Source organism: Solanum pennellii, chromosome 7, assembly GCF_001406875.1.
Source record: "Solanum pennellii chromosome 7, SPENNV200".
NCBI lineage: Eukaryota > Viridiplantae > Streptophyta > Magnoliopsida > Solanales > Solanaceae > Solanum > Solanum pennellii.
Window position 1 is genome coordinate 66,582,338 of NC_028643.1, and position 51,830 is coordinate 66,634,167.

The 51,830-nt window shown below is 34.2% G+C and overlaps 4 protein-coding genes, 1 long non-coding RNA gene and 1 pseudogene across 7 annotated transcripts; 2 read left to right on the forward strand and 4 right to left on the reverse strand.

The window, feature by feature from the left end:
- The first annotated feature begins 10,458 nt into the window (after positions 1 to 10,458).
- On the forward strand, positions 10,459 to 15,568 carry LOC107026535 (eukaryotic translation initiation factor 3 subunit K). Its single transcript, XM_015227535.1, has 8 exons — positions 10,459 to 10,765; positions 10,875 to 10,931; positions 11,020 to 11,070; positions 11,160 to 11,222; positions 12,482 to 12,532; positions 12,609 to 12,675; positions 14,219 to 14,301; positions 15,126 to 15,568. Exons 1-8 carry the CDS (start codon positions 10,637 to 10,639, stop codon positions 15,327 to 15,329), a joined length of 705 nt encoding a protein of 234 aa, XP_015083021.1. The 5' UTR covers positions 10,459 to 10,636; the 3' UTR covers positions 15,330 to 15,568.
- A 2,015-nt stretch (positions 15,569 to 17,583) lies between these two features.
- On the forward strand, positions 17,584 to 24,345 carry LOC107024000 (TORTIFOLIA1-like protein 2). Of its 3 annotated transcripts, none has more exons than XM_015224869.2 (9): positions 17,585 to 17,731; positions 18,147 to 18,214; positions 18,833 to 19,565; positions 19,876 to 20,070; positions 20,176 to 20,278; positions 20,647 to 21,305; positions 21,646 to 22,347; positions 23,126 to 23,291; positions 24,073 to 24,345. In XM_015224869.2, exons 3-9 carry the CDS (start codon positions 18,906 to 18,908, stop codon positions 24,087 to 24,089), a joined length of 2,502 nt encoding a protein of 833 aa, XP_015080355.1. In that variant the 5' UTR covers positions 17,585 to 17,731; positions 18,147 to 18,214; positions 18,833 to 18,905; the 3' UTR covers positions 24,090 to 24,345. The 3 variants fall into 3 exon arrangements, with proteins under 3 accessions (XP_015080357.1, XP_015080355.1, XP_015080356.1); XM_015224870.2 differs by lacking the exon at positions 17,585 to 17,731 and adding an exon at positions 17,805 to 17,929; XM_015224871.2 differs by lacking the exon at positions 18,147 to 18,214 and having other exon boundaries at positions 17,584 to 17,731.
- A 5,523-nt stretch (positions 24,346 to 29,868) lies between these two features.
- Positions 29,869 to 30,874, reverse strand: LOC114078086. Its single transcript, XR_003579629.1, has 3 exons — positions 30,755 to 30,874; positions 30,161 to 30,656; positions 29,869 to 30,085 (listed from the first exon to the last, which is right to left on the reverse strand). It is a non-coding gene; the product is annotated as an uncharacterized LOC114078086 (long non-coding RNA).
- A 624-nt stretch (positions 30,875 to 31,498) lies between these two features.
- On the reverse strand, positions 31,499 to 32,489 carry LOC114078027. The gene is made up of 3 exons (XM_027918527.1): positions 32,381 to 32,489; positions 32,174 to 32,287; positions 31,499 to 32,077 (listed from the first exon to the last, which is right to left on the reverse strand). Exons 2-3 carry the CDS (start codon positions 32,231 to 32,233, stop codon positions 31,499 to 31,501), a joined length of 639 nt encoding a protein of 212 aa, XP_027774328.1. The 5' UTR covers positions 32,234 to 32,287; positions 32,381 to 32,489.
- Positions 32,249 to 34,476, reverse strand: LOC114078028 (annotated as a pseudogene).
- Positions 34,477 to 37,078: 2,602 nt separating this feature from the next.
- LOC107026511 (probable serine/threonine-protein kinase PBL17) lies at positions 37,079 to 42,509 on the reverse strand. The gene is made up of 6 exons (XM_015227503.1): positions 42,057 to 42,509; positions 40,895 to 41,238; positions 39,121 to 39,256; positions 38,652 to 38,788; positions 38,360 to 38,483; positions 37,079 to 37,971 (listed from the first exon to the last, which is right to left on the reverse strand). Exons 1-6 carry the CDS (start codon positions 42,115 to 42,117, stop codon positions 37,445 to 37,447), a joined length of 1,329 nt encoding a protein of 442 aa, XP_015082989.1. The 5' UTR covers positions 42,118 to 42,509; the 3' UTR covers positions 37,079 to 37,444.
- Between the last annotated feature and the right edge of the window lie 9,321 nt (positions 42,510 to 51,830).

The window sequence follows — 51,830 nt, forward strand, 5'->3', positions numbered from 1 at the left end:
TAAAAACCTAATTAAACAAGGACTCTGTTTGCTGGAAATCTGCCAAAACACGGCTGGGTCGACGGACCGTCATGGTCACGACGGACCGTCGTGGACTCCGTCGTCCCATACTTGTGCAATTTCTTCTGCTGCTCTCTTCATTACCCTCGACAGCAAGTATGACGGACCGTCATAGGCACAACGGTCCGTCGAGGGCCTTCGTTTCAAAACACTTCAACTCTTGGAATCTGGGTACTGGGATTACTTCTCTGAACTCCATGACGAACTGCAGGACGGACCGTCATAGCAACGACGGACCGTCACAAGCTTCGTAATCCCACACTTGGTCAGACTTCCCCATCTTCCTTCAGCAGCTGCACTACGCTGCCACCTACGGACCGTCACAAGCACGACGGAAGTCATAAGCTCCGTAGGTGGTCTCTTCTGCATTTCTTTGCTCAAAATCTCCGCATTCAGCTTTGGACAGATTTCCTGCAAAACAAAGAGAAACTTATATAAAAATTAGCACAAAAAGGCTTTTCGGACACACTAAACTTAAGGAAAAAGTAGTAATTATACCGTGAAACCACGGTACATCACCTACCAAAGCTGTTTCACCTACTTCAAACCAACTAACAGGAGATCTATATCTACACCCATACAGTGCCTCATAAGGGGTCATCTGAATGCTGGAATGGTAGCTATTATTGTAGGAGAACTCAATAAGAGGAAGGTAATCATATTAACTACCCTTGAAATCGATCAAGCAAGCTATCAAAATATCCTTTAGGGTCTGAATGGTACGCTCGACCTGTCTATACGTCTGTGGATGAAATGTTGTGCTAATGTTAATCTGAATACCTAGACCCTTCTGAAATGACTTCCAGAAAAGAGAGGTAAATTGAGGACCTCTATATGAGATGATAGACAAAGAAACCCCATGCAACCTCATAATTTCATTAATGTAAAGCTTGGCATAGTCCTTCACCGAATGTGTAGTCTTAACCGCCAAAAAGCGAGAAGACTTAGTCATCATGTCAACTATCACCCAAATGGAGTCATGCTGTCTGCAAGTATGAGGTAACCCTATGATGAAATCCATATTTATCACATCCTACATCCAAGTAGGAATGTCGATCTCTTGGGTCATACTCCCTGTTTTCTGCGTTCTACCTTGACTTGATGGTAGTTGGGGCATTTACTCACAAAATTTGATATATCCCTCTTTATGTCATTCCACCAATAGACTACCCGCAGATTGTGGTACATCTTAGTGGCACCTGGATGTATAGAATATATGAAATTATGGACTTCTGCAGGAATATGTTGTCTCAACTCATCCACATCATGACACACAATTACCTTGGTAGCGAAGTACACTATCTGTCTTTTGAGAGAAACCTCCACTCTCTGATTGTGGACTGCACCCTTAAGTTCAAACAAGATTGGATCACTGTCTTGCTTTTTCTTAACCTCCACTACCAAAGAAGATTCTGCCTATTCGGAACTGTTATACCATTGCATGTGAACATCCTTCACTAGTTCCTTGCTTACTTCCTCAACATGGGCTACACTACCCATATATAATATGCTAAGAGCATCTGCCACTCCATTTGCCTTACCAGGATGGTAATGCGCACTCATATCATAATCCTTAAGGAACTCAAGTTATCTCCTCTGGCGAAGATTCAACTCTTTCTGGGTGAACACATATTGAAAGATCTTATAGTCATTGAACACATCTACATGAACACCATATAAGTAGTGTCTCAATATCTTGAGTGCAAACACCACTGCTGCAAGCTCGAGGTCATGAGTTGGATAGTTCTTCTCATGAACCTTAAGCTGCCTAGAAGCATAAGTTATAACCTTATCTTGTTGCATCAACACATAATCTAGGCCAACTCTAGATGCATCGCAATAGATCACATAACCATCTGAACCCTCTGGTAGAGTCAACACAAGAGCTGTAGTCAATCTAGTTTTCAATTCTATAAAGCTTTTCTCACAATCATCTGACCATTGAAACTTGATCATCTTTTGAGTCAACCTAGTCAATGGTGAGGCTACGGATGAAAATTCTTCCACAAACCTTCTGTAATAACCTGCTAGACCTAAGAAACTTTTGATATTTGTAGCAGAGGTAGGTCTGCGCCATTGTTTCATTGCTTCTATCTTCTGTGAATCCACTCGGATACCCTCGCTAGATATAATGTGACGAAGGAAAGTAACAGATTGCAACCAGAACTCACATTTGCTAAACTTAGTGAATAATTGGCGATCTTTGAGAGTGTGCAGAACAACTCTCAAATGACTCTCATGTTCTTCCTCATTCCTAGAGTAAATGAGGATATCATCAATAAAACCAATAACGAACAAGTCCAAGTACTATTTGAACACTCTGTGCATCAAATCCATGAAAGTTGCAGGAGCATTAGTTAGTCCAAACGACATAACTACAAATTAATAATGATCATATAGAGTTTTGAAGGCTGTTTTCAGAATGTCACTATCTTAGACTCTAAGCTAATGATAACCCAATCTGAGGTCTATCTTTGAGAAATGACTAGCACTCTGAAGTTGGTCAAACAAGTCATCAATCCTGGGGATGGGATACTTATTCTTGATTGTGACCTTGTTCAACTGTCTATAGTCAATGCTTATTCCGAGAGAACCATCTTTTTTCTTTATGAACAACACTGGTGCACCCTATGGCAAAATACTAGTTCTGATGAAGATCTAATCTATAAGGTCTTTCAACTGCTCTTTCAATTCCTTAAGCTCAACTGGAGCCATTCTGTAAGGAGGAATAGAAATAGGCTGGGTATCAGGAAGGAGATCAATTCCAAAGTCGATTTCCCTTTCGGGAAGGACTGTAGGAAACACTTTTGGAAACTTACAAACTACTGGAACTGACTCAAGAATTGGGGTTTCAGAGTTAGAATCCTTGACCCCAACTAGATTATAGAGATAAGCGTTAGAGATCATCTTTCTAGCCTTAAGGTAAGAAATGAATCGACCCATAGGCACTAAGCTACTACCTTCCACTCTAAGATTGGTTCATTTTGAAACTGAAAATGAACAATCCTAGTTCTACAATCGACTGAGGCATAATAGGAATGTAATCAATCCATGCCTAGAATGATATTGAATTCTACCATTTCTAACTCTACAAGATCTGCTGAGGTGACTTTCTGAGAGACAGTGACAGGGCAATTTATGTATAACCGTCTAGCTATTATTGGGTCACCAACTAGAGTAGAGACTGAGAAAGGTTCTGAAAGAGTTTCTAGATTAACACTGAATTGGACTGCTATGTAAGGAGTTATAAATGAGAGAGTAGCCTCTGGATCTAATAATGCATAAACATCAAGGTCAAAGACTTGTAACATACAAGTGACTACATCAGGAAAACCTTCCTGATCCTGGCGAGCCTGAAGAGCATACAACATATTTTGGTGCTGATAGCCACCTGTACCAAATGAGTTACCCTACTGAGTCAGGCGACTTGTTGTTGGTGCTAAAGTTGTAGACTAAGCTCTATCAATACTACCTCTTTTACCCTATCTAGAAGGACAATCCCTCAACCTGTGACCAGACTGACCGCATCCAAAGCATCTTTCTTTTCCTGCGAGACACTCGTCCGGATGGTTCTTACCATACTTAGGGAAGTGGGATAAGTCTTGGTGCCTAAAACACTTCCCTGAGACTTAGAGCATGTTGTCTTAACCTTCTGATCATACTTGTTTTTGGAGGATGGAACACTAGTTGACGAAGGGGCTAGGGTTGAAGACTTCTGCTGAAATTGCGAGCGATTTCTACCACTCGACTTCTACTGAGAGTAGTCATAGTTCCTAGTCCTAGCCTTATTATTCTCCTTGGACTGTTCCCTAAGCTTATCACCCTCAACTTGCTGAGCATGAGTCATAAGCCTAGAGATGTTCATGTCTCCCAGTAACATAACATTTCTGCACTCTGTTTTCACCAAATCTGACATTCATTTCAAGAACTTATTCATCTGAGCCCTAGAGTTAGCAACCATGTGAGGAGCATACCTGGAGAGTTGGTTAAACTTGAGCCCATACTCTTGGACTATCATGTTACCCTTCCTTAAGCTCATGAATTCCTGGGTCTTTGCTTCTCTCAACTATACTGGGAAAAACCTATCAAAAAGGTCTCACTAAAGCAATCTCAAGTAATAGAAGCTGCATCTGTACCCCTATTTTCCTTCCACTGAGTGTACTAGATATGAGCAACATCTTTCAGCTGGCATGACTCCAACTCAACCCGATTATTCCCAGTGACCTGCATCACCTCAAAGACTTCTTGATCTCATCTAAGAAATTCTGGGGATCCTCATTAGTTTGCGATCCTAAAAGCTCAGGTGGATTCATCTTAATAAAGTCACGGACCCTTGCTGCTGCTGATCCACCATTAGCATTCACAAGAGCTTGAACCCGATTGTTCTGGTTGGCCACACTATGAGCCAACATCTGAATGGCGTTACTGAACTCAACATAAGAGACTTCCTGATCTAGGACTGGAGGTGCTGCGTTGGCAATCCCAACATTAACTCTACGATGAGGCATGATCTGCAACGTAGAACGTCGAGTTAGAATGGAATTAGATCATACCTTACGCACGATAAGAGTAATAAGAAAGTGAAGTTTTTCCTAAAATACTTCATAGCCTTTGTCTCATTAGAAGTGGTGCACTTCACACCAATGAAAAGGACTCTACTTGCGACTTTTCTGACATCCTAGGAAACTTAAACCTAGTGCTCTGATACCAAGTTTGTCACGCCCAGAGCTACCCTCGAGACGCAGACGCGGACAAAGGACCTAGGACCACAAGTGATCCCAAGCTAACCCTGCTGACATGATCATGAGCATACTAAAGATAATAAACTGGTGCGGAACCTGAATAATAAATCAATGAAAAGATGGGGAATACCCATATACTATAAATGAGATAAATGAAATACTGATGAGTTCAATACAGAGAAGTTATTAACTCAACAGTAAGATGAATCTAACTATGTCTGAAAATAACCTCTAATTGACTAGAAATTTCTCAGACAAACCCCAACTAAGTCTAGAAAAAACTGAAATTAAAGGACTAAAAATACTGAAATGAAACTCATGATTGTTGTCCTTGGAGAATGAGGAATCACCACTGATTTAGCTGAATTAGAGATCGAAAACCGATCTAAGCGTGATTTGGATGCTGAGAACCTGAACCTACATCACGAGAAGATGTAGCACATGTATGCATCAATACTTGAAAGGTACTGAGCATGCAGGATAGAGTAAAGTTGAAATAATACATAACTGAACAAGGAATGAAGCAATGATATAATCTGAACATGATATACTAAATGCTGAGATAATTGAATGTAGTGACCAATTTATAGCATGCTGGAACTGAATACTAGATATACTGATAAATGGTCAATGCAATAGAATTTGTCTAAACGGTGGAAGCTACTAATAACCGATAATAAAACCACATGAGCTAAATGTGGAGTCCGATGTATGCGCCCAATCAAGAGGACCCAATATACCCTACCAGAAGTATAAAGGCATGCTGGCATGATCACTAAACTGATGCCTACAGATGGGACTTACAACCTACTTGTCTAGTAATTCTGGGATTATTTGGGCACGCTAAACCATAGTCCAAGTCGGTATTATGCTAATCCCAATGAATTTAGTGGTTAACTGATTATGACTAAGTTTTTGTAAATACTAGATGGCTCAAACTGAATATTTAGACTGAGAATGCAACAATTAATCTGATAATGATGCATTAATAACTGAGGCTAATATATCTGAAGTAACTAAAATATCTGACCTAGCATGTGTAATTTAAGAACTAAAGAAATACATAGCTAGGGTTCTGAAATTCACGCAATAATTGAGTAATAGCATGGCAATCTGATTTGGAACATATAACTAAATAATTCATGATAATCTAATGAAGTTCTAGAAATCGTAGGTCTAATCACGATAAGGGAATCAAGAATCTGACTGATATCTAGGGATCTAATTGGTGAAAGAAACCCACTAGTGAGATTTCAAAAACCTGGTGATGAATTCCAGGGAGAAATCTTTAGATTTCGGGGTTGGAACTGATGGAAGCTTGTTGCGTTCTTGAACCAGGGTTCTTGACCTTTTTATCCTCTCTTGCTTCTAATTTTCTAAGTTTTTTGATTAATGATTTGACTTAGGTAGGTTTTAGTTATGTTTTTAGGTTTCAAACTGACTAAAATCTCATGATTTTTGGTTTAAACGACGTATCTTAGGGGTCCAACGAAGTAGGAAAATACCAAAATACCCTTGAATTAATGGGCATAACTTTTTACTTGGAGGTTGAATTTTAGCAAACTCGGTTGTGTTGAAAAAAGGATTCAATTATCTATCATATCATAGATCATAGGACACCTAATTAATTTTATGCTAAGATTTATGACCATATGAAGTTGATCAAATCAGAAATTTCCCCCTAACTAACTGCTAACCTTCACTTATGATCAGACGTACGAACCGTAGATCGAATGATGGTCCATGTTGTTCGTCCGTAGTTCATGTCAGAGGCTGGTTAACAGGAGTCTCAATTCATGGACACAGAACACGGACCATGGTCTAACTTACCGATCGTAGGTCTGTCCGTGGGGCGAGACTTAGTCGATTTTCTAAGTTGAGTTTTTTTTTAGGGGGGGGGGTCTATAGTGGTCAACCACGGACCCATAGTACGGGCCATATATCAGACTACGGTCTGTAGATGGTGACCGTAGATTGCACCTGCGATTTCTGAAAAGTTGATTTTTGGTCTATTTTGAATACGGGTGTTGCACTTACTGTGAATCCTGTTCAGCAACGAGTCATTTCTATTGTAGGAATTGCAAGATCAGTTTCAGTAGGTTTCAGAAATATCTAGACTAGCTCAAATTATTGATGGAATTGAATTGGATATACAATTTTTATTAGCCATTATAGGTTGGAGTTTTCCACATTGAGGTCGATGTGTCAACATCAGATGATTTTCAAAAATTTTGCGTCCTAGAATATTCAGGCTGCAAAGAGAAAAAAAACTCACAAAAGAGAAGAAACAGTTTGATTGCACAAAATGTCAAAGACAAATAACATTGGTGCATCGGTATTATAAATACATAAATTTATTGTGGTAATATATCACATATATACAAATAAAATTGCAAGTATTGAATCATTATGTTTGTATGTGTACCTTTCAAATTGATCTGATTGATGACATTGGTACAATAAATGCCTTCAATTCTGGTGATTTATCTGAAAAACTTATCTCCATGAAGGCAAAAGACATATTTGACACAACCTGCATCAAGGTTACCTCTTACTTATATTTCTTAGTGTATGTGATTATATATACTTAATATACTTTTGCAAACGATTTCTTTTGTTTCCAGAACCCATTTCTCCATTTTGATCATACCAACAAATATTGTCGAAAAGACTATTTCACATTCAACTTAGAAAGTCATCCTGGACAAACTTTAATATTACTCAGTCACATCTAACAATTTTGTCCTACACAAAAAAAACATATATCTCTACCAGACACTATCGAAAGAAACATTAAAAGGGCCAAATCGTTTGATGCTAGCGAGGTAGAGATGAAATCGATATTTGTTAAATCTGAAATCGAGAAACAATATAACTTAAAAGGCTTGCTAACATAAGTAATTTTAAGAATATATTGTCTTCTGAGACCTACAAATTCATTACATCACATGATATTTTTTCTAACGATCAGTAACTAATAGTTAAGTGAAATCAAAAGAATCAGAGGAAGGATTCATACCTGACAGAACAAAGGACAAGTTCTGGAACATTAACTGAATTGAGTTTGTCTCAACAGGTCCTCCTAAGCTATTCCAGTCATTATTTTATATTGACCTTACATTAACAGGATTCATATTAGTCGTCCGACCTCTATTTCGAAGGCTTATTAGCTTATTATTGTGCTTTTTAAAATTCAACCAGGCTACGTAATGTTAAGTGTAATATATGTTTTAGAGCTTCAACTATATTTTTTCTTCTATTTGAACTCCTCATTTACCTTCTTCAAATAAATATGCAGTCAGGAAAATAATAAAGTTCATACACTTATATGAGGATTTTATGCTAACTATTTGTAGCATGTGGATTTTTAATAATTGATAGTAATAGGAAAAAACAATGTCTTTACTGGTACATTGAATAGTGAAGAAGTTGGGTTATGCTCAGAATATCTACAACTGCCAAATAGTATTTTTAAGTTTTTGGCTTCTACATCAAAGTATACTTCGTGCTGTCTATATTTGAGTTCTTATGGAAAAGTGTACAAATCAGTTAGTACGTTTCATTTGATGGTCACTTTGTCGGATCGAAATATCAACTGCATTCACTTGTGTACTCTTTGTAGTAAGAAATTATGCATGTCTTGCTCTGATTGTCCATTTTTCATTTCTTTTCCTGAGTACATAGCTTTAACTCTATTCAATTGTATGTTTGCAACTATGATTACTTTAATGATTGAATTTGATATAGTTACATTTAATTACAGAAAGTATGTTCCTCATTTTGGTATATTTGGTTACTATAAAATCATAACTTTTGAGATTCTCAATCTGCACAACCTCAGTTGGTATAAAGATCTTGTTATAAGAAGTTGGGGATACAAAAGTAATGAAGAGGGTACTCAATCTTTTAATTTTTTGGGATGCCTCAGGGATTTAGATTTTGCGTCAAGTTGATATGTCACACTCAATTAGATATGTTGTGTTACACCTAAGTCTAAGTAAATATTTATTATTAACATAACTTCACTATAAAACTATCGCTTTTGGCTGTAAATTTGTGAAATTAATGTAGTATATTATGTCTTAGTTGTTTGTTCTAGCATCTCTCTTACTTCCTTGCCAATATCTCTATCATTCAACTTTTAGGTACTTTGACATTTTGCGATTCCATAAATGTTGTGACTGGATAAGCTTGCGCGGATTCCAATTGTACCATGTTGTTCTAGACTAAGATGTCATCATCTTGTAACTAAAAACTCCCAACACTCTTTAACTTTTTGGGTTCTATTATCACTGCTACTGCAACAACTTTTGAATCAGTGCATCTGCGCGACACGTTTGTGTCTATTGTAAATATTGTAAACCCTATATATAGTAGTGTGATATCAAGCTTGTATTCAAGTAGTCTTGTGCTCAATAATTTGTTCAAGGTTCATGGTAAACTCCGATTTTAGTGGCTTTCGTCATTTCTTTCCTCTGGCCTTTTTCTAAAGGAATTAGATTATCAATTTCCTTAAGTTATACTGTTTGTCAGCAAGCAATGTTAACGTGGTACAATATTAGATATTTATTACTTTTATCTCTTATAGGCACCAATCATTTTTTTTGTTCGTTCTTATCTTTCCGCCTCCCTTATTTTTCATCTTTATTAATTTATTATTACAAATAAAATCAATGCATAATTAATAATATATTACTTATTTAAATTATTTATAACTCATATTTTTTCATCTTGCTTGTAATTTCCACTCTTCAATTTTTTTATAACTTCTTATGTTTTATTTCACAATATTTAATTAATTTTTTAAAAATTATTATAAATAATTTTAATAATAAAGATACAATGAAGAAATTCACTTTTTCTTTTTACGAAGTTAGAATTTGTGTATAGAATCAGGTAATCTCGTCCCTTCGAGGACATCCGATAAAAAAATCAAGTGATCCCATAAAAAATATAAACAATATTTAAATATAAAAAATATTTTGACGTAGCATAAAATATTATTTTAAGATATGACCTCTTATTCATTTGCTTTATCACAATAAACATTTTATTTTACTATGTATGAATATTTGTACTTAAAAAGATGCAAAAAATAATAATAATAATAATAATAATAATAATAATAATGTATTTTGTATATTGAAAAAAAATGAAAAACTTATCATGTCACAAAAGAAAAGATACATCAATATTATTTTTAGAATTAATCACAGAAATACACACATTTTATTTTACTTATTTCCATTATTTCCTATTATTTTTAAAAATATTCAAAATCTCTTATTTCTTTAATGTATTCGAGTCAGTATTTAATATATCTCGAGCCAATATTTAATGTATCTGAAGTATTATGTATTTAAGTTTGTTTTTAATGTATCCCACATCATATTAATGTATTCGAGACAATATCTAATGTATCAGATCTTTAATTATCGTGTTTTTTTAATTCTTAAGGAATTAATGCAATTTAAAATTTATTGAAAATAAATTGTAATTTCATATTAAAACTATAAAATCTATGTAATTTATATTTTTTTATATATCCCGCACCAATATAAAAATATAAATATTTTACATTACTTAATTAAAACAAAAGATTGTTCATTAAATTATCAATTTAAATCAATCTAATTTCAAATCATGTTCAAAAAGATTGAGAGAAATTTGAAGGGTATATCCGTCACAAACAAATAATCCCTCCCGTATCTCTTACTCTCGCCCTCTTAACCCTAAAACCTCCGTTCAGCTGTACTGCAAGTGCAACCCCTTTTGGCTCTCTTACTCTCTTCTCCTTCCAATTTGTTCGAAAGCAGTCAGATACAGTTTACAAAATGGTTCAAGAGGCGACTAATGGTGGTTCCGAGAAGTCACAGTTGGCTATCACTGTAGAACAGCTCATTGCCGTTAACCCTTACAATCCAGATATCCTCCCTGATCTTGAAAACTATGTTAACGAACAGGTACACCAATTCACCATCGTTCATCACTCCAAAAATTGATCTTTTTGTAATGGGTTGCCAACCCCTTTTTCCGTTGTTTTTTATTGAGTAATTCCAATGTTTAATTTAGGTTTTGTCTCAAACATACAATCTGGATGCAAACCTTTGCCTGCTCCGTCTTTATCAGGTTTATATCGTTATTTTGAGAATTAATCATGGAGGTTTGTTTGTTGTTTGATTTTGGTGTTTTTTTTAATTTGTTTGGAGATGTGCAGTTTGAGCCGGACAGAATGAGTACACCAATTGTTGCTCGTATTTTGGTTAAGGTGCAATCAAGTTCTTGTTTTGCATACTGTGATATTACTTGTTGCCTCTGTTAGTATCTAACTTATTATTTGCTTGGTTGTATTGATAGGCCTTAATGGCAATGCCAGCTCCAGATTACAGCCTGTGTCTCTTCCTAATCCCCGATCGAGTGGTATATATCTCTGAAGCTGCCTTGATTATGACTTTACCTTTGATGAATATGAATTATAAATTTTGCTTGTCTTGTGTACTCTGGAATGGGTGTTGCTGGAAAACATAAAAACTGTCACAGCCAAAGATGTAGGTAGATTTGTTACTACCCCTATTTGTGACCAGGAATATTAGCTATTCTCAGTCATGCCTAACACAGCTTGACAGTTGTTTCATTGCTTGTGTAAAATAAAAAAGGAAGGCAGGTGATCAGATGACATAATTCTACTATAAAAATACCCCAAAAGATCTTCCCATATTTCTAAATTTTTGAATACTCATTTGTCATCTCCTGCTGTGTATCCAACTAGATTGGAGGTATACTACATCATTTTATTTTATAGCTGTCAGTTTGGGAAGGATTGTTGCTTTGTTGGTTCAGAAATGTCCTCGTGCTAAGTTTTGAGGAAATTAGATAAACAGGAAAGTCTGGAACAATAAATAGATACATAGTGATGTATGATATTTGGTGTTGCTCTATATATAAACCGATATCTGCAACATAAAGGTTGTAAAACTGAATACCGTAATGTCTTCCCCAGAGTTATTCAGCAACAACAACATACCCCAGTGTAGTTCCACAAGTGGGGTCTGGGGAGGGTAGGATGTACACAAACCCTTACCCCTACCTTTGTGGGGTAGAGAGGTTGTTTCCCAGAAGTTCTTCATTCCCTTACGTTGGTATTCTTTAATTTCTTAGCTAGTATAGATTCATATTTGTTAATGAAATGCATCCTATGATGTACACAACCTTACCCCCCACTTTTGTGGGGTAGAGAGGTTGTTTCCCCGTAAGTTCTCCATTTTCTTGTATTGGTGTTCTTAAATTTCTTAGCTAGTATAGTTTCCTATTTGTTAATTAAATGCATCCAAAGGGATATTGAGGATGGTGAGGATTTATATAGATGGCCCAAACAAGATTGGGATTGAGGAACAGTTATGGTTGTTTCCTAGAAGTTCTTCATTTCCTTCTGAGGGGCACTTTCATGTACACTCTTTTTGCTGCAACCCCCATAGACATCTATTTATTGTTGCTCAAGTTTGCAAACACTTTTCGCCTTAATTTCTTTACTGTTTCACTGGGGTTGTGGTCATTGTGGTGATTTTTTTGGGAGCAAGGCAGAATACATGCTTTGACATCTACGTATGAATCTTCAACTGTGTTAGATGCATTGCCCTATCCTTTTTTCTTCATAATGATTTTCTCATTTCATTCCTCAGCAAATTGAAGAGCAATTCAAGACACTAAATGTTCTCTCACACTTCTTAGAGGTATGCCATGTTGTGTTTGCTGAAAGTTTCTTCCAACTCTGTAGTTAACCCAACAAGTACACACATCTTTTTGCAGACTGCAAGGTTCCGCCAATTTTGGGATGAAGCTGCAAAGAGCCGCCACATTGTGGAAGCTGTTTCTGGTATTACTGAATGCTTTAATCCACCCCTTACCCACAGTGTTCAATAGTAGCAATACGGGTGCAATAAGAAACCTATTTGTTATACATAATAAGTATCAGATTTTGCGGCAACATGCTTAAAACTGTGGAGAGAGAGACATTTTATGAAGTGATTGAGTTTCAAACCATTTCCTTGACCCTATTTATTCCAACTATTAGTAGTAATAATTTATGTTTCAGATATAACCCATTAATATTCTTGAGTTTTTGACTACCCAAAAAAAATTCCCGAGTGTTTCTTGTTGACAATTACACTTGGCCCGACCTATTTACAACAAAATGAATGAAGCACAGAATATAACAATCTAAACCCCTCATATTAACCACATAATCTGGGTATTGTCTCCATATACTTGATCCTCTCCTTGCCCAAAATGAATGAAGTACAGCGTATAATATTTATAACCCCTCATATTAACCACATGATCTGGATATTATCTCCATATAGTTAATCCTCCCCTTGCCCACAATGTGCAATAGCAGTTTTGATACAATGAGAGAACCTATTTCTCTTAAAAAGAATTACATTTTTCTGGACTTGCTTGGCTTTGTGCAACAAGGGGAGTTTCATGTAGGGATTTTAAGTCTCGAACCGAGTCCTTTACTTCGTTGACAGTTTTTATTCTACTACCAACTTCGTTTCATTTTACTTGGGCCTTGTACTAAAACTAGATTATTTTGCTTGTCCATTTTAATAAATCAAGAGAAATTTATTGTTTTCTTTCAATACTACCCTTATCATTAAATAATTGAATAAAGTAATAGTCGTCAAATTTAGATTTCCAAAGCGTAGTTAATAAGGTTAGTTTAGCAAAATGAATCCGTAATAAATACTTTCTTGAGGAAGTGTCAAGTCAACATGGATCAAGTAAAATGAAACGGAGAGTAATTTTTAATAATATAAGTAGGACATTTAAGCCATTATGCACCTGACTTTTTGGCCGTGACAATATATATTTGGCCTCACTTAAATCTTGATACTGTTATAACAGCAGTTTAAGTGATATATGGTGTTTAGTATTCTCAGGCTTCTCTATTAATCACATGATCATGGCAACTTTATTTGATCATTCTTTAATCCCCTAATTTTATTCTGTATTTGTTATTAGTGAATAAATTCCAGATTTTGATATAAAATTATTATTAACTTCCAAACTCTGTAGACGAACTGCTTTTAATGCGGCTTTTTGCATTCAAACTTCAATTTTTTCCTGAGATTTTTCAGCAGCCAACCATTTAGTGTTTGCCTCTTTTATAGGCAAATTTAGAATGTTACAAATTGAAATTTTGTTACTTATTTGATGTAAGTGGATACTTCGTGGGACAATCTTGAATAGAAACTTGGGGAAAAATGTCAGAGGTTCTTCTTTATATACTTGATCCCTCTTGTATTATCCACATGTTGGCTAATTGAGATTTGTGCCATACAGTTGCCTCTATCCTAGAATTTCTTGTTTTTATAGAAAAATGAATGCTATTTATATTAAGAAAATGTTGACTGTAGGTTTTGAACAAGCAATTCGAGCATATGCTGTTCATGTCCTTTCAATAACCTACCAGAAGGTTCCAAGGACCATTCTTGCGGAGGTATGTTTTTCTCCATGATTGCTGGTGTATTATCTATTTTGATCTTTACTTGTGCAACCACTTGAAAGAATTTGGAAGGTTCACAAATCCTAATCATTGGATGAATATATGTTCCGTAAAAAGAAGATGAAGTGTGTTAATATGAGTTTGGCTGGTCAGACTTCTGGAGAAACCAGAGGATTGGATGGTTGAAATTTCATAATTGTGTGACATACCATAGTTAAATATGGTTTATAACTTTTTGATCATTTTATACTTTTGAAAGATTATACAAAGATTTGTGAAATGTACATGCTCTATTGCATTAGCAACTCAGGTTTTTTACTGGTTCTATGCATAAAGAACGCGTTTTATTCATCGAGTTATGGTCTAGGCACACATATCCTACTTGTATTTATCTGCTGTGAGTGATAGAATGTTTTGAAGAGAAGTATCTGTTAAACTATGTGGTAAAGAATTCCCTTTCTAGAAAGAAAATGACTTCCAACTTGCATTTTCACTAAAGCATAGCAAAAATATAATTCTAAATTCATATATTGTGTTAACCTGAAACTAATGGTAAGTCGCAGAAGGTGTAGTATACTCTGTGTTAACTGTATTTGACATGCTTGTAGGTCTCTTTTTACTTGAAATCTGTATCTCAGTGTTGTTGAATAAGAAACTTTTCTTTCTTAATGGATATTTTTAATTTATTCAGAGAGAAGGAAGGAGGTTGGAATGCCAACATGCACATATTATATTGAATTTACCCTATAGTTAGTTCCCAAGTCTCTTTTATCATTATGACATGTGTTGAGCTCACTGTGTAATTGATGTTGGCGCAGGCTATCAACATTGAGGGTGTTTCATTGGATAAGTTCCTTGAGCACCAGGTATCGAACAACGGTTGGGTTGTTGAAAAAGGCCAGGGTAAGGGCCAAGTCATCACCCTTCCTCCCACTGAATTCAACCATCCAGAGCTTAAGAAAAATACTGCTGATAGTGTTCCACTGGAGCACATCACGCGTATCTTCCCCATTCTTGGCTGAAGCCTGTAATTGTTGCATCAGTATAGAATCTGGAGTTTGAGAGAGCCATTTTCATCATGAAACACATGGAATTGTAGGTCCTTGCATTTTGTGACCTCTTTAACAGACTTAGGAGAGGGGTTCTTTTTGTTAAAAAATTACTGCGAGTCAATTTACTTTTTGGAGGATGTTAAAATATACTCTTTGCTCGGAAAATCTATAATGTAGTTGATTTTGCTAATTGGTCTGCTACTTCATTAGCCCCTTTCTCTCTCAATATATATATATATATATGTTTGATTGGCGCCCTTCCTGCTTCACGCAATAGATACCTTCAATCGTCAATTAAATTTTGATAGAAATAGCCCTTTGTTAGATATCATACCAATAATTCCATAGCAATCTGTCTCGATTATTAAGGGTGTTAAGTTATTTTGTAAAGTCAATTTTACATTGTGGAGTAACGTTAGTGCTTCCTTGAAGATATTAGTGGCATAATATATTACCATGTTGAGAGTGCTATTCAGCCTTCTTTATTCAAATTAGATTGTTCTCTCAACAACCAAATCATGGTGTCGTGGTTATTCTTGTAAATAATGGAGAAATTTATGTCACTGTTCCCACAAGATTTTTGAGCAAGTGCACCTGAAAAGCATATGTCCTATGCAATAGGACGAAAATAATAGTTTCACAAAATTCACATGATAAAAGTATCAATACAATTCAATTTAATCAGGTGATATTCATGAAGCCAGCATGAAAAGTTTCAAGTATTTAGGGTCAATTATTCAAAGATAATGGGGAGAATGATGATGATGATGTCCCGTATTGTATTAGAGGTGATGAATGAAATGAGGCTTGTTTATAATGTTTTCTGTGATAAGAAAGTGATATTGAGGTTAAAAGGTAAGTTTTATAGAGTGGCTGTTAGATCAACTTTGTTGTATGAACACCTATGTCCGGAAGATGAAAGTAGTATAAATGAGGATGATGAAATCGATATGTGGATATATTAGGAGAGATAAGATTAAAAAAAATATATATCGAGATAAGGTCTGTGTGTTCTTTATGGTGGATAAAATATGGAAAGGAAGACTGAAATATTTTGAATATGTGCGCACGAGGTGCATGGATGTCCCAATGAAGAAGCGTGAGAGATTTGTCATATTATGTATGAGGAGATGCAAAAATAGTTAAAGGAAGTGACTAGGCAGGACAAGCCGCAACTTTAGCTTACTCTTGATAAGAGAGTTTTGGAGGGGTCTAGCATCAGATATAGAGGATTAGTAGGTTATCGAGCGTATTCCTTTACTTAAGTATAAGGACCCGTTTGGCCCCAACAAAATTTGGAGAAAACTTTGGGAAAAACTTTGGTCATTTTTGCAAGTATCCAAGTTCCCAAATACTAGATATAACTAGTATTTGGCCAAGTTCTAATATTTGAAAATTTCAAAAAATTCAAAAATTACCCAAACTTTTATGTGGTATAAAAAGTACCTATCATTTATTAATTCCGACTAATATTTATTACTGCATTCTTCAGAAAAGTCTAAGTTCTAATTTGAGTGATAAAGTTGAGAGAAAAGAACAATTTGTGATTAATGTGTTATATAATGACAAGTTTGAATATGCTATAAATGTATTCTATATTGATATTTTGTTGTTGATTATTATCAATTATGTTATAAGATTATTTTTAAACAGAACATATTCATTGTAAATTATAAAATGATAATATAAATTTATGTGTATTTTAAATAATTTTTAAACATTATGAATTTAAACCATATTTTCTGAAACAGTTAAATATTTTTTTAAAAAAATTTAGGGACAAAACACATAATGAAAATTCACCAAAAACTTGACTCAAATATAATTTTTCAAGAATATTTGAGAATTTAGGTCAAACACTAGCTTAGTTTTATTATTGAATTGTTTGTTCTTAGAGATGTATGGTACTATCTGATTTTTTCTGCTTCTTTTGTTTGACGACTTTATTACGCGCCATTACAACTTCTTTCATTTTTAAAAAAAATTAAAAGTTTATTACAAACAATCTTTAATTACCATTAAAAAAAGAGAAAATAAGATGAGCAATACAGTACTATTGATATTTTTCAAATTACGAGGCAATTATAATGTTAAAAAGTCTTAATCACTCTCATAATAAGCAATACTATTCATATGGTGTTATTAAAATTAAAACACCATATATTCAAAAATTTAAAACTTACAAGAGTGTAAACAGACAAAAAAGAAAAAGAAAATAAAATCCTCGGGACTAGCAGCTTCAAGTGGGTCCCATTACCGAAACGCTCCCCTCTTAATTCGAAAATCTAAGTCAGAGCGCGAAAACTTAAAAACAGCCACTCGGGAAAACCCTACACCGTCGCTCTTTGCCGGCGCGTGTTCTCCACCTTCCGGTATCTTTCTCTCTCTCTCTCTTTCACTGACATTAACTTTTCAGAGTTTTTCTCCTAATTCGCACTCTGTTATTGTACGGGATTTTATTTTCAACTTTTCTGGCAGTGAGCTCCTTCTTCACTGTTTCTCCATCACCGAGATTCGTAAATTTTCAAATTATTAAATTTCTATAGTATATAGTACAAGTACTGAATGGCGTAAGTTTTATTCTTCAATGTTTCAAATATGCACATGCAGGGAACATTACTTACAGCTTTAACTCGCAGTTTCCTAATCTGCGATAATTATTACCGAAAAAAGTGATAAAAATTTATGGCCAAGTTGTTCGTTGTATAGAGTAAAGTTTGATATTTCAGTAGTATTATTAAATTAATATTCAAATTTTGAACTTCAAAATGTTACTCTATTTTCCAGGGACCCTAGCTTTAAGAGTTTAGAATTTTGTACATCTGGTGAGGACTGAAAGATGCTCGATTTCTTTTGTAAGCTTCTCAATCTATGAACATTTTTCTGTGCTTTCATGTTTTTTGCTTGGTTGCAGTGAAAATGTGATTCTTTTGATTTTTCTTTTTAAAATAATGTGGGTGTTCGACTGGTTCAAATAAGCTTTGCTTAGATGGAAAAAAAAATCACCTAGCATTTTTGCATATGTTGAGATTTCAACTTTGTCTCTCATGGTTTTCATCCTTACTTCATGGACCACTAGTGCAGGCTCTTGGATATTCCTTGGGTTTTGAATTTGTGTTCTGCAAAATGTGCTCAGGTTCAGTCATTTGTGTGATGTTAACCGTTTCTTTGTACCTTTTTTTTTTTGGCTTAAAGGAAAGTTGGAAGCTATACAGTTACAAATAATATTAGATAGAGCTATTCATTTTCCCCTTTGTTGGTTTACTGGTTGGAGGTTTGTTGTGGGGCTGAGAGAGAGAAACATTGGGGGCTTCCTTGCAACATTATTAATCGTAGTTAGTAACTTTGACCCAATAAATTTTTTTGAAAATGAAAATGACTTTGGCACATGAAAATAGGTATTGCTGTTTAGTGGATAGAAAAAGTGGAAAGCTTGATATCTTCTTAACAAACTATTTATTTGAATATTGAAGGGAATAATCATGGGTTACAACTGTGAGTTGCTGGAATTATGTTCTCGGAGAGGTGAATAAGCAGGCAAAGGAAATGAAGACACATGTGAATATGGTGAAAGGAAGAGGTCCCAGCCGGGTGAATGGACAACAGGTTGTTTTTGAACTTAAACAACGTGTGGTTCTTGCACTGAACAAGCTTGCAGATAGGGATACTTACCAAATTGGAGTTGAAGAGCTAGAGAAAATAATTGAATGCTTAACCCCAGATGGAGTCCCTCCATTTTTATCTTGTATATTAGATACTGACTCAAAGCAGAAAAGTTCTGTTCGTAAGGAATCTATCCGGCTTATGGGCACGCTGGCCAATTTCCATGATAGTATTGTTGTTCCACATCTTGGGAAGATGGTAGCCAGCATTGTTAAGCGTCTCAAGGACTCTGATACTGTTGTAAGAGATGCGTGTGTGGATACTGTTGGCATTTTGGCTTCTAAAATGAGCAGTGTTGCATATGACAATGAAAATGATGGAGTTTTTGTAGTGCTAGTGAGGCCTATTTTTGAAGCATTGGGAGAGCAAAATAAGCATGTGCAAACTGGTTCAGCGCTGTGCTTGGCTCGGCTCATAGACAGTATTCAGAACCCTCCAGCTGTTATTTTGCAGAAGATGCTGGGTAAAACTGTCAAGTTGCTTAAGAATCCACACTTCATGGCAAAGCCAGCTGTTATTGAATTGAATAGAAGCATAATTCAGGTTAGTCTATCTTGTGTAATTTTTTTTTTTTTGATCTTTGAATTTTTCTGTGATACACATATACTGGTAATATTTGTGTGTGACTTGAAGGATAAAAACATTCCAGTTTATACTTACTGTTAGATCCTATTGAGTTCTGTAGTTGTGTAGCATATGTCTACATGTAGTTGGCATCTTAAAAGAACAAGGAAAATGTCCTTTTGGTCACTAATTTCACCTAAGTAAAATTTTCAAATTATGTTTGCAAGCTAATGCTGATTCATACATCAGATAAAGATGACAACTTTTCACATTTTTTACTAATAATCAGGCTGGTGGTGCCAGTACACATAGTGCTTTATCAACTGCAATGACTAGCATTCAAGAAGGACTCAAGAACAGTGATTGGGCAACAAGAAAAGCTGCATGTGCAGCATTAGGGGATATTGCTTCAGTTGGTGGAGCATTCTTTAATGCATTCAAATCCTCCAGCATCCGGACCCTTGAATCCTGTCGTTTTGATAAGGTAAGAGTTGCAGTCAGAATAAATATTGAGCAATGTGGTAAGCTTCCTTGTGGTGGTTGCCTGATATGGATGTTGAAAATGTCAAACCTTATATGCTTTGTTCAGGTGAAACCAGTCAGGGACTCGGCATTGCAAGCTTTACACATGTGGAAAAGGCTTCCTGGCCATGGTACATCTGAACCTTCCGAAGCAGGCTCTTCCATAAAAGGTATGCTGGTCAGTGCTCTCTGATGTGGTATTTTTTTCAATTGTTGCAGATATCTCTCATGTCTCATCTTACTCTTAACATTTATGTAATGCTTTGATTCGTCCCACATCTAAGTAATTAAAGTTTGCAATTTGAGTTCTCTAGTTCTTGAGCTATGATTATTTGTTAAATTGAGCTGGTTTATTGGGCTCATGGCTTTTTATACTCAAGTGTTGATCTAGTTTCAGGTCAGTCTTTCTTCGTCCTTGTTAGGCTGGCCATATGACTGGCATGTTACCCAATTACATGTTATTTCCAACTGAATTTTGAGGATGAACTTCTGTTATTTTAATTCTGTGACTTGCATAATAATAATTTGTATCATGCAGAAAATCTGTATAAAGATGACTATGGTGATATAACAAGTGCCAGTGAGTCAACACTGAAGGATTTCACACCTAAGAAATTTGGTTGTGACTCGGTTAAAAATAAGCTTCCCCTTTCTTTGAGAAAAGCAGGCCAAAACCAAATTGAAAAGCCGCAGCATTCTGGAGCTGATGAGTGGCATGTAGAAATAGCAGTTCCAAAAACCCGTAAGATCTTTATGCCAGAAGTTAGGGATGAAGAATCAGAGAGTAGTTCTGTAACGAAGGCATTTGAAAAAGGTGCTGGGACTAGAAGTTCTCATGATGTTGAATATGAATATGTGCACATAGATGACAAACAGGAATGCTCTTCTGGGTCAAATCTGTTTCCTGATAACTTTCAATGCAAAGAAGTTGTGGGTTCTCATGATGTAATTGATGAGGCCAGTTTGAGTACACCATTGGGAACAAGTCGGCGTTCTGCAGTTGAAGAAATCAGTATTGAGGAACAACGGTATCTTTCTGGAATGCAGGACCGAAGAAGCTTAGATTCAACAGTTACTGATTTGAGTTCTCAAAAATTGCATGGCTGTTGTTCTCAAGTAACCAAGGAAATGTTATCTGTCAGAAAGCAACTGTTAGACATTGAAAATAAGCAATCCAATTTACTGGATTTATTAAAGGTAATCAAATTAACATTTCTTTTGTGTTAGTCTGGATCAGCCAATGCATATTATGGCAACTAACCATTGTGTGTCATGCCAATTTGTGGAAGGCACATCACATGCTCTTGCAGTATTAATCTGTAATGTAAATTAAGCCAAGAACTTAACTTCCTGGAAACTGTCCTTTCAAATATTACTATATAACAGTAAAGAGGAAGCTTCAGTATATGCATTATACTTGTATCTGATTAAGTTTCTTACTTTCTATATATGATGTATAACATTTAGTTGGTGCCTTGATTAAAAAAAACATGTTCAGTTGATTATTTGACCACCCCTGTTGTAACTATACTTTCAGGAGTTCACATCCAACATTGTGGATAACCTATCAATGATGCAAATAAAGGTATCCAGTCTTGAAGGCATGGTTGATAGAATGGCCAAGGAACTTTCTCATGGAGGGAAATTTCCTGATCCAGCGACAACAAAGTTTATGAAAAGAAGTCCTGCTGTTGCTTCCCCAAGACTCTCCACATACACCCCAAGGCCATCTGTTGATATACCTCATAGGAAGTCTCCATTAGTGCCCACCAAAGATGTGGAGGTTCGGGGGGATAGGACACTTGTGAAGAGCAGATCGAGCAGTTTTAGAAATCAAAATCTAGACAAGTGGATCGATCCTGCAGCAAAACAAGGTGGATATCCTGTTGGAAAGGGCATGCACCAAAATAGTGGACAAGTAACACATGGAGGACAATTGAGGAGAAATAAAGATGCTTTTGGCAGAAATTCTACTACTAATGACAAACAAAATCAGTTAGATGTCAAGAATAACCTCTGGAGAGTTGTCAAAGGACATCTGTTGGGTGGGGATGTAGACTCTGCTTATATGGAAGCCCTTTATTCTGGTGATGAACTTGTTTTGTTCGAACTTATTGATACAACAGGGCCGGTTCTGGAGAATTTATCCCAAAAGACCACACATGATCTTTTGGCCACTTTGGCATCATATGTCTTCGAGCAAACATATGTGAATAGCATAATTCCCTGGCTGCAACAGGCAAGTGCATCTTGTGGTTATCAAAATCTTAAAAGTTCTTTACATTTCTTGAAAATATACATGCACAAAGTATGCTTTATTAGGAAAAAGGTTCAACTAGGAGTGTGTAGCTGGTAGCACTAAGAGTATATTAGTAGGAGTTTGAATGTTTTATCAAATTACCGTGCTTTTTTTCTACTTTAGTAAATCCTTTGGTTAAGTTTTCTGCCAATATGTGATAGCTTTGTTGTGTTTTATTCCATAGGTTTCTTCTTTTATCTTGGTTTACAATCTTTCACGACTTAGATGCCATGTCCATTGCCTGTTTTTGTATCCAGGCCAAACCTCGACCTTCACACCGGATTCCTGCTGCCTCCCACCATCACAAGTACCAGACTACTTTGTCCCATGTTTTTTTGTTGTTGTAAATAACGCATAACAGTGCTGTCCGGGCCAACTTGTGCTCACCTCGACTTTTACACCGGACTCCACTGCCTCCCACCACACAAGTACCAGACTACTTTGTTCCCAAGACTTGAGCAGATGAGAAGAAATCACCTTGTCTTTTTTTGTCTTTACTGCGATTTGAATCCTGATAAGTGATATCCAAGATCTGCCCACGTCCACTGCCTTTTTGTTTCTTCTACTTGCAACAGTTTTGAATTGTGCCATATGGTAAAGCATGTTATGATAGTCTGATCACTTCAGGCATAATGATGTATCTGGATCATGAATAATTCATTTTTGAAAAATTGCGAACTTCAAGCCTCATGGTATGTATTTCTTTTCTGAAACTTAGGTGGTGGAATTGAGTTCTGCCCATGGACCAGATTATATTGTCCTCCCTACAAATGCAAAGCGGGAGTTTCTTTCTGCATTTCAGGAAATGATAAAGGGTGGATATTCTACCCCGGCAGAGAAAAAATCTTTGATGCAGTTGGCAATGACCTTAAACCAGATTTGGGGTAAGAAAAGTCTCTTCTTATTCAATTTTTTCTCCAGTCAGAAGCTCACCTTCTTGAATGATCAATTATATTTACCTGCTGCAACTCTTGTTAAACATGGGCAAGATAGATAGGTATAAGGTCACTGATTGCTACTAAGAACCTAACAGAACTTTCCAAAATGTGGGTTAAAAGCCACGCATTTAAGTCGGTTGAGAGTTGGGGGGGTATGCCCTACCCCGTCGGGTCTAAGCTTCACTATGATAACTGACACTTTCTAACTCTCTATGAGGGGCCCTCTTATGAATTTCGTAGGTCAGAAAGCTCCTTTACTTTTATAGATCCTTGCGTGATAGTCAACGATTCAATGTGCATTATCTATCATGCGATGCATGCTGAAAAGTAGAATTTGAGAGTTGATCTCAGAATCTGTGATTTTTAGGATAGGAAAGAGTGGCCATGTGGAGAAGGAAGTTTCAGTTTTCTGATTTTTGTTTCTCAAAAACAAGGTTTATAAAATACAATGGATCAAGTAGTTTCTGTGATGGGGCCCCTATATGGAACCCCTAGAGAGGGTGTTTAAAGTTTTGTAGAGAATGGAAGGACAACACGATTACGACTCTGCAATACCAACAAAGTGATATCACAAGAAGAAACACAAAAGCTTGTGTTTATTCGTGTACTTGAATTTGTGTGTTAGCAATTGTAAAGTTGACCTGAGAAAGATCTTTTGTTGCTTCTGCTTCTTTTCCTCTTTCATAAAAGTGTCTTCAGTCTTGACATCACTTGTTTTTCATCGCAGGAAAAAATGCACCATAGCATATGCCAAAGAAAGTTGAAGTGAATGGATTTGCGGGGAAATGAATCTTGATGTTTAGAAAGAGCTACTCTTTTCTTTTTCCAACTTCTAGAGTGTAAAGACAGCTTCTGTTTTCGTGAATCTGTGATCTGTTTTTGTTCATTTCTCGGTTTCCTTGACAATTCTGACTTATCAGCCATCATGTCATCGATTCATTACGTGACATTGTACAGTTGAAATTAAACAGTAATTTCATGCTTTTACTTCTCCAGTCTCATTTTAGCAATGTTTATGAGAGAACTGACTTTAGTTTAGTGAAATGAACAAGGGTCAGGAAGAGGCTTATTGCAGCATCGAGGACCTGAGCTTCTTCAAACAAAAATTGCGCCAAAACCAAATATTGAAATATAAATTTTTTCAGTCTGTAATCATCCTTAATGAAAAGGAAAAATTACCTGTTCTCAGCATTAATTGAATCTAATGAGCTTAGGTGGTATGATAGAAAATAAAGACAATTCTAGTTCGAAGCATGTTCAATCATGTGATTTGTGATTACATGGAATATTATGACATTTGGTGATTTGATGGAATGTAAAGATATTTTGTAGTTGAAATAATGTGGTAAGTTCTTGTTTCATGACATTATAATTGTTGTTATCTTTACCTAAAAACTTCCTAACTTAAATTGTACAAAATATCATTCTTTAGTTGCTTAAAAATGGCTCAGAATGTGTCTACTCAATACCCTTAAGTTGGTGAGAAAATTCGAGTCCGGAGTTTAAATGGTGAAAGATATTAACAAAAATTTTAAAATGATATATGTGATTTTTTTTTTCAAAATGGTAAAATCGCTATGGAAGAAGCGATTTTGTCCGCCTGAGTTAAGGAAAATCGCTGCTATAGCAGCGATTTGTTCAATTTGCTTTAAAATTAAACCAAATCGTTGTCAAGGCAGCGATTTTCTTTATCAATTTTTTAAGGAAAAATTTCATATATGACAAACTGAATGTATGAAATAACACTATATGAGTATAGTTTACATAATTACATTTTATGGCTATAGTTTAATTTATGTAGCTTTTAATTTGTACAAAACATTTTTTTTAATTTGTACCATATTTTACTTTCCCATTAAATAGTAACAGTAGCCCTAAATATAGTAACAAACATTTACATAATCCATGATTTAAGCTAAACATTCAAAATCAAATATTTTCTCAAAAAAGAATCCTATAACGACAGAAAGACCATACAAACTTATTTTCGGGAAACTAAACTCTTTAATGTATATAAAGTTCATATACGAATGTGAGTAAATTGAATATAAATTGTTTAATTTCTACCAAATTGTAAAGCAATTATTATATACATATACAATTACTTGTTTATGTATAAATAAAATATTAATATAGTACTTGTATATAAATAAATTTCTCAAACAGTTTTGTATATAATAAAGTAAAATACAAAAAAATTGTGATTTAAGTAATATTTGCATATTGTTTAAGCTATATTATTTATATACGTACATATGTAATTGTATAATGTAATGGAAGTAACAGTATAAATATTTTTTATGTAAAATAATTGTATATCTATAACTCTGTCAGTATGCAAGAGTTTTGATTTGTATATGTATATAGATCATTTTTGAATATGTATAAATAGGGTTAAATTGATTTTATATAATTTTATTGTTTACTTTGATTATGTATAAAAATAATAATATGGTTTACTTTGTATAATGCTTAACATTAGGCATTCATTTAACCATTTCCAGAAGGTTGTATCTATAACTCTGTCAGTATACAAGTGTTTTGATTTGTATATGTATACTAATCATTTATGAATATGTATAAATAGGGTTAAATTATTTTTATATAATGCTATGATTTACTTTGATTATATATTACAAATAATGATATGGTTTACTTTGTATAATACTTAACATTAGGCCTTCATTCAACTATTTTCAGAAGGTTATATACAATGATGATTCATCCGCTTCGGACATTGAAACAAAAGGATATTTCAGTTTGAAATTACTGGACACTTCGACGAACTACTTGAAAAGTATAAAACATTGATATTAATGTATATATAATACAAATACATTAAGAAATGAAAATTGTTAATTACCAGAATTAGATCCAAAAGATGTCATGTATAACAAAATATTGAATGGACATGGAGGTCTATTCTTATGGGATCAGTAGTGGCTGGTCATCGACAATTGTTGATTGATGCATTATAATGCTTCTCATATGATTCAGACTTGGCTCAATATGATCCGATAACAATAATTGTTTTCGAAGTTGAATCAATCATAGGAACAATCTGTACTGGACATAATACGTTCTTTTTAACATCTGCAATGAAACTTCATGTTTTGAGAAAAAAAAAGTATAACTTACATAAATAGCTATAGTTTGAGGGTTATTAGATTGAGATAACTATATTTATCATATTTAAAAAAAATAGCTACATTTGTTTTAAAAAATGGCTAATTTTTTTTATAAAAAAATATAAAAATACATTGAAATTTAAATGTGACTGAAAATCCTATTTTCTAGCCCACTAATCTGGCACTTTCAAATTTTAACAGACCTTTCCTTGATAGGATTCTTATCAACATATAAAAAATTAAAGATATGCAATCTGTTCTTATACATTGTACTACCGAAAAAAATGGCAACGATCTGCGTTTTGATTCGCCATTCCAGAAAATGGAGCGATGAGAATTGTTATGTGGAATACAACATTGACGGGATTGTTTTGAAGGAATATGCTTCATATTCTGATTTAGTTAATGTGATTTCCGTACAATTGAACATTGATCTTACAAAGAAGTGTATGAAGATTAAATACACTATCAAAGGTGACGACACGCCTATGAAAATACGTAACGACATGGGTGTGCGCCTATATGTTCAGTTGAAAAAAATAAATACTCAAATTGGAGTATATCCTCTGTGTATTAGTATTTACGATATTGATATTGTCTATTCTGATTCTGGAGAAACTTCTATTGAAAGTGATGTGTTGCAACTTGAATACAATAAAGAATTAAATAGTGAGGATGATCCATTAGCAATTGTACCAGCATTTGGCGATCAAACTGTAGATGCATTTGATGTTGAAAATGATTTAATAATCACGAACAGATCGCAAAAGGAGATAATGGTGGATTAGATATACATGGATAAGTCGACATTGAAAGATGTGATGGAAAAATATTCAATCGAAAAAAGGTTTAAATTCTTGGTGGAGAGGTCAAACTCTATTAGGTAAATTGTGTTTAAATTTATTCATATTACGTTTATTTATATATGTTTGAAGAGGCAACTCAAAATTAAAACCAAACTATAAATGGTATTCGCAGCTATACTCTTGTATGCCAATCTAAAGAATGCACGTGGTTAATGAAAGCGTCAAGTATTAACAAGTCGAAAATGTTCAGAATTAGAGTTTTTAACTCTGAACATACATGTCCTTTAAAGGATGGGGTGCATTCAGATTGTCGTGCAACAAGTTCGTTGATTGGAGGAATAATAGCACCTAAATTGAGGAATCATAAGAGGAAGTACAGTCCAAATGATATTAAGGATGACATTAAGTTGGACTTGGGTATTGATATTAATTACATGTTGGCATGGCGATCAAAGGAGAAGGCATTAGAATCTATCATGGGGCAACCAGCTGCGTCTTACGGGAAGCTACCAGGATACTTGTATACGTTGGATAAGACGTATCCTGGTTCACATATACGAATGAAGAAAACACCTAATGACGAATTTTTGTATGTTTTTATAGCGTTGGATACTTTTATAAAGGGATTTGATCATTCAGACCAATTGTTGTTGTAGACGCCAGCCACCTCAAATCAGCATACACTGGTGCATTCGTATCAGCCAGCACTATGGATGGAGCAGGTATTTGGATACATACATACATTTTAATTTATTTTTACTTTTTTTTTATTCATCTATTTTTGTATATTATAATAGGGAATATATTATCTTTGGCATACGGAGTTATAGATTCGGAAAACGATGCTTCTTGGACATGGTTCTTTGAACAATTCAAAGAAGCATATGGAGAAAGAGAGAATATGTGTGTAGTATCTGACCGACATAATAGCATAATTAAGGATGTATCTATTGTATACAACAATGTCCAACATTACGCCTGCATATGGCACTTGTGGGCTAATGTATGTAAGAATTTTCGAAAAGCAAATGATCAATTGAGTGAAGTATTCTACACTATGGCAAAGGCATATACTCAAAGTGATTTTGATAAGCTAATGAAAAGGGTTGAGAGTTTGATGTAAGGGTTAAGAATTACTTGGAGATGGTTGGATATGAGAAGTGGGCAAGGTTGTATTCACCAGTTCCTCGTGGTTGGGTTATGATATCGAATATTGCAAAGTGCATCAATTCGACGTTAGTAGCAGCAAGAGAATTACCAATATTTGACTTTCTTGAACAAGTGAGATTGATGTTTGCTAGATGGAATTGCACAAATCGAACAAATGCATCACGCACATTCACACTACTTGGGAAGAAGTTTCAAGAGATGCTTTTTCTTAATGAATCAAAATCTGGGCGTATGATGGTATGTATATTGAAAAAAAAATTCTTGTTCAATGGATTGTGTATTCATTTATTTTAGTAATCAAAGATATTTGCTTTAATACTAAACTGTATAATTGAATTTCTGTATTGATTATAGGTTGCCCCGTCAACTGATTACGTTTATTCCGTAAGTGATGAAGGGAAGAGTTATATTGTATGCTTGGAAAAAAAGACTTTGTAGTTGCAACATGTTTCAAGTTGACGGTATACCGTGCTCACATGCGTGGAGTGTGTTGAATAAAAATCGCATGCTTCCGGAAGAATATTGTTTAGATTTTTATAAGCGAGGAACAATATTGAAAACATATAAAGTCCCTGTATATCCTCTCCCTGACAAAAGTGAATGGAACATACCTGAACACATTGCTACCGAAGTTGTGTTGCCACCAAAATTCAAGCGACCTCCAGGAAGGCCAAAAAAGCAACGTGAAAAGTCATTTAGTGAGCTGAGCAAAAGGAAGGGTACCAATTCTTGTAGTACATGTGGACAACAAGGTCATAATAGGCGTTCATGTCGAACTGCAACACGAAATGCATAGAAATTGTTATATGACACTATTAAATTGTTCTTATAGTTAAGTTTTGTTATATTGAATAAAGGAATGATGACTTATTAGCCTTTTGAATATTTTGAAATATTTGTTAAATAAGATATAATTGAATATTATGTAAATCTTAAACATGATACAAATTCTGCAATCAAATTCTTTGGTATAAGTGTATATGTATTTTGACATTGAGTCTCAATATGTAGACTATTAAAACTGTTTGTGGGCTCGCGTCATTATGTGCATGGATACCATGTTTATACATGTAAAAATGGGGTCACTTAATTTTTTACTTTTAATGTGAAAAAAAGTTGTGATACAAAAATATGTTATACTTCTTTTGTAGGAAATTGTTTTACATGGTCAAAAATATTGTTTATCCCTTCGTGTTGCAGCTGATAAGCCATTGAATAATTCACCGATGCCAAAGCCAAATCATGGCAAGTCATGATCATCTCATTAACTATGAAATAACACAGAAATAAATTTAAAACAACTAATGTGATCATATATGAATATAAAGAAAAGTTGATAATGTTTGACAAAAAACCAAAATATTAGTTTTAACCATAAGTTCAAAAAATAGAACTAGTACAAAATACAAATCAATCAGAACAAGTTGACTATTATCGATCCTTGCGGGTGTTACCATTCTTCTTGGCGGTGCCTCATTATCGCTATCAGCCCCGTCTTTCATCTTTTTCATTGCATATTCCCCACAAGAGTGCACCGTATCTGATGCGGTGTAACTTAGAATCAAGGTATTGAACTGGAATACCTTCACCCTCACTTAGGTACTCGGCAAATGCTAGAAAGTATATCCCGCAATCCCTGAAAATATACATTACTTTTTAAAATCTGATACTTTTTAGGAAAATTAAATGAAGAGACTTGTTTTATACTTACAAAAATCTGATCCTTGTTGAGGTATATCCTCCACATACGTCACTTCGTATGCGATGTGGTTATCTTCTGCATCATCTGAATCATTTCCAATCTCCATTGAAACATACATTGGCAGAAGCTGAGCAAGCTTTTGAATTTCTTCTCTAACATGATAGTTATGACCTGCTGCTCTGTATGAGTCATATACATAAATGTGTTTGTCAATTAATGACAAAACAGCCAACACCCAGTGATTTTTATGCTCCACGTTCACTGGTATGAACACATTGTCGATTCTATTCCATGGAATGACAGCCATCAACCTATATCCTTATATGTAATCACGTATGGCGCTTTCAACATTTGCAACACAAAAATTACTTCCAACTTGAGCATATTCAGCATAAATTTCAGAAATTTTTTACTTGAATATACAATCAACAGTAGTGTATCTGTAGCGACTATTGATGTTGTATTTACTTTTTTTACGCAAGTAATACAGGATCATATCAATATGCTGTAAACAATTAAAAAAAACAAATGTAGAAAATTAGCACATCTTAAAAATATGAACAATACTTATACTACTTTTTATGTTTAAATTCATATGTTTACCTCATCATTCAGCAGTTGTTTATCATAAGACAGAGAGTAGAACCAATTCTTGTTTGATATTCGATGAATGCCCAAATCCATATCAACCGCCAATTTTGTTTTTTAATTCTTATACGATCTTCACCGTGCATCCTTTTGATAACAAATAAAATTAATTAATATTTAAGTATATTATGTTTACAGAATCATCATATGAATATTATATATACTTACTTATTCATATGGCTAGCAAGAAGCCCTTCAGAAAGCCACATTTCGTAATCGTCAAAAAGATCATAATTCTATGGTCCTTGTATGAAGTCAGAAACAAAAGGATGTTTCTTTTCATAAGTTTTAACCACGTCATAAGAGCTACATGAAATATTTAGTATAAAGACACACAAATTGTAACAAACATATTTTCGCAAAAGATCATCTTTGAGCTGCATACTATTCATATGAATCTAGCTATTACTGTTACTTGTCATGTTCGATAAACAATTCTGCAACCACCACCAACAGCTAAACCTAAATCCAAAACTAGTTAAATACTGATCATTCATGTTACTCCATTTAGATTCTCTAGAATATCTCTGCAATTGTGGTACCTACTGAACTATATTATGTACTACTAATTATGGTACATAATGAACTATATCAAAATGCCAAACATCACATATATGTATTAGGCACTACGATTGTTATAGAATCATATATGTAAAAAAAAAAAAAAACTAGGAGGTGGCAGGTAAGACACTGAATAGGTTAAACATTGTTATTTACCAGATGATGATCCAATTTTTGTGGAGTAAGGAGAGCAATAAATCGATCAGAATGTATGATACTTTGAACTGACACGCGTGTATTATCATAAACGCCACCCTCTGGACGGACCACAACCTCAGAATGAACCACAACATTCTTTTTGGGATATATTGTGTCAATATCAGGTAACAAAGCATCAAGCAACTCAAATTGTGACTGAGGTTGTTGGATTCCGTCGTTCTGAATTACATTACCGTCTCCTGTCAATCGATTGGGATGTCTGATCGTTTGAACTGGCACGGGTGTAGTATCATAAACGACACCCTCTGGATGGACCACAACCTCTGAATGAACCACATCATTCTTTTTGGGATTGATTGCATCAATATCAGGTAACAAAGCATCTATCAACTCAAATTGTGACTGAGGTTGTTGGATGTCATGGTTCTGAAATACATTAATGTCGTTAAGCTGTTCATGTACCGTCAAAGGGTCTTGTATGTGTATCTGGACAGGCTGCAAATACTCCTTGACATTAACTTTGACATGTTCTTGAAGAACGAAATGAGGTGTCCGAACCTAACAATATTACAATAAAAACTATTATTTGTATTCTTTTAACATTTTTCACCTTTAACTACTAACTAATCAAAAAACAATTTATTCAAATAGTACCTCGTTTGCATCACAGTGAGGCTTATCCATAACATTTGATATCTGGTTGTCATCTTTCATCGGATTATTGTTCGACTAATTAGGTACATGACTTGGAGATTCAGTTGCATCTTCCTGCGTATTTTATCCATTAGAAAATGAGATTTGATAAGTAAGTAACTTGTATATGTAAATGTATTCTATTAATTTAACATTGTTATTATTAACCTGACGTGGTGCTCAGATTCACGACTGCTTCTGTTAAGTGCATCCTTAACTTGTCTAAAATTCCCCATTATAAACAATCGCAACTCCTTGAACTCATTATTGACCTGATTATTAAATAGAATGTAAGATTATATTGGAATACAATGTGAACTAAAAGAATAGAACAACTTGCATACATAATTCTTGAAGGATGCAAGATCTTGTCTCAGCAAACCAATTTCATCTGCCTTGGTATCTTGAGGTTCTTTCGAACTCCTTGGTGGTGTACGGTTAGCAGAATCATCAGGACAGTTATGCAACTCCTGTACTGATACATTATCCTCCAATGGATTTGAATCAGAATTTAAAGTTGTACTCTTTGCCTTACGACAACCATTCAATAGTGTGGGGCGTTTACCTTTCAACCTCGAACCTGCATGCAAATTGGACTTTTTGATCAATGTGGATCTTAAAACATATGCCTTCTGTTTACCTTTTACTTTATTGTGTGGCTTATGACTTGGAGGCTTTGAAGTGAAATCATCATCTTCGTCGTCATCTTTGTCACCAACATCTTGAAAGGTATTCTCTGTGATTGCATCACTTTTTGATTCAAGCTGATAAAATGCAATCTCCTTAAGTGAAGGTTCGATATTTTTTGAATTTTAACTGCGCACAAAATAATTATAATTAAAAAATATATTGAAATACAACAAAATCTATACTAATTGAATAATTAAAATACGTTAAATTACCGGATTGCCATTATCACTGAACATTCCTTCCATGAGGAATTCATAATGTATTCTGCTGTTTCTAGTCATCCAATTGACGATTCTGGGAATACGATTGCTCTTCTTTACAGCAATATTCGAATCAACCGCTGAACAACATTCATATATTCAAATTTGCATGGCTAGAGGCATACCATCAATTCTATAATACTTTTTCTTCTCATCCAATTTTTTGTTACGCTTTTGAGCAATTTGTAGAAAACATATTTCCCCCAGGGGTATTCATGGTACCGACCGCTCTCAACTAGATCAAAATGTATCCTTGGAATTGATGAGCTCTTCTTCTCGCCGGAATATATGAACGTACAAATAAAATACAGAATAGCGAATTTAACAGTATCATCATCATTGCCACCACCCCAAACCTTTTTTATACTTACTGATCAAATCCACTTTTGTAACAATACTTTTACCCTCAAAATACTGATTGATTAATCTGTTTGGCTTCCTTGTATCAAACAAAAAGTCATCTTTATTACCAAAGCAGTTCAACCCAGTAATGATAGCAAATTCTTTGATACCAAAACGGAGCGTGGTATGATTTATATGAAACAACAATTCATCAGGGGAACTGTCCTTTAATTCACATACCATGAAACACCTAAACATTTGTGGTTGCGCTCCACACACGTGCATTTTTGTATATGCTCCAAAACATGTATCTTTAAATTGATTGAATTGGGTCGCTGTAAGCTTCCCCTTTAAATATGTGACTATGTTATGGTTCACATAAACCTGCATGCGTGGGGGTTTAATTGGGCGAGCCAATACATGGAATCTGATACCCTGTAATTATAAAAGATAACACATTCAAAAAAGGAAAAACTACTAATAAACTTTCTTGGTATATACTCAACGTAACCTTTGCTGTTCGACTTACATTACATTATAACACATGTACAAAAAGCTTTAATGTTCTTTTCTGACTTATTGTACGTTATCTTGATATTTCTTACAATATACACTAATTTTTACATGCAACGTGCATACATTACATCTGCCTACATTCACACAAAAAGCTCTCATACAAAATGTATTCACTCATGTACCTTTTACAAAACTAAATGCATATATATCTAAACTACAGTTACCACCATTCAACAACATTACTACTATATCATGATTAAAAACTATATTCATTTAAGTAAATTTTACAAATCAAAAGATATATACTCCACATGATCTTTCTTAATAGAATTAAAGTACACTGCATGTACATATGCAAAAATTATTCGAAAAAATTAAAAAAATTAAAAATGTACATACCTTTAATTCTTCACTGACTTCGTCTTGTTCTTCATTAACTGCATGTTCTCCAATCATGTCGGAAACTACATTTTTTACTTTCCTCCTCTTGTAACAATTTTTTCAATCGCTTTCACCGTTGACCCTACTTTTCTTTTTGAAGGAGACCTTACTATTTCATCTTTCGACTTCTTATGTAATTCCATCGCAGCAGTATATCCTGAAATTTGTGTTTTAATCTGAGTTATACTTAGATCAAAAGATGGTATTTCAACCATGAAATTTTCGATATATTTTGTACCTCTTGTGATTATCCTTGTGGTATTTCGTTTAGACATTATATTCAACAACCCAGATCCTAAAAAATTATAAACAAATAAATATTAAAGAATTTAACCTAATAAAAATTGAAGAAACCTGCATGATCTAAACAACATAAATATCTCCGAAAATCAAGAAATGTTGCGTATTTGATTTGAAAAATACAAACCTAATTTCGTGGGAGCTTGATAGAGATTTAATTGATTAAGAATTTTATGGTAAATCTGATTTTGGGAGGATTTGGGAGATAAGTTTAAAGCTGTAAAATGGGTTTCTTGGAATTAACGTGAAAATAGGCTTCTTTAATTCCAATAGGCGTGCTGTAGATAATAGAGAGAGAAACATCCATAATATCTGTGCACAATTATTATGGAAGGAAGAGAAACGTTAAAATAGAAACATAATTAATATAGGAGTAGATTATAGAGAGAGAAACGTGAGGCGTGCATGCACAATTATTATGGAAGGAATATAAACGTGAAATTAGGGGCATATACTATATTTTTTAGGATAATATATTTATTTGCTATTTATTAATTAAATATAGTCATAAAATAAAAATTTAAGGAAGTATAGCTATATTATTTTAATATAAAATATAGTTTGCCATTTTATGTAGTTTTTCCAAAAATAAACATAAGCCAGCAATATATATACAAACGAAATAAATAAATTAAAAAAAAACGATTTAGGTGGTTACCTGCAAAAGTGAAAATACAATTAGGAGGGAGAGAACAAAGTTCAAAATAAAAGTGAGTGAGTGAATTTAGGAGAAAGTTAGGGAAACGGAGAGAATAGAGATAAACTTTGATTTGTATAAATGTTTATACAACGAAAGAGAAGGTGATTTGATTCGATATACAAATAGTAGGTGGGTCCCTTATTTAATGACAAAATTTCTAAAACTGTATTCATTCAAAGTAATTAAATTAAACTATACCCATGCTGAATAATAACATAGTAATGTTTGCCATTCCACGTAATTTTCCCATTTTATTTTTATTATTTTTTTAATAGCAACAATTTTACGTTAATTTTTTTAAAAGTTTTTAGATATTTACCAATTTAAAATTTTTAATTTTTTTTAAGTAAATCGCTGTCAGCGCAGCGATTTACCAATTTTTTTTAAGATATAAATAAGTCGCTACACTGACAGCGATTTATGAAAGTTTTTTTTTTTTTTTTAAATAAGTCATTATTAAATTGTCATTGTTTCTTTCAAATGTCCCTACCCGTATTCTAATATTTATTTTAATTTTTAGTATTTTTTATTTAATAAGAAAAAACTCAATTTAAATAATGTGATCACAATATTTATTATTATTAAAATTCTTTTTCTTCAATGAAGACTCTAAGAAGCAGCCAAAAACAGATTCTTTTTCAACCCCTCTTTTTAAAAATTAAAAAAAAATAAAGAAAAATTTAATAAGTCTCTGCCAGTGCAATGACTTATTTAAAAAAGTTTTAAATTTTTTTTTGTAAATCGCTGCGCTGACAGCGATTCACTTAAAAATTAAAACAAAAAAAATTATAAATCGATAAATCGCTAAAAAGAATTTTAAAAAAATTTAACGTAAAATTGCTGTCTTTGCAACGATTTAAGCGATTTATTAAAAAATAATAATAAAAAAATGATAAGGCAAATCGCTGCCAAAGGCCGGATTTGGTTTAAATTATTTTTTTTTTGAAAAAAGCAAATTGTACAAATCGCTCCTATATAGCAGCGATTTGCCTTACCGTATTGATTTAAAAAAATTTATATACCGTTTTGAAATTTTTATTAATTTTTTTCACTCTTTAGACTTCGGACTCGAGAAAATTCACTACAGCTCAATCAAGTGCTTTTTTAAATACAATTTCATAAATTTTATATAATTACAATAAATAACTGAATATGCTCTTATACTTATGTGCGTTTGATCTAAATATATTCTCGATTAGATTCATATGATAGGAGGACCTTTACGGCTCAATAAAGTAACTTTAGGAGCATAAATAAGACAAATTATCAACATAGGGAAATATGGTGAATTTCACCTACTTTTAACCTTTTTGGTATATTTTTCTTATTTTGAACACGTTCAATTTTAGGCTAAAGATCTGGCATTAAACTATTTATACTTGAGACTTAATTCTTTTCTATTTTTATGGAGACAAAAATCCAACCACTTTACAGGCAGGAAAATAATGAAAACTAAACAGGTTGGTTATCTTATTTTAGTATGATTAGGTAGCCTTTTTCATCATTACAAGTTTACAACCATGACATGTCAAGCTTTACTCATACAGATCAATATCATCTAACAACTAATCCTTACACGAATGGGTTGCGGCAATTCAAATTTAATCGAGCTCCAAATGCAAACCAAAAAACAAATCCATTAAACAACTCTTTGTTGGTTTCCCTTTTGAGACTCCATTCAAGAAGGAAAGAACTTCAAAAAAATGAGGGTCATATACCAATATATTTGGTCAAAATGATGCTAGACGCCTGCCTCTCCTTCGGAAAGACCTTATTGTTTTCCTAATATGACCAAATGTCTCATTGCTAAAGCAGTTACTGAATACAACAACACAAAATAGACGCGGAGTGACACGTGATGTCTTACAAATATTGATAGTTCCTCCAATGAAGGAATGCTTAGAGAAATGATATGTAACGCCGATTAACAAAGATACATTTGGTACAGCATTAGCTTCATCTTAGATTTTGCTTGGTAGATTTTCAACTTCTTGAAGAAACTGATCCCACGTCGAGTACAAGATCAGGTGAAGGACTATAAAGGTCACACTCCTTTGGTAGCTCACTCTTGCTTCTTCCATTTGTTTGATTACTCTTTGATACATCAGCTTCCCTCCCACTTTCACATTTGAGTGGGTTTGCTTTAGCTTCATACAATGTGACACTGCCACCTCCAGTCATAAGAATTGCATCTTCACCTTTATCTTGTGGTTGAAGGCCTTCAAGTATTTCAACAACTTGACTCATGACAGGCCTTCCCTTTGGGTTTTGACTTAGGCATTGATAGGCTAGATTAGCAACTTTCAAAGCAGTTTTAGAGGAGTATTGACCGTCCAGTCTGGGGTCAATTATCCTGAAAAGCTTCTTGCCATGATTCAAGAGAGGCCGAGCAAACTCTACAAGGTTATGCTCCCGGCTAGGTTTACTTTTGTCCATTGCTCTCCTTCCAATGAGCATTTCAAGCAAAACAACGCCAAAACCATAAACATCACTTCTGGCTGTTAAATGTCCTGAATAATGCAATTAAACATCTTAGTTCACAGCATCAGGTGGTAGCGATGCCTATTCAAAGTAAACGATAACCAGTAAGGTGTATATAACATTTTGGTCTTTGGCTGCATAAACAAGATGCTCTGGTTTATGTAGAAGAATTTTAATACTCGAGTCTTCAAATCTTTTTCTTTGAACAGCTACAGAAGGCAAATGGATGTGCTATAAGTGTTTAAGAAGATAGTCAAAACATCAAATCACTCATTTTTTAAAGGTTGAGGAGAAATTGGGCATAAATGGGTCTAACCATCGTTCTTTGCTAGGCTCAGAAGTTACTTTACTACTGTATCTCATAAGCATTTATTCTGTGCTTGCCTGATTTGTGCAACAAGCAACCACAGGACTTACCGGTCATGACATACTCTGGAGCAGCATAGCCATAAGTGCCCATCACACGAGTTGATACATGTGTTTGATCTCCCATGGGCCCATCTTTTGCAAGTCCAAAGTCAGAAAGCTTTGCGTTAAATTCCTGCATCAAAATTTAAACAAAGGCAAAGATGGTATAGAACTTATAATCTCTTCTTAGAAAGTTGTAAATACCAGTTTTCTAGGTCTCTTTTAACAAATGAACCTGAAGAACATAAACACAGAAAGAGGCTTTGAAAGAAAAAAATACATCATGAAAAAGACAACTCACCGCATCCAACAAAATGTTTGACGTCTTGAAGTCCCTATATATTATAGGCCTTTCAGCCCCATGAAGAAAAGCAAGCCCTTTAGCAGCATCCAAAGCAATTCTCATTCTTCTTGACCAAGATAGAGTAGCACACACTCCTACAACACAAGCCATAGTTGAAGAGAGGAAGAGAAAATTTTCATAGAGAACAAACTACTGAAAATACAGACCAGTTAAATAAGGATTTGGAAAGAAAGAACATTATTCACGAAATATATCTTAATTTCTATAAGTTCGGTGACACTGCACAGATAGGTGCATTGTCTTCATCATGATTATATAGAACTAGTTCAAAATTTTAAAATCTCTCTGAGAGTTTAGGAAGTAAATCCAAAATTCATGAGTGCCTGTTGTTTCTTTGTGTTCTAGAATGGACATTAGTCTTATTACCCTTTATCAACAGGGACTGACATGGATACTGAGTACTCACTTGGGAAAAGGTGCTTTTCTAGGCTGCCAGATGCCATATATTCATAAACCAACAGTCTATGGTAATCCTCACAGCAATACCCTATCAGCTTCACCAGATTCGGATGTCGAATATGCCCCAAGTAATTCACCTCTGCCTGCATGTAAATGAGTTAAATAAAAGATTGATATGCCATTGAACAACAGAGTCGCTGAATTGGCTGCACATTCAAGAAAATTATCGTAGTAGAACTTGCACCTGAGTGATTGTGGCAAGTCTGGATCATAAGACAATTTTTTTCGTCAAACAGCAGACTAAAAAGTACACGACCTTTACATGTCTTTCCACACTCCCAAATGCATCACTATTAATTTGTATGCGGTTGAGATGTAAGATATATTAATTGACATCAAAGAATTGATTGACAACAAAATATTTGGTCTTTATATCACAAAGGAAAAAAAGAAAACGTTGGACCACAAGTCAAATCCACTGAAGCATCTTGAAAAACACTACTTGTTTGAGTAGCTAGAGAAATAGACAAAGGCGATTGGCACAGAGATAAGAGACAAGTGGAAACAAAGAAAGAAATTTTGTGAAAAGAATTTATTAAAAGACAAGAAGCAACCAAAAAACATGAGAAAAAACACAACAATTGAACCAGAATGATACAACTGCTTATAATTTACAATCAGAAAACTGGAGAACTGACCTCTTTATATCGAATATTGGAGAAAGAGAAAGACACAAGGGCACTTCTGAACACAGTTAAGTTGCATCATACAAAAATATGTAAGTTTCTTTTATTGTTCAATGGTTTACACGATTGTCCATGAAGCCAACATACAGGGTATGTTAGGTACGGAGGAAAACATTTTGAGAAAAAATTACTTCCCTAATGGAAGTATTGAAAACAAGTTACTAGTGGCATTCCACATTGATATTGCACCCCCACCCCCATCCCCGCACAAATACCCACCCTTCCCTTCCAACACACCTCATCTTCATCCCACACCCTCTACCCTCCACCTCCACCTCTTAGTATATGTCTAGATTATATACAAATGCTTTTAGGATAATATTTTTTTGCTTGCATACCGAACACAAAGAAAATAAATAAGAAACCCATTTAGTTTCCTAGAAAGCATTTTGTAAGAAAAATATTTCCATCATACTGAACACACCCTCAGTTTACACAGTTCCATATAAGTTATAAACATTCAGTCTTAGTAAAATAACACGGAAAGATCATGTCGTTCAGGAGATCTGTTAACATAAATGTTTTGGATTAGACAACACAATTGTACCTCAAAAGCTGAACAGCAGCATGATATTACAACTCACAGCACAATACAAAGCCACATGCCCACAATCAAGTCACTGTTATGCTTCAAAATAGTAATCTGAGGAATCTATCCTAAACTTGGTGATTTCATCTAGTTTCTGGAGACGTATCAGGCAGTATATGTTTTATAGAACTATCTATATACTTCTCTTTTCACCTTATGCCATGTTCCCATGTTAGCTTTTTATGCTAGGATATCATCAGAACGTAAATAATGGAAAACAGCAGCAGTATTTTACAATTTTCATGTCAACCCCCCATTTTGGTAGTGTCAGTGTTCAAAAATTATGTAAAGTTGATGCAAGAAACGGATATGCTGATTTTATTGGTTCAAAGATTTTAACAATATCCTTTTACTAATCTAATGACACTCAGAATTCCAAATTTCAATTCTACAGAGACTGCAAATTAGTATAATGGTGTTTAATAGTCAATAATCTGAAATCCTACCAGCCACTCTCTGTCGCCCTGAAGACTTTCTGGATCAAGCTCCTTAATGGCAACATATGTGGGCTTGTATCCTGGTCTGACATTTTCATCAATAACTCCTTTGTAGACAATGCCAAACCCACCCTCTCCGAGTACCTTATCTGGTCGAAAGTGCTTTGTAGACAACTTCATCTCTTCATATGTGAAGATATCAAGGTCGCTACTCCCAGGATTCTGCCGCAGGTCCTTGACATTTTTGGGAATCACCACAATGCTGTTTGCCTTTTCGGGGTCATGAGCATGAAGATTTGCATTCTGGGGAATTACAGGATTTGACCTGGGATATGCACCAACTCCATGGCCAACTGGAAGTAAAAGTAAAAACAGAAGCCGTCAATTATCATATTCACATTAGATTCTCTTCAAGATAAGATACAATTTTTACTCAATTACTTTGCAGTTAGGAGATCCCATGTTCCAAAAGCTGTAAAAGCCTTCTCTTTTTTTACATCAGATAGTATCATTCATGACATTTGCAGAGATTCTCATTTAGCCAACAGCTATTATAGTCTAAGATGGAATGACAGCTTAGTAAACTGTCAGTTTTACCCTTTAAATCACCATGAAGTTTCACATCTCAAGGTCTTCGGGTAAGTAAAAGGTCAAAGTAATTTCCCTGATCAAAAGATGTAGGGCAATTGTGATTCAAGTTCAGAGGCAATGCCATCGAATTTAGAGCCATAGGCTCTACTTAATCGATAATTCTCAAATGGTTACTGACATCCAAATTCCAATCAGACTGGCACCTTCCATATTTGGCAATCAGAGGGCCTTAACCATTTCGAGATTAGCAACAACGGTAATACCAATAATAGTACTCCCTCGTCCAGTTTCAAAAATCAAGATAATTTATCACTTAGAGCGATATAGTAAAATTGCCATTGGTATGCCAAGTCAATACTAGACAAGTAAAAACGAAGGGAGGGAGTAACTTCACTATACTCTTGAAGTTCCATAAGCAGCATCACAATTCACAACAAAAACAGATCAATGCACAATTTTCCATTTACACAACAATTGATCTTAATCAATGGATCCATCACACATATATGTTTTATAGTCACTGAACAATTTAAACTTGCATTCTATAACAAAACTATCAAAACCACAAAAAAAAAAAAACCTGGCTTGTTATGTGGTCGCGGTTCTGATTCATCTTCTTCAATACTAAAACAAGAACCCATGAAATCTGTCCTTAACAACAGATTTGCATTTCATTTACCCAAAAATAACTTAAAGATAGGATCTTTATGCACTAAAAATCCTTTCTTTTTCCTTAAAACAGTTTACTAAGTTGTCACTCTCAATTGCCAACAGAATCTGAAATGGGTAACAGGAAACTTGATAAATATTGCAAGAATCCGATCTGGGTCGGTGGGGATATTCCAAGAAATGTGAAGGAAACAGAAAAAAATCTTGTAGAAAATGTATGTAATGCAGAGAAGAAGAAGAAGGAAGAGTCTAAACAAGTGGAACCACTAAATTCATTTTAATTTTTTGGGGTTTTTTTTGAGAGTATATTTAGGAGGTGTTTGATCTGATTATTCATTCAGTCAAGTGTTTTGGTAGGAAGATAATTCCAAAGGTAACAGCTGGAGTCTAACTTTACTTTGGTTGGACTTTGAATCCTTGAGGGTCCTTCTACCTTTTCATAATGTTTTCCCAAATTGCCCTTTTCATTTACTCATCCGAAGTTAGAAATTTGAAAATTTGAGTTTTTAAAAAATTGTGACTTTTATGTTTAAAGTTATGTCTACGTGTATTTTACTTGAAAATAATTAAAGTTTTGTAAGAGTGTGAGTAAATTAGTTTTTGGAACTTGAAAATTTATGAAGATTGATTGTTAAACGGCTATTTGATGAAAATCAATTTTCAAAATCAGATTCACTATCCATGATCAAGCACTAGTTTATTCTATTTGTTTTATATGGAAATTTTTATGGAGAGATATACAAAATTAGGCCCTAGTTATCCGTCTTAGTCAAAGAAAGCAATAATTTTTTTTAAAAAAAAATACATGTATAAATACGATAAAAATATATCATTGATACACAGAAAATATACCTTTATATTATTGTAGTATGTTTTAATGGTCAATAAATTGTACTGAGAATCATGAGATCTCACATTTAATTTTTAAAAGAGACCAAAATCGTACTAAGCAGTTTCTTTTCATTTGTCTTAATTCTGATAAGTAGAGTGACTTGATTGATACCTATTGTTGATAGGAGGTGACAAGTATCTTGTAGAATTAAATTATATGTGCGCAAACTAATTCAAACACCCCAATTAATATCACATAAAAACATACAAATGGCATACACAAAATATACAATTATGCTGTTGTATGTCTTTTGTACGTGAAATGGTATATATTTTATGTATCATTGTATATCTAATAATAGAATGAACATACAAATAATATACACCCAATGTATAACTATTCTGCAACTTGAAAAATTGATATACCCGCCATTAAAAATCACCATAACCATCATTCATTATCGAAGAAAGAAGAAGAAATATGACCACAACAAAAAATGACCTATTAGCATCACTATGTAATTTTGATTAACGTTAACATTTTATATTTCAAATTTATTTGGGACTACTACTACAAATTTTAAGTTCATAATAGCTTGAAAATTGATTGCATACAAGTAACATTTGACGGAAATCACATGACAGCCTTAGAAAGTCAATTCTTCAAAAAGACACTTCTCATAAACAAAAAGAAAAAAAAATACTAATGGCTAAGTAAGTTCAAACGCTCACCACGTGAATAACGAAACAAAATGCATGAAAAATCTATCTCTCAAAGACATATCTATACGCCCCAAAACATTCTAATCAATTCATACTCTTGCTTTTTATTTATCTCATTTACTCATCGTAGCATCTCATGGTAAACAGACTAAAAATACAGAATTAAATTAAGATGCATGGTCTGACCTCATATAACATAAGGTCTAATGTCTCAAAGACTTAAATCTAATTAGGAATTATTTTCTTCCTTGCACTACAACCACATGAAGATTTCCTTCGACAAAATACATTTTACGTGAAATTCATTTGGATTTAGAAATTAGAACTAAAAGATCATAAAGAAAATTATTATACGATTACACTTAGCTTCTCAAATTTTAATGATAGAAATATAACCTTGCAAATAATTAATATTATGTGAATAATATTAGTTGAAAGTCGAAAAAAAAAGTATTTTAAAGTAAAGTTGCAAAATAGTCTTAATATATTTGGAAATAGTTGTGTCAAGACATGACGCATACTCGGAGAAGGAAAAACTTAGAAAGTTTTAAATTTTAATAGGGGAAAATCATTATTTTTATACTCTTTAAAACTAAATTTTCAAACTTTAAATTCTTTATTTTAAATTGAAGTAGAAACAATTGATCAAATGAAGAAAAATAAAATTGTGTCGCAAATAATATTTGAATTTAAAGTTTTAAAAAGAGTATCTCCATGGGCGGATCAATTAAGGCCCGTGGGGTGCCACGCCACCCACGAGTTTCGTCGGAAACTCTATTTATATGTTTGTATTTATATATAATATATGTATAAATGATAAACGTGTCACCCACAAAACAAAAGTAATCTTTAGTGCAGTGGTAGACCATCTACTTGATGGGTCTTAGTTCGCGGGATTGATTTCAGCTAGGCAGCGTTGTTTTTTTTCAACTGCAGAAAGCGTTTTTTTTAAACCACATAAGGCACGTTTTCTTTTGTTTTTTGATTTTTTTTACTTATTATTAAGTACTAATCAATAATTACCTTTTAACTAATTTAATTTAATTTTTTGACCTTTTTTTATAAGATTAAATATATGATAAAAAGAGTCTCTTCACCGTTGAAATCCTGACTCTTATTTAAACTTTTGAACAACAAAAAAATGTTATTAATTAAAGCTTCAGCCTTCCGTTCATCGACCAATCATGCTCTCTCATTCAGCCACAAGACGAATAATTCTGTCTGAATCTAAAATTGATTTGATCAGTGAGTCTACTGAGCATTAGAGACGAATCCAAGATTTAAAGATTTTGATGCACCAATACTACCTTAATTTAGGTAGTTAATAAAACTTTTACTATAATTAACGAATAATTGTAGTATTTGATTAGTAACTAATGGCTAAAATATTATTTATCAGCTAAACTTAAAATAAAAATAATGAAATAAAACTAAATCGTATTTCCACGAGTAGTTCCTCTAACTTATACCAACTAAACAAGGGCACCCCTTCGCTTCTTATGGGTGCACTATTGATTATATCCTACTTTATGTGAGTTTTTCACGATAGATATACATATATACACGTGATTCTTTTTTTAGGTTAACTGATGCACGTGCACCCCTATCAAATCATGTGGGTCCGCCTCTGCTTGGCACCCAGTAACTCTAAATCCTAGATCTGTCTCTGAGTATCTCGTACTTTATATATATATATATATATATACATGAATTTATTTTAAAAAAGTTAAAAGAACGATCTACGAATAAAATAATACTTCAAATTTTATTCAAATCAAAATTTTAATTTTGAAATTGGAATAATGAACCAACATATAAATAAATATTGATATTCAAGAAGTATTTTGGTTGAAGTTATGTCTAAACTCGAAAAGCTAATTGAACTCATGAACAAACGGTTATACTAAGGTCTGTCTATCCAAGAATGATTAGTAATTTTTTGGAAATTGTTACAATTTTTGGCAATTCAATTTTTTTTGGCTGAATGGTAATCATAATTTGCATTTCAAATCACTCACAAAAATTTAAAATAATTCCAGTTAGTATTCCTATTAAGCATATTTCAGAAATAATTGTTCTACCTTTACAAGATAATGAAAAAAATATGCATATACATTAAATTGTTTTTTTTTAAATAATTCAACAATCTGTCTTACTTATCAAAATATAGGTCTAAAGAAACAATAAAGTATTTTATAAGTCTTATTTTTATTTCAAAATTATGATACACTTAAAAAAAAAAAAAAGATGCTTCCATTTTAGAAGCTTCTGATTTCCCAGTTCCCACCTCTACCTCACTAGAGCAAATCAGACCCAAATCGTAGGATTTCACTGAATCTGTTATTATTAACTTATAATAAATAAACATTATTTTTATTTTTCAAATATTATTTTTAACTTAAAAATAAATATAGGTTTTTTAAAAATATATTATCTCTTAACACAATTCTAAATAAATATTATTCTTTAAGAAAAAAAATCACAATTCTTATGTCTAAAACACTAACTAAAATACATATAAAAGCAAATTTGACCTTTTCAAAGGCATGAAACGTGTAATATTTTTCTTATAATTATTATTATGTCATGTATGTGATCTTAAATAGTCCACACGTTTCGAGTCAGCAGCACACGGTTACGTCCTTTATTTTAATTAAAAAATAAAGTCTCATTTTTGAATTTCAATATTAAAAGACAAACTCTCTCTTTCCACAGCTTATTTGTTTTAAAATAAAAGAAAAAAGATATGAAAAATATCTTAATTTTGATCGGAATTATTATTACGTTATCAACTTTAATAAGATTTTTCACCCCTTATATTTTTTAAAGTGTATTTTAAAGATATATATATATGCCCATGTAGAGACATTACTATTTAAAATAATATATTATTTAGGAGAAGCAACAGAAGGGTTTGACCTGTCGGCAAGCAAGTAAAGGGGAATTGAAGGTAAAAATCACAATGGATGACATTAGGGATGAGGTGGAATACGGTAGTGATATGCTATGTACTAGGATCTAATCCTCTACAATCAGTCATGGAGGGATATTTTAACAGAATATGGAAGGGAATGTGGATAGATAAAATTGTGCAGGACAATAAAGGGGTGTTTCTGGTTAGATTTCACTGTCGTGAGAGTAGAAGCAAGGCTGTGGAAAGTGGAGTACAAATGTTTGATAGGAAGCCAATAGTGGTGAAGCCATGGAGACCAGAGATAGAGCTAAACAAGGAAATAATAGGGAAAGTGTCAATATGGATTAAGTTAGTAGGTTTGGACATCAAGTATTGGGGGAAGAATGCACTCCCCAAGATAGCTGGATTAGTGGGTAACCCGTTAAAGGCGAATACAGCAACAACAAACAAGTTGCGATTAACATATGCTAGAGTTTTGGTAGAGATGCCATTGAACAAGGAATACCCATCTGGGATAATGTTTAAGAATGAGATTGGGAAAATTGTAGAATGTAAGGTAGAATATGAATGGAAGCCAGTTTGGTGCACTAAATGTAAGAACTATGGGCATGAGTTGAAGGAGTGTAGAAGACAACAAAAAGAGGTAGGTACATATCATAATAAGGGCAATGTAGATGATGGTAACCAAAGAGGGAAGAAAATCCAAGAAGATCCAGTGGTAGACAAAACAAGAAATGGAAAGGAGGATAGAGTTGAAACATTTCAGAAAGTAACATCACCGGGAAGAAGGATCCTACATTCACCAGGGACAACAATATTAACAGGAAATAATTATGAGGTGCTCAACAAGCAGCAGGGAGAACATAATCATCAAGAATTGAGGATAGAGGAGAACATAATGAGGTCGGCCAAGGATGGACAAAAAGGGGAGAGGGAATTGTTAGGTTTTATTTGCCTGATTTCTTACCATAAATAGGTTTTCCTTTTAGGAAAAGGTTTTGGATTGACTAATCCTTTTTCTGGTAGGAAAAGATTTAGGACTCTATAAATAGAGGAATGTTCCTTCTAACTTAATCAACATTCACAATATAGTCTCAAGGGCTTTAAGAGTTTTGGTTAGGGGGAAAATTTATGGGTCACAAGTTTGATACGTTATTACTTGTGTGAACCTCCCATGTATTCTGAGTGAATTGGTTGAGGTTGTTTCTCTATGTATTTTGTACTCTCATATTTATAGTGAATTGCTCATCTCCTTTGTGGACGTAGGTCGATTGATCGAACCACGTTAAATCCTTGTGTCTTTTGGTATATTTCTCGTTGTCTTCTTACTCGTGATCTTTTGAGGTTTGCTTTGCTAGCTTCCGCATTTACACCTACTTATTTTTGGTCTTAACAAGTGGTATCAGAGCCAGATTCAATGATGGAGTCAGGTCTTGTGGTTCGATAAACGATGATTGAACCAGGTTAGAAAGATGTGTTCATCTTGGCGGGTGTAGATCTAGCTGCAACCTTTTTGACAGTAATGAAGATTTTTGTTGGAGAAATTGTTTCAGAGAGGTTCTCTGTGTTGAGACATAAATTTTGCAAAGGAGATTATGGAGAGGAGAAGCAAGTTGTTGAAGATTAAGTGAAGAAGCTGCACAAATTTATTTTGTCAGGAATTCAGGCCAAAAAAATTTGTTGGGTTTTATTTGCCCTAAATTTCTTACCATAAATAGGTTTTCCTTTTAGAAAAGGTTTAAGACTCTATAAGTAGAGGAATATTCCTTCTAACATAATCAGCATTCACAATGTAGTCTTAAAGGCTTTGAGAGTTTTGGTTAGGGAGAGAATTTATGGGTCACAAGCTTGATACGTTATCACTTGTGTGAACCTCCCATGTATTCCGAGTGAATTGGTTGAGGTTGTTTCTCTCTGTATTTTGTACTCTCATATTTATAGTGGATTGCTCATCTCCTTTGTGGGCGTAGGTCAATTGACCGAACCACATTAAATCTTTCTGTCTTATGGTATATTTCTCGTTGTCTTCTTACTTGTGATCTTTCAAAGTTTGTTTTGCTAGCTTCCGCATTTACACCTACTTATTTTCGGTCCTAACAAGTAGATAATGTTTGAGAATGAGATTGGGAAAATTGTAGAAAAAAAGGTAGAATATGAATGGAAACCAGTTTGGTGCACTAAATGTAAGAACTATGGGCATGAGTTAAAGGAGTGTAGAAGACAACAAAAAGAGGTAGGTACATATCATAATAAGGGCAATGTAGACGATGGTAATCAAAGAGGGAAGAAAATCCAAGAAGGCCAGTGGTAGACAAAACAAGAAATGGAAAGGATGATAGAGTTGAAACATTTCAGAAAGTAACATCACGGGGAAGAAGGATCCTACATTCACCAGGGACAACAATATTAACAGAAAATAATTATGAGGTGCTCAACAAGCAGCAGGGAGAACATAATCAGCAAGAATTGAGGATAGAGGAGAAAGTAATGAGGTCGGCCAAGGATGGGCAAAAAGGGGAGAGGGGAATGCCCACCACTAATGGATAAAGTAGGGTTCTGGAATGTAAGGGGCCTAAATAGGATTGACAAACAGAAGTAAATGCATATGTTTATGCATAATTCTAATGTTTGCCTATTTGGTCTCCTAGAGACAAAGATTAAAAGAGGTAAAACTTCACAAGGTGCTCTAAATCTTTGTCAAGGGTGGTCATTCACAACAAATCTCTCACATCATCCGAGAGGGAGAATACGGATGGTATGGAAATCGATATGTAAGAAGTTAATATAGTACATAGTGATGCTCAAATGATTCACAGTGGGATAATGCATAGAGGTACAGGGAAGAAGTTTTGAATGACAATGGTGTATAGTATAATGATCAAGGATTGAGAAGGGCACTCTGGCAGGAATTAGAAAGAATCAACTCACAATTATTAGGACCATAGATAGTTATGGGAGATTTTAACTGTGTTCTTAATATGGACGAAAGAATGGGAAGACCAGTTACAATAGCAGAAGTCAAAGATTTTAGGCATTGTGTAAGGGAATGTGACTTACATAATATGAAATCATCAGGGACATTTTTTACATGGAATAATAAACAGACTGAAGATAATAGAGTACAAAGCAAAATAGATAGAGTATTGATTAATACTGAATGATTGACAAAGATGCCAGCAACGAAGGTACATTTCATGAATGAAGGGCTATATGATCACTGTCCATCTATAATCAGATGGGAATAAGGGAGTAAAGGAGGAAGAAGACAATTCAGATATTTTAATATGTGGAGTCTTGTACCAGAGTTCAAAATGAAAGTGCAGGAAAATTGGAAAAAAAGAAGTGAAGATAGATACATGTTCAAGGTTGTAGCAAAACTAAACAGGCTGAGGAAAGTGCTTCAAACACTGAACAGGAACAAGTTTAGTGAAGTGGAAACAAGAGCAGAGGCAACTATGGAAAAATTGAGACAATGTCAAATCAGAATTCAGTCAAACCCTATGAATAAAGACCTTTACATGGAGGAGAATAAGTTAGCAAATGAGGCAAGGTTACTTCAAAAGGCAAAATTTCAGTTCTTCAGGCAAAAGAGCAAAATGCAATGGCTGAAAGAAGGAGACAAGAACACTCAATTCTTTCATAGTTATCTTAAAGCAAGGAGGAGTAACAATAGGATTTTCACAATAAAGGATACCAATGGGGTGCAACATACAGAGATCGAGGATGTAAGTAAGGTGTTTGTGGATTATTATTCAGGATTATTGGGGACAAAGAATAATAGCAGGAAGCATGTATGCAGTGATATAATCCAACCGGGCACATTGGTGAATGAATCACGACGAGAGGAACTAGAAAAAGAGTTTACAAAAGAAGAAGTGAAGCAAGCACTTTGGTCCATAATGGGAACAAGTCACCAGGACCTGATGGATATGGTAGTAAATTTTTTAAGGACTGCTGGAGTATAATTGGAGAAGATGTTACCAAAGGGATACTAGAATATTTTGAACATGGAGAAATGCTCAGAGGGGTAAATGATACAATAATTACACTGATACCAAAAGGAATGCATACAGAGAATGTGACTGATTATAGGCCAATTGCTTGTTGTAACACTGTGTATAAGGTGATACCGAAGATGCTATGCAATAGAATGAAACATGTGTTGCCGACAAACATATCAGATAATCAAAGTGCTTTTGTTGCTGAGAGAACAATAGTCCAAAACATCCTTATTTGTCAAGATTTAGTGAGACTATATAACAAGAAGAATGTCACAAAGAGCTGCCTACTCAAGATTGATCAAAAGAAAGCATATGATAGTGTTGAATGGAATTTTGTAGAAGAAATGTTATATGGATTACAATTTCCATACAAGTTTATAAAGTGAGTGCATAACTACAACTCAATTTGTGATTGCTATAAATGGAGGGTTATATGGAAACATAAAAGGAAGAAGAGGATTACGACAAGGGAATCCCACATATCCCCTCCTCTTTGTAATATGCATGGAGTACTTCTCTAGACTGATGAAGTGGATAGCTACTCAAGATGGATTCCAGTTCCATCCAAAATGTAGAAGTTTGGGATTAAATCATCTATGCTTTGCTGATGATATGCTACTGTTTTGTAAAGGGGAATTTGGTTCAATAAAACTAATGCTACAAGGATTACTAGCGTTTTCAGAAGCATCAGGATTAACCACAAGTGCAAGTAAGTCAAGTATTTTTACGGTTAATATGGAAGAGAGAAGCATAGAAGACATATGTGAATTAACTGGGTATGCAAAAGGTACTTTGCTTTTAAATACTTGGGGGTTCCCATATCATCAAAGAAGCTTACAGCAGTAGATTGTGAAGCGTTAGTGGACAAAATGGTGGCCAGAATCAGAATATTGGGGACAAGGAACCTAGAGAGCTCAGTTGGTAAATTCAGTACTATTGAACATACATACATACTGGTCGTCAATTTTCTTGCTACCTAAGAAAGTGTTAGAAAATATTACAGCAATATGCAGAAGTTTTCTATGGAGTGGTCAAGAGAACACTATAAAATCACCACTCATAGCTTGGAAGGATGTATATCGAAGTAAAAAAGAAAGTGGATTGGGCATTGTTGAATGCCTTGAATTGGACCCGTTACAAACAGAAAGGACGGGGGTCTCGCTGCCCGGTCAGCGAGCCGGGGGGTCCAGGGGGGCGACGCGCCCCCTGGCCTGGG

What these genes read in the sequence shown, in the direction of transcription:
- LOC107026535 (XM_015227535.1), top strand. Translation starts at nt 10,637, where the DNA reads ATGGTTCAAGAGGCGACTAATGGTGGTTCCGAGAAGTCACAGTTGGCT. An exon ending in GCCTGCTCCGTCTTTATCAG is followed by an intron (nt 10,932 to 11,019) that starts GTTTATATCGTT and finishes GGAGATGTGCAG; the next exon opens with TTTGAGCCGGACAGAATGAG. An exon ending in TCCTAATCCCCGATCGAGTG is followed by an intron (nt 11,223 to 12,481) that starts GTATATATCTCT and finishes TTCATTCCTCAG; the next exon opens with CAAATTGAAGAGCAATTCAA.
- LOC107024000 (XM_015224871.2), top strand. Translation starts at nt 18,906, where the DNA reads ATGAAGACACATGTGAATATGGTGAAAGGAAGAGGTCCCAGCCGGGTG. An exon ending in TGAATAGAAGCATAATTCAG is followed by an intron (nt 19,566 to 19,875) that starts GTTAGTCTATCT and finishes ACTAATAATCAG; the next exon opens with GCTGGTGGTGCCAGTACACA. An exon ending in AATCCTGTCGTTTTGATAAG is followed by an intron (nt 20,071 to 20,175) that starts GTAAGAGTTGCA and finishes TGCTTTGTTCAG; the next exon opens with GTGAAACCAGTCAGGGACTC.
- LOC114078027 (XM_027918527.1), bottom strand. Translation starts at nt 32,233, where the DNA reads ATGAAAGATGACAACCAGATATCAAATGTTATGGATAAGCCTCACTGT. An exon ending in CTCACTGTGATGCAAACGAG is followed by an intron (nt 32,078 to 32,173) that starts GTACTATTTGAA and finishes TAATATTGTTAG; the next exon opens with GTTCGGACACCTCATTTCGT.
- LOC107026511 (XM_015227503.1), bottom strand. Translation starts at nt 42,117, where the DNA reads ATGGGTTCTTGTTTTAGTATTGAAGAAGATGAATCAGAACCGCGACCA. An exon ending in AGAAAAGCACCTTTTCCCAA is followed by an intron (nt 38,789 to 39,120) that starts GTGAGTACTCAG and finishes CTTGTGTTGTAG; the next exon opens with GAGTGTGTGCTACTCTATCT. An exon ending in CAAACATTTTGTTGGATGCG is followed by an intron (nt 38,484 to 38,651) that starts GTGAGTTGTCTT and finishes ATTTTGATGCAG; the next exon opens with GAATTTAACGCAAAGCTTTC.